General features: G+C 45.8%; 2 protein-coding genes and 1 pseudogene across 2 annotated transcripts; 1 reads left to right on the forward strand and 2 right to left on the reverse strand.

Moving 5' to 3' along the window:
• Positions 1 to 38,442: 38,442 nt before the first annotated feature.
• Positions 38,443 to 39,785, forward strand: LOC119318971. Its single transcript, XM_037593509.1, has one exon. It carries the CDS (start codon positions 38,834 to 38,836, stop codon positions 39,710 to 39,712), a length of 879 nt encoding a protein of 292 aa, XP_037449406.1. The 5' UTR covers positions 38,443 to 38,833; the 3' UTR covers positions 39,713 to 39,785.
• Positions 39,786 to 40,461: 676 nt separating this feature from the next.
• On the reverse strand, positions 40,462 to 43,457 carry LOC119315330 (annotated as a pseudogene).
• Positions 43,458 to 54,288: 10,831 nt separating this feature from the next.
• LOC119315329 (receptor-like protein 2) lies at positions 54,289 to 57,248 on the reverse strand. Its single transcript, XM_037589971.1, has one exon. The coding sequence runs from the start codon at positions 57,026 to 57,028 to the stop codon at positions 54,893 to 54,895; it is 2,136 nt and encodes a 711-aa protein (XP_037445868.1). The 5' UTR covers positions 57,029 to 57,248; the 3' UTR covers positions 54,289 to 54,892.
• Positions 57,249 to 63,593: the final 6,345 nt, after the last annotated feature.

Raw genomic sequence — 63,593 nt, forward strand, 5'->3', positions numbered from 1 at the left:
AGCTCGTCTCCTCCTTCCCCTAGGGTTCATAGTCCTCTTCTTCCTCCGTGGTCCAACCATCGTGTTCCACATCTCCATAGACCTTGGGATTTGCTAAGTAATCATCCACATAGCTTTCTCCTTCCGAATCCTGGGAAGACATGTTGATTTAATCTGCAACGGGACAGGTCGAAACGAAAACAGAGGATATTTGTGTGATACGGAGTCAAAACCTTCGGGAGAATATATAGTGAATTTTTACTGACCAAAATACGTATCATGCAAGAAAACGGATTCCGAAAGGCACACGAGGTGCTCACGAGGTAGGGGGGCGCGCCCACCACCCTCGTGGGGCCCTCGTGTCCTTCCCGGACTGCTACTTATTTTTCTATTTTTCTAAATATTCCAAAACGGAGAAATATTGCCTTAAAAATTATTTTGGAGTCGGTTTACTTACCGTACCACATACCTATTCCTTTTCGGAGTCTGAAATGTTCTGAAAAGTGTCCCTTATTTATTCCTCCAGGGTTACGGTTTCAATAATGTTGGTTTCAACATTTATGGGATTACCTGAGATATAATGTTTGATTCTTTGATCGTTTACCACCTTCGGATTTGTGCCTTCGAAGTTGTTGATCTTTATGGCACTGGAACGATAGACCTCTTCGATAACATAGGGGCCTTCCCATTTAGAGAGAAGTTTGCCTGCAAAAAATCTTAAACGAGAGTTGTATAGCAATACATAATCACCTACATTAAACTCACGCTTTTGTATCCTTTTGTCATGCCATCTTTTAACTTTTTCTTTAAACAACTTGGCATTTTCATAAGCTTGGGTTCTCCATTCATCAAGTGAGCTAATATCAAATAACCTCTTCTCACCGGCAAGTTTAAAATCATAGTTGAGTTCTTTAATAGCCCAATACGCCTTATGTTCTAGTTCGAGAGGTAAGTGACATGCTTTTCCATAAACCATTTTATACGGAGACATACACATAGGATTTTTATATGCAGTTCTATAGGCCCATAATGCATCATCAAGTTTCTTGGACCAATTCTTTCTAGACCTATTAACAGTCTTTTGCAAAATTAATTTGAGCTCTCTATTGCTCAACTCTACTTGACCACTAGACTGAGGGTGATAAGGAGATGCAATTATATGATTAACATCATATTTAGCAAGCATTTTACGGAAAGCACCATGAATAAAGTGTGAACCACCATCAGTCATTAAATATCTAGGGACTCCAAACCTCGGGAAAATAACTTCCTTAAGCATTTTAATAGAAGTGTTATGATCAGCACTACTAGTTGGAATAGCTTCTACCCACTTAGTAACATAATCAACAGCAACTAAAATATGTGTATATCCATTAGAGGCAGGAAAAGGTCCCATATAATCAAAGCCCCAAACATCAAATGGTTCAATAACAAGTGAATAATTCATAGGCATTTCTTGACGTCTACTAATATTACCAATTCTTTGACATTCATCACAAGACAAGACAAACTTATGGGCATCCTTGAAGAGAGTAGGCCAATAAAAACCAGATTGCAATACCTTATGTGCAGTTCTATCTCCAGCGTGGTGTCCACCATAAGCCTCGGAGTGACACTTGCGTAGGATCTGTTCATGTTCATGCTCAGGTACACAACGTCTAATAACACCATCCACTCCTTCTTTATAAAGATGTGGATCATCCCAAAAGTAATGTCTTAAATCATAGAAAAACTTTTTCTTTTGCTGGTATGTGAAGCTAGGTGGTATAAACTTAGCAACAATATAATTAGCATAATCAGCATACCATGGAGTACTACGAGAAGTACTTATAACATTTAATTGTTCATCAGGAAAGCTATCATTAATAGGTAGTGGGTCATCAAGAACATTCTCTAACCTAGACAAGTTGTCTACAAACGGGGTTCTTAGCTCCCTTTCTATCAATAATATGCAAATCAAATTCTTGTAGCAGGAGAACCCATCTGATGAGTCTAGGTTTAGCATCTTTCTTTTCCATAAGATATTTAATAGCAGCATGATCAGTGTGAATAGTTACTTTAGAATCAACAATATAAGGTCTGAACTTATCACAAGCGAATACAACTGCTAAGAGTTCTTTTTCAGTAGTAGCATAATTTCTTTGAGCATTGTCTAGAGTCTTACTAGCATAGTGAATAACATTTAATTTCTTATCAACTCTTTGCCCTAGGACAGCACCTACAGCATAATCACTAGCATCACACATAATTTCAAAGGGTAGGTTCCAATCAGGTGGCTGAACAACAGGTGCAGAGACTAATGCTTTCTTAAGTATTTCAAATGCTTCTACACAATCATCATCAAAGACAAATGGTATATCTTTTTGTAATAAATTAGTTAGAGGCCGAGAAATTTTTGAGAAGTCCTTAATGAACCTCCTATAAAATCTAGCATGACCAAGGAAACTTCTTATACCTTTGATGTCCTTGGGACATGGCATCTTTTCAATAGCATCAACCTTGGCTTTATCAACTTCAATACCTCTTTCAGAAACTTTGTGCCCCAAGACAATACCTTCATTAACCATAAAGTGGCACTTTTCCCAATTCAAGACAAGATTAGTTTCTTCACATCTCTGCAAAACTCGATCAAGATTGCTCAAGCAATCATCAAAAGATGAACCATAGACGGAAAAGTCGTCCATGAAAACCTCACAAATCTTTTCACAAAAGTCAGAGAATATAGCCATCATGCATCTTTGAAAGGTAGCAGGTGCATTACATAAACCAAAAGGCATACGTCTATAAGCAAAAGTACCAAAAGGGCATGTAAAAGTAGTCTTTGATTGATCTCTAGATGACACAAGTATTTGAGAGAAACCAGAATAACCATCTAGAAAGCAATAATGTGTATGTTTGCATAATCTTTCTAGCATTTGATCAATAAAAGGTAAGGGGTAATGATCTTTCTTAGTAGCTTTATTTAATTTACGGAAATCAATTACCATCCTATAACCTGTGATAATTCTTTGTGGAATCAATTCATCTTTATCATTAGGAACAATAGTAATACCTCCCTTCTTAGGGACACAAAGGACATGACTTACCCACTCACTATCAGCAACAGGATAGATTATACCTGCCTCCAGAAGCTTGAGTATTTCTTTTCTTACCACTTCTTTCATTTTAGGATTCAGACGTCGTTGAGGATCACGAACTGGTTTGGCATCTGCTTCCAAATTTATTTTATGTTGACATAGAGTGGGACTAATGCCCTTAAGATCATCAGGAGTATATCCAATAGCAGCACAATGCTTCTTCAGAGATTTTAGTAATCTTTCTTCTTCATGCTCTGTAAGGTTAGCACTAATAATAATAGGATATATCTTCTTTTCATCAAGATAAGCATATTTAAGATTATCAGGCCAAGGTTTAAGCTCAAACACGGGATCACCCTTGGGTGGAGGAGGATCCCCTAAAATTTCAACTGGCAAATTGTGTTGCAGAATAGGTTCCTGTTTAAAGAATACTTCATCTATTTCCCTTCTTTCATTCATGAACATATCATTTTCATGGTCTAGCAAATAGTGTTCTAAAGGATCACTAGGAGGTACGTCAATAGAAGCAAGACCAATAATTTCATCCTTACTAGGTAATTCTTCCTCACGATGTTGTTTACTAAATTTAGAGAAATTAAACTCATGAACCATATCATCCAAGCCAACAATAACAACATTCTTTGTGCAATCTATGGTAGCATTGACAGTATTTAAGAATGGTCTACCAAATATAATGGGACAAAAGCTATCTTGTGGGGAACCAAGAACAAGAAAATCAGCAAGATATTTAGTTTTCCCACACAAGACTTCAATATCTCTAACAATTCCAATTGGTGAAATAGTATCTCTATTGGCAAGTTTAATTGTGACATCAATATCTTCTAACTCAGCAGGTGCAATTTCATTCTTAATTTCTTCGTATAAAGTATGCGGTATAACACTAGCACTAGCACCCATATCACATAAGCCATGATAACAATGATCTCCTATTTTAAAAGAAATAACAGGCACGCCTACCATAGGTCTATGTTTATCTTAATCACAAGGCTTAGCAATTCTAGCAGTTTCACCATCGAACTGAATAACGTGCCCATCAATATTATCAGACAAGAGATCTTTAACAATAGCAATATTAGGTTCTACTTTAACTTGCTCAGGAGGTGTATAAGTTCTAATATTGCTTTTACGAACAACAGTTGAAGCTTTAGCATGATCCTTTACTCTAACAGGGAAAGGTGGTTTCTCAACATAAGAAGTAGGAACAATAGGATCATTATAAGTGACAGTCTTTTCTTCAACTTTAATAGGTGCAGATACTTTTACTTCTATGGGAGGATGATATTTAAACCACTTCTCCTTAGGGAGATCAACATAAGTAGCAAAAGATTCACAGAAAGAAGATACTATCTCAGAGTCAAGTCCATATTTAGTGCTAAACTTACGGAAAATATCGGTGTCCATAAAAGATTTAACACAATCAAACTTAGGTGTCATACCTGACTCCTTACCTTCGTCGAGGTCCCAATCTTCAGAGTTGCGTTTAATTCTATCCAATAAATTCCATTTAAATTCAATAGTCTTCATCATAAAAGAGCCAGCACAAGAAGTACCGAGCATGGTGCGATTGTTTTCAGAAAGCCGAGCATAAAAACTTTGCATAATTATTTCTCTCGAGAGCTCATGATTGGGGCATGAATATAACATTGATTTAAGCCTCCCCCTAGCTTGAGCGATGCTTTCTCCTTCGCGAGGCCATAAATTATATATATAATTGCGATCACGATGAACAAGATGCATAGGGTAATACTTTTGATGAAATTCCAACTCCAATCTTTTATAGTTCCATGATCTCATATCATCACATAGCCTATACCATATCAATGTGTCTCCCTTCAAAGATAAAGGGAAGACCTTCTTCTTAGCAACATCATCGGGTATACCTGCAAGCTTAAATAATCCACAAACTTCATCCACATATATTAAGTGCTCATCAGGATGCTTTGTTCCATCTCCTGTAAAAGGGTTAGCTAGCAGTTTTTCCATCATACCCGAAGGAAATTCAAAAGGAGTTTCATTTTCAATAGGTTCAGTAGGTTGAGTAGCAACTCTTTGCTCTACTGGACGGGGTGAAGATACCCCGAACAAGCCCCTCAGAGAATTACTTTCCATAGTAACAAGTGACAGTAAATTTCAGCACACTATATAAATTTTTCCTTACCAAATTCCACCTACCAAAGGCGCTACACTCCCCGGCAATGGCGCCAGAAAAGAGTCTTGATGACCCACAAGTATAGGGGATCTATCGTAGTCCTTTCGATAAGTAAGAGTGTCGAACCCAACGAGGAGCAGAAGGAAATGATAAGCGGTTTTCAGCAAGGTATTCTCTGCAAGTACTGAAATAAGTGGTAACAGATAGTTTTGTGACAAGATAAATGGTAACGAGCAACAAGTAACAAAAGTAAATAAAGTGCAGCAAGATGGCCCAATCCTTTTGTAGCAAAGGACAAGTCGGAACAAACTCTTATAATAGGCAAAGCGCTCCCGAGGACACATGGGAATATCGTCAAGCTAGTTTTCATCACATTCATATGATTCGTGTTCGGTACTTTGATAATTTGATATGTGGGTGGACCGGTGCTTGGGTGCTGTTCTTACTTGAACAAGCATCCCACTTATGATTAACCTCTATTGCAAGCATCCGCAACTACAACAAAAGTATTAAGGTAAACCTAACCATAGCATGAAACATGTGGATCCAAATCAGCCCCTTACGAAGCAACGCATAAACTAGGATTTAAGCTTCTGTCACTCTAGCAACCCATCATCTAATTATTACTTCCCAATGCCTTCCTCTAGGCCCAAATAATGGTGAAGTGTTATGTAGTCGACATTCACATAACACTACTAGAGGCTAGACAACATACATCTTATCAAAATATCAAACGAATACCAAATTCACATGACTACTAATAGCAAGACTTCTCCCTTGTCCTCAGGAACAAACGTAATTACTCACAAAGCATATTCATGTTCATAATCAGAGGGGTAATAATATGCATATAGGATCTGAACATATGATCTTCCACCAAATAAACCAACTAGCATCAACTACAAGGAGTAATCAACACTACTAGCAACCTACTAGCACCAATCCCGGGCTTTGAGACAAGAATTGGATACAAGAGATGAACTAGGGTTTGGACGCACTCGAGGCCAAGTTTGGGGTCTCGGATGCAGGCACTGAGTTGTACATCATGAAGCAATTCTATGATTACAGGATGACTGAAGAGCGCTCCGTGGTTGAGCAAGCTCATGAGATACAGTCATTTGCTAGAGAACTTGAGCACTTCAATTGTATGCTACCGGACAAGTTTGTTGCCGGAGGTATCATCACTAAGCTTCCTCCTTCGTGGAGGAACTTTGCTACCTTACTGAAGCATAAGAGGCAGGAGTTTTCCATTCCGGATCTCATTGGCACTCTTGATGTGGAAGAAAAGGCGAGAGCAAAGGACACACATGCTCGAGGTATTGAGGGAGGGTCTAGTGCCAATGTGGTACAGAGGCAGAACTTCCAGCCCAACAAGTTCAAGAACAAGGTCAAGTTTGATGGTAAAGCAAAGTTTGATGGGAAGAACAAGGCTGTCCAGCACAAGAACTTCAAGAAGAAGAATGACAAGAAGAAAGGTGTCTGTCATGTGTGTGGGGATCCTGATCATTGGGCTCCTAGTTGCCCTAATCGCTATGACAAGCGTCATCCTGGGAAAGGTGGCAAGACCGCTAATGTTGTCATTGGAGACACTGACATGAAGGATGCTGGGTATGGTATATTCCCCACTATTCTTTCAATATGTCATTCTCCTGATTGGTTGATTGACACGGGTGCTAATGTGCATGTATGCGGTGATATTTCCATGGTTTCGTCTTATCAGACCGCAGGGACTTCAACGGTGCTGATGGGCAACGGTTCAAGTGCTTCTGTTTGTGGTGTTGGCACGGTCGATCTGAAGTTTACTTTAGGGAAGATCGTGCAGCTGAAGAACGTGCATTATGTCCCCTCTGTCAATAAAAATCTTGTTAGCGGATCCCTTCTGTGTAGAGATGGCTACAAGCTTGTCTTTGAGTCAAATAAATTTGTAATATCCAAGTATGGAACCTTTCTTGGTAAAGGCTATGAGTCAGCAGGTCTGTTTCATTTATCCTTATCAGACGTTTGCAATAAAGTTGTTAATCATGTTTGCAACAATAGTGAATCAAATGTGTGGCATTCACGTCTTTGTCATGTTAACTTTGGTTGCATGTCGCGACTAGCAAAGTTGAACTTAATCCCTAGTTTCACCACTGTCAAGGGATCTAAGTGTCAAGTGTGTGTGCAAGCTAAGCAACCTCGTAAGTCTCACACGACTGCGGAAACGAGAAATCTTGCACCACTAGAGCTCATACATTCAAATCTATGTGAAATGAATGGTGTTTTGACAAAAGGTGGAAAGAAATATTTCATGACGTTAATTGACAACTCCACTAGATACTGCCGTGTGTATCTTCTGAAATCTAAGGATGAGGCTTTGAACTTTTTCAAGATCTATAAAGCTGAAGTGGAAAACCAACTTAATCGAAAAATCAAGAGGCTTAGGTCCGACCGTGGTGGAGAGTATTTTTCCAATGAGTTTGATGCTTTTTGTGCGGAACATGGTATAATCCATGAGAGGACGCCTCCCTACTCACCTCAGTCAAATGGGGTGGCCGAAAGAAAGAACCATACTCTAACTGATTTGGTTAACGCCATGTTAGACACATCGGGTCTCTCCAAGGCATGGTGGGGGGAAGCGATATTGACAGCATGTCATGTCCTGAACCGAGTCCCCACAAAGAACAAAGAGATAACTCCATTCGAGGAATGGGAGAAGAAAAGGTTAAAAATCTCTTATCTGCGAACATGGGGTTGTTTCGCGAAAGTCAATGCTCCAATTTCAAAGAAGCGGAAGCTTGGACCAAAGACTGTGGATTGTGTTTTCCTGGGATATGCTTTTCATAGCATTGGCTATAGATTCTTGGTTGTAAAATCTGAGGTACCTGACATGCATGTCGGTACGATCATGGAGTCGAATGATGCGACTTTGTTTGAAGATATCTTTCCCATGAAGGATATGGCTACCTCATCTAATCAGGAGATGCCTAGTTCATCGAATCAGGAACCAGTTACAATTACCAAACCTGCCATTTCAATAGAACACTTTGAAAGTCCTGTGGAGGAGAACAATGAAGTTCCTACTAGGAGCAAGAGACAGAGGATTGCAAAGTCCTTTGGTGATGATTTTCTTGTGTATCTCATAGATGACACTCCCAGTTCTATTTCAGAGGCCTATGCATCTGAAGATGCTAACTACTGGAAGGAAGCAGTTCGTAGCGAGATGGGTTCCATCTTGGCGAATGAAACTTGGGAGATAACTGATCGTCCTTATGGGTGCAAACCTATAGGATGCAAATGGGTATTCAAGAAGAAGCTTAGGCCCGATGGTACTATTGAAAAGTACAAGGCTCGGCTCGTGGCAAAGGGTTATACCCAAAAGGAAGGTGAAGACTTCTTTGATACTTACTCACCTGTGGCTCGACTGACCACTATTCGAGTTCTACTTTCACTAGCTGCCTCACATGGTCTTCTCGTTCATCAAATGGATGTTAAGACTGCTTTCCTAAATGGAGAGTTGGACGAGGAAATTTATATGGAACAACTAGATGGGTTTGTACTAGATGGTTAGGAAGGAAAAGTGTGCAAGTTGCTAAATTCTTTGTATGGACTCAAGCAAGCACCCAAACAGTGGCGTGAGAAGTTTGAAAGAACTTTCACAGTTGCAGGCTTTGTTGTAAACAAAGCTGACAAATGTGTGTACTATCGCCATGGTGGGGGCGAGGAGTTATCCTTTGCTTGTATGTTGATGACATACTGATTTTCGGAACAAATCTGAATGTTATTAAGGAGGTCAAGAATTTCCTATCTCGCTGTTTTGAGATGAAGGATTTAGGAGTGGCTGATGTCATTCTGAACATCAAGTTGTTGAGAGACGATGATGGTGGGTTTACATTGCTTCAATATCACTATGTGGAAAAGATATTGAATCACTTTGGCTATAGTGACTACAAGCCCTCTCCAACACCATATGATGTGAGTGTGTTACTTCGAAAGAATCGAAGAATTGCTAGAGATCAATTGAAATATTCTCAGATTATTGGCTCACTTATGTACTTAGCCAGTGCTACAAGACCTGACATCTCTTTTGCAGTTAGCAAACTAAGTCGGTTTGTCTCAAAACCAGGAGATGTGCATTGGCAAGCTCTAGAGAGAGTTTTGCGTTATTTGAAAGGCACTGCGAATTATGGAATTCACTACACCGGGCACCCAAAGTTGCTTGAAGGGTATAGTGACTCAAACTGGATCTCAGATGCTGATGAGATAAAGGCCACGAGCGGTTATGTATTCACTCATGGAGGTGGCGCTGTTTCTTGGAAGTCTTGCAAGCAGACCATCTTAACGAGGTCAACAATGGAAGCAGAACTCACAGCACTAGATACAGCTATGGTCGAAGCAGACTGGCTTCGCCGGCTCTTGAATGACTTGCCGGTTGTTGAGAAACCTATACCGGGTATCCTTATGAACTGCGACAATCAAATTATGATCACAAAAGTGAGCAGCTCAAAGGATAACATGAAGTCATCAAGACACATTCAGAGAAGGTTAAAGTCTGTCAGGAAAATGAAAAACTCTGGAGTTATTGCATTGGATTATATCCAAACGTCTAAAAATCTGGCAGATCCTATTACTAAGGGTCTATCACGTAATGTGATAGATAATGCATCGAGGGAGATGGGTATGAGACCCACAATATGGGTTGTTCATAGTGGTAACCTATTCTTTGTGATCGGAGATCCCGTGAATTAGATGTGGAAGACAAGCTGTTGGTCAACTAAGAGGAGAGTATCCTTACTATTCACAATACCACTCCATGAAGATGCAATACTCTCCTAATATGCATGGCAGGTTGATATATATCTTAATGTGTTCTAAGTGGCTCATTAAAGCAGAGATGTTATCCTGTAGAACATCTTTTGAAGAACACACCTATATGAATATGATTGTCAAACGTCGCAATCTATGAGAGTAGGGTTCTCTCTAGTAAACTCATGAAAGGTCACGGAGTATGACGTATAAGCTCCACCCGCGGGGAAGACCCACGGTAACCACGTATCGGTCAAGACTTTATGTGAAGCTAGATTCGTAGAAAACTTGCAGTTCAAGGCCCAGTCCACTGTTCCAGTTGCTTACTAGTGTAGCATAGAGTTCTAGGTGGAAGTTCAACTTAACAGTCTCCACTGCAGTACCGGTATATAAAACAGTGTTTTGGAACCAAAGGCAATTTTTGTGTGCCTCTGGGATCTGGTGGGGGATTGCTGGAATTTTGTCTATTTTGGGCCTAGCCCAATAGCAGTTTCAGAAATTCCTAATAAATCCTAGAGTCCCACTTAGCCCATTTGTGCAAGGCAATGGATACTACTAAAGTTTAGTCCCACTGTCAGTGTCAAAACCGGCGGATCTCGTGTAGGGGGTCCCGGACTGTGCGTCCAAGGTGGATGGTAACAGGAGGCAGGGAACACGATGTTTTACCCAGGTTCGAGCCCTCTTGATGGAGGTAAAATCCTACGTCCTGCTTGATTAATATTGATGATATTGGTAGTACAAGAGTAGATCTACCACGAGATCAAAGAGGCTAAACCCTAGAAGCTAGCCTATGGTATGATTGTTTGTTGTCCTACGGACTAAAACCCTCCGGTTTATATAGACACCGGAAAGGGCTAGGGTTACACAAGGTCGGTTACAAAGGAGGAGATATACATATCCGTATTGCCTAGCTTGCCTTCCACGCCAAGTAGAGTCCCATCCGGACACGAGACGAAGTCTTCAATCTTGTATCTTCATAGTCTAACAGTCTGGCTGTCCGGAGACCCCCTAATCCAGCACTCCCTCAGTAGCCCCTGAACCAGGCTTTCAATGACGATGAGTCCGGCGCGCGGTATTGTTTTCGACATTGCAAGGCGGGTTCCTCCTCCGAATACACCACGGAAGAATTTGAATACAAGGATAGTGTCCGACCCTGCAAAATAGATTCCACATACCACCGCAGAGAGAATAATATTTTAGCAAATCTAATTTGCTGACTTGTTTTGGCAACACGACATTATGTCATGGCCCGGCGATTATTCGAACCGTTTCCTTTAACTAGCCCCGCACATAACGCGAGGCAGTTTTTTGACACGTCTCGTCAAAGCAGAGATCATGTCCCCTTATCACGGGATTCTCATCAATAGGGTGTGGGTAACCCAATCACGCCATCGATTACGGTGCTTGGGGGATAAGCGAGTTTTACCAGGCTAGTGGGGACGCATAGTTTCGTCCTCCCATATAAAGGGATAAGGATTTACCTTTTCATCCACGCCTTCTTCCTCCTTTGCTCATCCATTTTCGCACACTCGAGCTCTAGCGCCCAAGTCTGCATTTCCCACCTCAACCCTCTCCAACCATGTCCGGAGCCGGAGGTAGGTGGATGGTCTCCTCCGTCATGGAGGGACACATCAAGAAGCTGAGGAGAGCCGGATACCTGCCCGGCGACATCGCGCACCGGCTCCCAGAAGAGGGGCAGCTCATCCCCACCCCCAGGCCCCATGAGAGGGTAGTGTTACTTACCCATTTCCTCCACGGACTGGGATTCCCTCTCCACCCATTCGTCCGGGGGCTCATATTCTACTACGGCCTGGATTTCCACGATCTGGCCCCGAACTTCATCCTCAACATCTCGGCGTTTATCATCGTGTGCGAGGCCTTCCTCCGCATCAAGCCCCACTTCGGCTTATGGCTGAAGACCTTCAATGTCAAGCCGAAGGTAGTGAGCGGCCGCCAGGCGGAGTGCGGAGGCGCCATGGTGGGCAAGATTCCCAATGTCACATGGCTCGAGGGCTCCTTCGTGGTGACCATAAAGGGGTGGCAATTGGGGTGGTTCTACATCACCGAGCCGCGTGACCCTAAATGGGCAGCGGCCCCCGAGTTACGATCTGGCATCCCCACGCGGCTCACCTCCTGGCAAGAGAAGGGTCAGTCCTGGGGTAGTTCAGAAGAGCTGACCGGACTCCAAACATGTATTCAAAACATGGTGAACAAGAAGCTCAAACTTGTCAACATAGTCCAGGTCATGCTCATCCGCCGGATCCTCCCGTGCCAACAATGGGCTTTCAACTTGTGGGAGTTCGACCCGGCCCAACACCGAATTCTGAACAGGCTCTTCGACACAACTCACGAAGATGCCTGGAAGGTGCTATTCAAGAGCGCCGAGGTTCCCCCTCCCACTACCGAGGACCGTGGATTCTGTGCGAAGCGCCAAGCCAGCGTGGTAAGCTGTTTTACCTCTCACAGGATACTTGTTTTCCATAGTTTGATTCTATGCAGGATCTAAGCTCCCGTACCTTTGACAGGACTGGCAGGAGACAGCCGGACAGATCGACTGTCCGGCTCCTTTGCCCGAAGGCCCAGCAGACGCTCTCCTAGCGAAGATGCTGACTCCGGCTCCTTATACGGTGCCGGAGAAGACCAAGAAGGCCAAGGGATCCCGAAAGAGTTCCCGACGCCAGGCGTCATCGGACTCACCGTCTGATGACTCTGTGGCACACTCCTCCCCGAAGATGAGGAGGCAGAAGAAGATGCTCCCCTCCAGACGGGGGAGACAAGAAGAGGAAGGTTGCCCCAACTGGGGAGGCCGAAGGGTCCAAGAAGGGAAGGACTCTCCTTCCGGACAGTTCTACCACCGCCGCCGACAGCGAAGACGAGTGGTTGCCCAGGGTCAAGCCCCTGGGGAAGTCGTAAGTATTCGGATACTAGAGTGACTCATAGCATTCCTCTGTTGCACTGCTTCCCCTAACGCCGAATATGATTATGCAGGCCGCCACGAGCCCGTATCGATGTATCGTCGGATGGCTTCCTGGGCTCGTCAGATATGGATAGCGATCCACTTCCGACCGCCACCTCCCCTTACCCTGCGGACGACGCCGAGGTATTGTCTCACGAGGCACCGGGCCGAGGGGAGACAATTCCGGAGGCACCTCAAGGCGACCTTCCAGACTCCGGGAGCAGAGGGGACAGGGCCCCTGAGGGCTCCGAGTTCGGCCCTCGGCCCAACACCGCGCCGGAACCTCCAGTGGTTCCGGACTCGGGCAGGCATCCTTCTTCCAAGAGGGGCAAGACGCCTGTACCGGTGACCTCTGCCCATCCAGAGGCGTCAGACAATCTGCTGGAAGCGCTTCGCAGCGCTTCCATCGACGAGGAGCACCATACTATTATGAGTGCGGTGGTCCAGAAGGTTCAGTCCGCCAAGAGCGGACTGACTGAAGCCTGTGCCAGCCTTCTAACAGGCTTTGAGGTAAGTGTTTAAAATAAAGGAAAAATATTACCGCATAGACAGTAGCCCTTGATGCTCTGTTCGGTGTTCACAAAGAAAAGCCGAACATAGGATCAAACAATATCGCAGGAGTCTAATATAAGTATGTCAATATGCATATGCAGGCTTCACTGCTGGCATCTGCCGCACTGACTGCGGAGGTCGCCGTACTGAAGCAGGACCTTAAAGGGTCCCAGGACGAGCTCGGCCTTGCCAAGAGGCAGCTCGAGGAGAACAAAGATAAGTAATACCTAGTTTATGGATATGTATAAAAAGAATGCAATTGCAAAATGACAGGATCATCATGAATTTGCCAGGGGCCACGACCGAAGTGGCGACCCTAAGGCAAGCGCTACCCGAGGCCGAAAATAAAGCGGCCAAGGAGCGCACCGAGTGGGAAAGGCAAGAGGCTCGGGTGGGCGAGGTGCAGCAAGAGCTCTAGGCTCTTGTGACGAAGCATGAGGCGTTGGAGCTTGACTCGAAGACGCGAGAGTCTGAGCTTGCCGCGACCCTCGAGAGCGCAAAAAGTGCCAAGGCCGAAGCCCAAAAGGCCCTCCAGGAGATTGACGCGATGAAGAAAATAGCGGCGGGTAAGGCATTCTATATGCAAAGCAAGCATGTGAAAGTAAATAACTTATTACTTACCCGAATCCGGAGCTCTCCAAGAGCATTCACAGATTTGCCCCGCAGCGTGTCGGATGCCGCACAGTTTTACCAGGCCGAGGAGGGAAGCTCAATGGAGAAGCTGTTCTGGTCTCAGTATACTGGGACCGAACACCCGGTGCCTATGAGCGACCAGCTGAAGCAGCTGGTCGAGCTACACAAAGCGGCCGAACATGCCATGAAGGGCTTTATAGTCCGGCTGTGGCCTGGCGACGCTCTTCCAAACAGCTACTTTGGCCTGGTGAGGCGGCTTGTGGACGCCTACCCATGGCTGGAGGTCGTCAAGCGGTCTATCTACATCGAAAGTGCACGCCAGGCTTTCGCCCGCGTGAAGGCGCAATGGGCCAAGCTAGACGCCGTGAAGCTGATCAAGGAGGGACCGTCGCAGGGTAAGGAGCATCGCACCCCCGAAATTTATTATGAGGGTGTCCTGAAGGGTTCCCTTCTTGTAGCGGACGAATGTTCAAAGGATGTAATATTTGAGTAAACTTGCTCGTGTGATCCTATATGATGAAAACTTGTTTCATATGCGCTATGCAACGCTTGTTTGAATTTAAAATATTACCTTCTATTTGGCTGTTTATCCAATCTAAGAGATGGCTAGTCCTTGGCTTCTGCCCCCATGCCGCGAGTGCTGGGGTGTTCGGGATAAACCTGAGCACTCTTGTTCCCATTTTTGGGTCCTTCGAGGGAGGTGCTTAGCACAACGAACAAGGCAACCGGACTAATAATGCTTTATCACTCTCATTTAGCCATAGAATTCTATAATTTTAAATTTCGGCAAAGCCCCTGGTATTCGGAAGGCCGAATTCGGGGCGTGATACACGCCTTTAAGCCGGACAGGACCGGCTCCTTGCTCTAAGCGGCATAAGTCTTTAGGGACTCGAAACCTCGCCGAACAGCGACCAGTCTTTCGCCTTATCATGACAGTCAGTTTTAGCTTTCTCTACTGAGGTGCTTAGCCCAGCAGAACCGGGGCACAATCGCAGTAGTTCTCCTAGCGCTACCTTAGCCGATAGAGCGGAACGTAAGGTACCAAAACATAGGAGCCGGGCAAACCCAACATTTGACCAAAGACATGATTCCGAGCTGATGCATATAATGCTATAAGTTCGGGGTGCCGCACTTGTGAAAGTGTTTGGACTTCTCACACCATATTGTGGGTTACTTAAGACCCTGGTGTGTTGGCTGTACCAAAGTGTACGGTTGCAAGGTGTCATTAATGAACACATATATATAAAACAAGAACGCAATAATAGTCGTAATGTTATGCATTGTTTATTCAAAGAGGTGCGTTAAAGCAGAATGATACAGATAGTGCGATAAGCAAAAAGTAGGACTATGTCCCTTCCAAGGGCAAGCTGAGGAATAGTATTAAAGCAAATATTTCACTCGTTATCGTAATCCACCTGGGGTCGCGACCGGTTTTCCAATAAAAATATTTATTGAGAAACCAATCTTTTGAGTCCAGTATGAGAGAAATCCTCCTCACTGGTAGACAATTTCTTGATACAATAAGCCAGTAGCATAAAATATATTACAGGGTCGAACTGCGGTTTCTCAACCAAATTATTACAAGCACGCCAATAATTATACATAATGGCGGACATGACACAGTGGTGTGGAGACATACTACTGACTCGAGGATAGGGCGGTGGTGGAAAAACACAGCGGGGAGAGAAATACAAGACTCTAAGTCTATCATCTCATCGAGCGTCGAGGTGAGGCTCGATGAATTTATTTGGTAGCGGAAGCGGATATAAAACAGTGACCAAATCCAGGGTCGCACGAAACTGACTGGGACTCCTCTAAGTGTCGGACTCGCTATCGAACTCTTCATCCATGAAATCGCCTTCGTCAGCATCTGGCCAAATCAACAAGCCAGTGAGTACTTTGAAAGTACTCGCAAGACAGTTCGGACGTAAGATATAACAAATGCATGCATGGATGCGTCATGAATAAATTCACCAATGTACATTCAAAATTATCATAACAAGGTAAGTAAAAGGGAAACGGCGGTAGTCCGCCTGAAATCCCAACAGAACATAAATAATTTCCGATCGGGTGTCTGAAGCGACACCTCGAAAGGTGAACAAATAAATATAAAGAAAAAGATGCCACAGTCGGGCGTCTTAGCGACACCACATAAAGGGCTTAAAAAGAAATACCTCAGTCGGACGTCGGGGCGACGTCACAGAAAGGGCTTGAAAAGAAATGCCACAGTCGGACGTCGGGGCGACATCACAGAAAGGGCTTGAAAAGAAATGCCACAGTCGGACGTCGGGGCGACATCACAGAAAGGGCTTGAAAAGAAATGCCACAGTCGGACGTCGGGGCGACATCACAGAAAGGGCTTTTATGGACAGATAAATAATAATCATAATAAACTTTTAATTCATAAGAATAAATGGGTTAGTCCATCCACAGGAATATCATTTAACCGGAATTAGCACTCATGCGAAACACCGGAGTCTCTGTCATCAACACTGTCATTGTTAGGACAAGATAATACGAATTTGGACATGGAATAGATGATTTGGAGGGATATATGACTCTGCAGAGTTTGTACAAAATTATTCCCACAGCCAACGGATTTCCGTAGTCACGAAGGACTAGTTCCGTTTATGGTATTTCGGAAGAAAACACAGCTAACCAGTACAGACCCATCATACCTCTCGATGCTAGGAATCACCCTAGACATCGTCCAAGAAAAACTTTTGAGACGGGGAGATCACAATCTCGAATAGCATGGGATCAAATTTATATACGCGCGCTCTAAGGGGTGCCCCCCTCTCGGTCCCAACCGGAAACACCCATGCCCCCTGACCGGATGACTGGCTTTAATCCAGGGCCATGGAACCATCATCACGGCCTCTCCTTTTGGTGTGTACCAGAAAAGCGGTTTGCAACTTACTAAACCATATTCCTTGCGGAAAACATGTGGTAGTACAGGGAAGGAAATGAAAGGAACTGGACCGATACGGTTTGACACTGAAGTCACATAGTCCGGCATGAGACTGGCATGCTACAACACTGCCATCTCACCCATCCTCATGCCAACACATGGCCATTCATACTCACATCCATCCACTTATGGATCATCGAACTCACTTACCTCATTATCGCATAAAATGACATTCATCGATATGCTTATCAACATGCCATGAAACTAACTAAATGCAAAACATGCCAAGACACTCATCATATCAAAAGTTCAAACATGCTTGCCTGGTTCAGAGTAGTCGGAGCCTAGCTCGGTGAAGTTCACGGCTCCGTCACCTCCTTTGGTATCTACGTTATAAAGAAAATATATGCGCTATCGTGAATACCAAGAAGTGCACAGAAAGTATACCAAATATTTTCCAAATAAATCTGATAAAAAACTAGACAAAATTTTAAAGAGAACAGAAAAAGAATCAACCAAAAATACCTTTCTGCTTAAAAGTTATAAAGGTTTTTGTCCAGGGACTCATCTATAATGAAACAGAAGTTTTCTAGGGGCTAGTTTATAAAAACAGAAAGCGCTTCGGTAGCGACTACGCCAGCCCAGAGGGAAAGCGCATTCGGAAGAAGACGTTTTCAGAAAACGCTTCGCTCCGACAGGATAGAGAGGCTGACAGGCGGGTCCCGCCTGTCAGGTTTAAATATTCAAACGGGGCGGCAGAGTTCGCCGGTGCCTGAGAGCCGCGGTGGTCGCCGGCGGCGATCCACGGTGAGGCAGAGAGATCGGAGGGTACCTCCGTGTTCGGGGCACCCTTCCGCGTCGGTTGGTGGTGGTGGTGGTGTCGGTCGGCGAGCACCACGTCGACGGCGAGCTTTGCTCCGGCGGACGGCGGTTCGGGTGGTTGCGGACTTCGTCGGAGAGAGCTGCAGTGATCAAATTGAGGAGGGGGTTATGCTCCTGGTAGCTAGAGAGGGTAACGAACGGGGTTTGGGCGCCGGAGACGGCCTCACCGGAGCGAATCGAGGTGGCGGCCGAGGCGGATCGGGGCGGCCGGAGTTGAGGGGGAAGACCTCCTCGGGGTCCCCCTAGTGGCCTGGCGTGGCGTTGGTGAGGTGTGGGGATGAGGCGTGCACGAGGGTGAGCTCGGGGGCCCTTTTTATAGGCAGCCCGAGGCGGTGGCCGTGAACGGGGATTTCCGGCGATGGTTACGGTGGCGCAGTGCTCGGTCGGGGGTGATTAGGGAGTCGAGCGCCGTCGTGGGAGTTTACTGGGTCCGTTTAGATGCTAACCGGACTTGGATTAGAAGCTTAGGGCAGGCTTTGGTCGGAACGGGACGGCGCGGTTCCGTTGGCGGCAGAGAGCGCGTCCAGGGCTGTCGGGCCACGGCGACGGTGCAGCGGGGGTGCGCTGGCGTGCATGAGGCCACGCGGAGAGCCAGGGAGCGCTGGGCGGTGCGGAACGGCGTTGAGCCGCCGTTCTTGCCCCCTGTCAGCCGCCACGGGAGGTCCCGACGCCGCGGAAGACTCCGGCGAGGGCGGGCCATCGTGCCACCGACGCCAGGAAGAGGCCAAGTGAGCGTGTGGTGCTCCAGACAGTAGGAACAGGCGGAGAGGAACGTGCCAAATGCACTGTGAACGCGTGAGAGGAACTGACGAACGCACACGACACTGAAACTGAACTTTTCTGAATTTTTGAACAGTAACAGTGCCCGCAAGGTGTTCGACAGAATGAAAATGGCATCTAGGGATTTTTCCTTGAGCTGAAACTTGGTGGAGTGGCTTCTCATTGCTCACATAGGTTGCCTGAATTTTGGTGGAATTTTTGGAGTAGTGTAGATATGAATTTCATCAAATTTGGCAAATCTGGTCCAAACTTGCAGAGGCTGAATTTTGAAAATTTTGAAAAGATAAGGAGTGGATCAAGATGGTTCTGGGTTGTGGGTACAAAGGACTATCCAGGAGAGTTGGTTTGAGGTCAAAACTCAAATGCAATATGGTACTTGCTTTGAAAATCATTTGGGCTCAAAATAATTTTCAGAATTGATTTGAGAGGGAAAATAATTAGAATAAAATCCAAAACTTGTTTGGATTAGTTGGGACAGAGAACTTAGGTTGATCACAAGGTGTAGGGGAGGTTTTGGAGGGGTTTTACCACATGGAAACAATGCAAAGTCAAGGGTGGTTCCAAGATATGAAAATCCCCAAATTTTCATAGAGCTTCATTTTAAAAGAAAACAATTTAAACTCAAAAATTAAATTTGAGAGAACCAACAGAGAAGAAGTTTCAAAAGATCAAACACCAAGGTTTGGAAAAAAAATCCTTGCCAAGGCAAAGGAAGTTTTTAAGTGGAAGGTTTTTCTGAAAAATAAAAATTTTAAATAGCCTCTCCTCAAAAACTACAAAGTTTTTGATAAAAACCAAATAAAAATTTTAGAGTGTCACAACACCTACCCCCTTAGGAAAAATCTCGTCCCCGAGATTTCAGCTGATCCTTAAATAGGTGTGGATGCTCAGTCCGAAGAAAATCCTCGTTTTCCCAAGTTGCTTCACTGTCGGTGTGATTGCTCCACTGGACTTTGAAAAACTTGATGGTCTTCTGTCGGGTCCTCCTTTCAGACTCCTCTAATATTCTTACGGGACGTTCTCGATAAGTGAGGTCTGGCTGCACATCAATGTTTTCATGGGATACTTGTTTCTCTGGGTTGCTTACATACTTCCTTAATTGAGAGACGTGGAACACGTCGTGAATGTCGGACAAGTCTTCGGGTAAGTCTAGCTGGTAGGCTACAGTGCCTCTTCGTGCCACTATGCAGAATGGTCCAATGAATCTTGGTGCTAACTTTCCTTTAATCTTAAATCGTTGCAATCCTCTCATAGGGGATACTCTCAGGTATACGAACTCACCGGGTTCGAAGCTGACCCTACGATGTTTCTGATCATAATAACTCTTCTGTCGACTTTGAGCGGTCTTAAGTCGGTCTCTGATTAGCTTGACCTTTTCCTCGGCTTCTCTGAGCATGTCTGGTCCGAAGATGTGGCTGTCTCCGGTCTCTGACCAATTTAACGGGGTACGACATCTCCGTCCGTACAAAGCCTCAAATGGTGCCATTTGTAGGCTGGCCTGGTAGCTATTGTTATACGCGAACTCGGCGTATGGCAGGCTTTCTTCCCAACTGGTTCCATATGTGAGGACACATGCTCTCAGCATGTCTTCTAAAATTTGGTTTACGCATTCAGTTTGTCCATCAGTCTGTGGATGGTATGCGGTACTGAAGGCTAGTTGGGTTCCCAGAGCCTGTTGTAAATGCTCCCAAAATCTTGAGACGAACTGAGTGCCTCTGTCGGATATTATAGTCTTCGGGACATCGTGCAGACAAACTATGCGGGAAAGATAAATCCTGGCAAGCCTCTGAGTGGTGTAGGTTGTCTTCACTGGAATAAAGTGTGCCACTTTGGTCAACCTGTCAGTAATGACCCATATGGCATCATTCCCGTGTCGTGACCGAGGTAGTCCGACAATAAAATCCATCCCTATTTCATCCCATTTCCACTCAGGTATTTTGTTTGGTTGCAGTAGTCTGGCTGGTCTCTGATGTTCAGCTTTTATGCGTTGACATGAGTCGCAACATGCAATGAAGGCGGCTATGTCCCTCTTCATACCGTGCCACCAAAATCTTTCCTGAATATCCTTATACATTTTGGTTCCTCCAGGGTGGATCGAATATGGAGTGGTGTGTGCTTTAGCTAAAATTTGCTGTTTAAGGTCTTCTATGTTTGGCACGCATAGCCTTTCTCCGTACCATAATATTCCTTCATTATCTATGACGAATTTCGAGGCCTTGCCCATATTCAACTTTCTTTTAATTCCTTCAATGCTGGGGTGACCGGGCTGAGCTTCTTTAATTTTCTCCACAAGGTTGGGTTGTATTTCCAAGTTTGATATGGTGCCTTCTGCTACCATTATCAAGTTGATCTTGGCAAATTCTTGATGGAATTCGGGCCTCAAGCTGTGTAGATAGTTTCCGTCGAAGCTAGGGTTCCGACTCAGGGCATCGGCCACTACATTTGCTTTCCCTGGATGGTAATGGATCCCAACATCATAATCCTTTACCAATTCCAACCAGCGTCGTTGCCGTAAATTTAGTTCTGGCTGCGTGAAAATATATTTGAGACTTTTGTGATCCGTATATATTTCACATCGATTCCCAAGTAAGAAATGCCTCCATTCCTTGAGTGCATGAATAACCGCTGCCATTTCTAAGTCATGAGTGGGATAATTTTCCTCATGCTTGCGAAGTTGCCTTGAAGCGTAGGCGACACCCTTGCCTTCCTGCATCAACACGCATCCGGGACCTTTTCTGGACGCGTCACAATATACTTCAAAATTCTTGTGTATGTCGGGTACAATTAATACCGGTGCTGTTGTTAATTTCCGCTTTAGCTCTTGGAAACTTTTCTCGCAGGCTTCTGTCCACTCAAACTTCTTATCTTTCTTGAGCAACTGTGTCATAGGCTTGGCTATGGTGGAAAATCCTTCAATAAATCTGCGGTAATATCCTGCCATTCCCAAGAAACTCCGTATGTCCATTACGCTGGCTGGTGATTTCCAGTCAAGTACGGCCTTAACTTTCTCTGGGTCCACTGCGATACCGTCTTGAGTCAGCACGTGGCCTAGAAAACCTACTTGTCTTAGCCAAAATTCGCACTTGCTGAACTTGGCATACAATTGGTGTTTTCTTAGCTCTCCTAGCACAATCCTGAGATGTTCTGCGTGCTCTTCTGGTGTCTTGGAGTATACCAGAATATCGTCGATGAATACCACGACGAACTTGTCCATAAACTTCATAAATACTTTGTTCATGAGTGAACAAAATATGCTGGGGCGTTAGTTAATCCAAATGGCATCACTGTGAACTCGTACAGTCCATATCTGGATGTGAAGGCTGTTTTGGGGATATCTTCCGTTCGTACCTTCAATTGATGGTATCCTGACCTTAAGTCAATTTTTGAGAATACCTTGGCCTGAGCAAGTTGATCAAACAAATCATTTATCCTTGGCATCGGGTATTTGTTTTTGACTGTGACCATGTTAAGTGCTCGATAGTCAATACACAACCTCAGCATTCCATCCTCCCTTTTGGCAAATAAAATTGGTGACCCCCAAGGTGAGGAGCTGGCTCGAATGTATCCTTTTTCCAGTAATTCCTTTATTTGCTTCTTCAACTCGACCAACTCGGATGGTGCCATTCTGTATGGTTTCTTGTATATGGGGGCGGTTCCTGGTGCTAGCTCAATGCGGAATTCTATTTCTCGGTCTGGTGGCATGCCTGGCAGCTCTTCAGGGAATACATCTGGAAATTCACACACTACTGGAACCTTGTTTAGCTCAGAAACATCCACCTTATTTAATCTCGGTTGCCGGGGTCTTTTTCCTTCCTTGGCTGATACTCTTATTGTCTTCCCTTGGTGGTGTGTGAGAATCACGGTCCTGTTGAAACAGTCGATGAAACCTTTATTGGTGGTTAGCCAATCCATCCCTAGGATGACATCCAGTCCTTTATTTTCCAATACAATAAGATTTGCGTGAAACTCCAATCCTTCGAACTCAATGACCACATTCTGACAGTAATTCTGAGAAACTTGCTGAATCCCAGGGGACTTGATGATCATGGATTTCTCCAAAGGAAGTATCGAAAACTTATTTTGCAAAGCAAAACTTTTCGAAATGAAAGAGTGAGAAGCTCCAGAATCAAACAAAACCTTTGCAGGTATTGTGTTGACAGGAAACGTACCGAGTACGATATCCGGAGCATTTTGTGCCTCCTCTTTGGTTACGTGGTTCAGATGACCCTTCCTGTGGTTATTGTTGGGATTGAAATTGTTTCGCTTGGGTGCTGAATTATTGCCGCCGTTGTTCGGCTTTGGGGTTGAACTCCTTGGCTTGGGGCACTGTTTGGCATAGTGCCCTTCTTCTCCACAAGCGTAACAAGTAACGCCGGGGCGATAGGTGAATTCCTTGTCCCTTGCATGAAAATTCTTGATTGGGCGTGAGACATTGGATGAGAATTTGTGTGTCCCACCCTTTTGAAAATCTGTCTTGCTTCGGTGATTGCGAGCGTGATTAGTCTGGTCCCTTTTTTCGCTTGCGGATATCTTCCAGACTGCGTCTCTCATTTTCCAGAGTAATGGCTTTGTCCACCAGTGTTTTAAAATCAGGAAAAGTGTGCACGACCAGTTGGCATTTAAGCGCGGGCGCCAGACCGTCAAGGAATTTCTCCATCTTCTTGATTTCAGTCATACGTTCCTCATTGGCGTAGCGGGATAATAGGGTAAATTGACTGTTGTAATCTGACACTGTCATGTTCCTTTGTTTGAGGTCATCGAATTCTCTCTTCTTGATTTTCATAATACTCTTAGGAATATGTGCACCACGGAAACCTTCCGTGAAATCATCCCAGGTTATGTTATTTTCGTTGGGATGCATGTGCAGAAAATTCTCCCACCATGATGCGGCTGCTCCTGTGAGATAGTGTGGAGCATATAGTACTTTCTCGAGATCTGAACATTTTGCAATAATTAATTTCCTCTCCATATCTCGAAGCCAGTCCTCGGCTTCAAGAGGCTTGTCAGTGTGAGAAAATGTTTGAGGACGTGTCTTCTGTAGTTCAGATAACTTGGAATGCTGTTGATACTGTCCATGGTGATTTCCCATGTTGATGACTTGGTTCATCATCTCCCGATGTTGTTGCTGACTCTGCTCATAAAGGCGGCACATTTGTGAAAGTGCCGATTCACTGCCCTGTTGGCTTGACTGTCCCTGAGTGAACTCGTTGTTGGGTTATGTATCATAATTTTCCTCTGGTGGAGTTGGCATGGAGCGTGTCCAAGGACGAGACATTTTTCACTCTGGGGATATATTTTTTTGTAAAACTCATAAGAAAAGCGGAAAGAGTCGCAAAACAAAACCATAAATGCATAAAGCAGGCAGATAGAATTAAATAACTCGGCTTACTTAAGAAAAACAAATCGACTTGCGCACGGAGAAGGACTGCTCATTACATATCTTACACGCGGTTGGTAATTATACAATACATCACTCAAGATATGCGTACGTAATCCTGACATGTTATTTAGGCTAGTGCACTTCTCCAGATCCTACATGATGCGCAAACAGGCTACTTCTCACAACCTATGTACATATCTTATAAAGCGGTACAATACACGGCAGCTAAGCGTACTCAGACAGAGATGTTGATGACCTCCTTTGCCCTGCCGAGGGCGAGGCGTAGCGAGGTTGGGGACTCGACTCCCTCCTCGCTAATGGGCTCCATACGTGTAGTGTTGCGCAGAGTGGACGGAGCGGTTGCCAGGGGCGGAGCAACACGTACAGGAGTGGGCGCGAAGGGTGGTGCAGTGCGCGCTGAAGTGGGTGCAATGACTTGGTTGAATTCTTCGGTAGAAGGCAGGCGACGAGTAGGCGTATAAGATGCTAAGGACGAGACCAAAGTCAGTGGCGGAGCGATGGGTAGGAGCTCCCTCCTGTTGGAGGCATAGCCATGGACTGAGTCCATGCGGGTAGCTACGAAGTCGTCCACCAGGTTGTCGAAGGCTGCCTCCAGGGCCCGGAGATACTCAATGAGCATCTCAAAAGCCTCGTCTCGTTCTCCTCTGGGGCAGGAGTATGCGTAGTGACAGGTGTAAGGCACATGGCACGGAAGATAACGGTAACGACGAGTCTTCATCACGGGAAGGACATCCCTGAGACGAGCTATCGCCTCGCGGGCTGCCATCTGCATAGCATGCCTCTCCGTAGGCATTGCTCTTCCCACGAACCAGAAGCGGCGTAACTCACCACGCCCTCCCTTGAACTGCACCGCAGCCTGGTGCATGGTCAGACTGTCGTTGACTCGGTGCTGGCGGAGTGTGAAGACTGGGCGTACGGATGGCCCCATCGCGACCTGAACGATGAAAGAAAGAAGCTTGACGAACCCATCGGGCACGTTGGCGAAGGTCTGAGACTCGCAGCTGTTGTCGGCCATCTACAAAAGTAGGCAAAAATTCTGCAGGGTCAGATCATAAATTTATGCTGACTGACAGAAAATGACTACAATTGCAAAAATATAAATTAGCTCTATCATGCTAATAACTAATTAGCGATCGCACCTAGTGGCTTCCTACAGTCAGCCTGCTCTGGTACCAAGCTTGTCGCGACCGGTTTTCCAATAAAAATATTTATTGAGAAACCAATCTTTTGAGTCCAGTATGAGAGAAATCCTCCTCACTGGTAGACAATTTCTTGATACAATAAGCCAGTAGCATAAAATATATTACAGGGTCGAACTGCGGTTGCTCAACCAAATTATTACAAGCACGCCAATAATTATACATAATGACGGACATGACACAGTGGTGTGGAGACATACTACTGACTCGAGGGTAGGGTGGTGGTGGAAAAACACAGCGGGGAGAGAAATACAAGACTCTAAGTCTATCATCTCATCGAGCGTCGAGGTGAGGCTCGATGAATTTATTTGGTAGCGGAAGCGGATATAAAACAGTGACCAAATCCAGGGTCGCATGAAACTGACTGGGACTCCTCTAAGTGTCGGACTCGCTATCGAACTCTTCATCCATGAAATCGCCTTCATCAGCATCTGGCCAAATCAACAAGCCAGTGAGTACTTTGAAAGTACTCGCAAGACAGTTCGGACGTAAGATATAACAAATGCATGCATGGATGCGTCATGAATAAATTCACCAATGTACATTCAAAATTATCATAACAAGGTAAGTAAAAGGGAAACGGCGGTAGTCCGCCTGAAATCCCAACAGAACATAAATAATTTCCGATCGGGTGTCTGAAGCGACGCCTCGAAAGGTGAACAAATAAATATAAAGAAAAAGATGCCACAGTCGGGCGTCTTAGCGACACCACATAAAGGGCTTAAAAAGAAATACCTCAGTCGGACGTCGGGGCGACGTCACAGAAAGGGCTTGAAAAGAAATGCCACAGTCGGACGTCGGGGCGACATCACAGAAAGGGCTTGAAAAGAAATGCCACAGTCGGACGTCGGGGCGACATCACAGAAAGGGCTTGAAAAGAAATGCCACAGTCGGACGTCGGGGCGACATCACAGAAAGGGCTTTTATGGACAGATAAATAATAATCATAATAAACTTTTAATTCATAAGAATAAATGGGTTAGTCCATCCACAGGAATATCATTTAACCGGAATTAGCACTCATGCGAAACACCGGAGTCTCTGTCATCAACACTGTCATTGTTAGGACAAGATAATACGAATTTGGACATGGAATAGATGATTTGGAGGGATATATGACTCTGCAGAGTTTGTACAAAATTATTCCCACAGCCAACGGATTTCCGTAGTCACGAAGGACTAGTTCCGTTTACGGTATTTCGGAAGAAAACACAGCTAACCAGTACACACCCATCGTACCTCTCGATGCTAGGAATCACCCTAGACATCGTCCAAGAAAAACTTTTGAGACGGGGAGATCACAATCTCGAATAGCATGGGATCAAATTTATATACGCGCGCTCTAAGGGGTGCCCCCTCTCGGTCCCAACTGGAAACACCCATGCCCCCTGACCGGATGACTGGCTTTAATCCAGGGCCATGGAACCATCATCACGGCCTCTCCTTTTGGTGTGTACCAGAAAAGCGGTTTGCAACTTACTAAACCATATTCCTTGCGGAAAACATGTGGTAGTACAGGGAAGGAAATGAAAGGAACTGGACCGATACGGTTTGACACTGAAGTCACATAGTCCGGCATGAGACTGGCATGCTACGACACTGCCATCTCACCCATCCTCATGCCAACACATGGCCATTCATAGTCATATCCATCCACTTATGGATCATCGAACTCACTTACCTCATTATCGCATAAAATGACATTCATCGATATGCTTATCAACATGCCATGAAACTAACTAAATGCAAAACATGCCAAGACACTCATCATATCAAAAGTTCAAACATGCTTGCCTGGTTCAGAGTAGTCGGAGCCTAGCTCGGTGAAGTTCACGGCTCCGTCACCTCCTTCGGTATCTACGGTATAAAGAAAATATATGTGCTATCGTGAATACCAAGAAGTGCACAGAAAGTATACCAAATATTTTCCAAATAAATCTGATAAAAAACTAGATAAAATTTTAAAGAGAACAGAAAAAGAATCAACCAAAAATACCTTTCTGCTTAAAAGTTATAAAGGTTTTTGTCCAGGGACTCATCTGTAATGAAACAGAAGTTTTCTAGGGGCTAGTTTATAAAAACAGAAAGCGCTTCGGTAGCGACTACGCCAGCCCAGAGGGAAAGCGCATTCGGAAGAAGACGTTTTCAGAAAACGCTTCGCTCCGACAGGATAGAGAGGCTGACAGGCGGGTCCCGCCTGTCAGGTTTAAATATTCAAACGGGGCGGCAGAGTTCGCCGGTGCCCGAGAGCCGCGGTGGTCGCCGGCGGCGATCCACGGCGAGGCAGAGAGATCGGAGGGTACCTCCGTGTTCAGGGCACCCTTCCGCGTCGGTTGGTGGTGGTGGTGTCGGTCGGCGAGCACCACGTCGACGGCGAGCTTTGCTCCGGCGGACGGCGGTTCGGGTGGTTGCGGACTTCGTCGGAGAGAGCTGCAATGATCAAATTGAGGAGGGGGTTATGCTCCTGGTAGCTAGAGAGGGTAACGAACGGGGTTTGGGCGCCGGAGACGGACTCACCGGAGCGAATCGAGGTGGCGGCCGAGGCGGATCGGGGCGGCCGGAGTTGAGGGGGAAGACCTCCTCGAGGTCCCCGTAGTGGCCTGGCGTGGCGTTGGTGAGGTGTGGGGATGAGGCGTGCACGAGGGTGAGCTCGGGGGCCCTTTTTATAGGCAGCCCGAGGCGGTGGCCGTGAACGGGGATTTCCGGCGATGGTTACGGTGGCGCAGTGCTCGGTCAGGGGTGATTAGGGAGTCGAGCGCCATCGTGGGAGTTTACTGGGTCCGTTTAGATGCTAACCGGACTTGGATTAGAAGCTTAGGGCAGGCTTTGGTCGGAACGGGACGGCGCGGTTCCGTTGGCGGCAGAGAGCGCGTCCAGGGCTGTCGGGCCACGGCGACGGTGCAGCGGGGGTGCGCTGGCGTGCATGAGGCCACGCGGAGAGCCAGGGAGCGCTGGGCGGCGCGGAACGGCGTTGAGCCGCCGTTCTTGCCCCCTGTCAGCCGCCACGGGAGGTCCCGACGCCGCGGAAGACTCCGGCGAGGGCGGGCCATCGTGCCACCGACGCTAGGAAGAGGCCAAGTGAGCGTGTGGTGCTCCAGACAGTAGGAAGAGGCGGAGAGGAACGTGCCAAATGCACTGTGAACGCGTGAGAGGAACTGACGAACGCACACGACACTGAAACTGAACTTTTCTGAATTTTTGAACAGTAACAGTGCCCGCAAGGTGTTCGACAGAATGAAAATGGCATCTAGGGATTTTTCCTTGAGCTGAAACTTGGTGGAGTGGCTTCTCATTGCTCACATAGGTTGCCTGAATTTTGGTGGAATTTTTGGAGTAGTGTAGATATGAATTTCATCAAATTTGGCAAATCTGGTCCAAACTTGCAGAGGCTGAATTTTGAAAATTTTGAAAAGAGAAGGAGTGGATCAAGATGGTTCTGGGTTGTGGGTACAAAGGACTATCCAGGAGAGTTGGTTTGAGGTCAAAACTCAAATGCAATATGGTACTTGCTTTGAAAATCATTTGGGCTCAAAATAATTTTCAGAATTGATTTGAGAGGGAAAATAATTAGAATAAAATCCAAAACTTGTTTGGATTAGTTGGGACAGAGAACTTAGGTTGATCACAAGGTGTAGGGGAGGTTTTGGAGGGGTTTTACCACATGGAAACAATGCAAAGTCAAGGGTGGTTCCAAGATATGAAAATCCCCAAATTTTCATAGAGCTTCATTTTAAAAGAAAACAATTTAAACTCAAAAATTAAATTTGAGAGAACCAACAGAGAAGAAGTTTCAAAAGATCAAACACCAAGGTTTGAAAAAAAAATCCTTGCCAAGGCAAAGGAAGTTTTTAAGTGGAAGGTTTTTCTGAAAAAGAAAAAATTTAAATAGCCTCTCCTCAAAAACTACAAAGTTTTTGATAAAAACCAAATAAAAATTTTAGAGTGTCACAGAGTTCCATGGTGTGATGTAGCTTTCTGCCTCTCTTGGTTGCTGCATCATGTGTTCGGCAATCATGCTGCCGGACAAGGTTTCCAGAGATTAAAGTCCTGAAAGAGAAAAATAACAAAGCGGGAAGCCCCTAGTGCGGTTTAGGCCGCGTCTTGGAGCGTGCCGTAGTTGTGCCCCCCTCCCCACCTGTGCCCATGGTATTTCTAATGCGTAAGTATGTACGCGTGGCACGGATTTCGCCATTTGGTTGGGACTGGGGTGGGGGACGCATTGCTACGCGAGCTCAGATCGTGCCAGGCGGTCTAGTTGCCGATTACTCCGAGCGCGCTTGAAGGTGTCCGGATCTTGAAACGTCGAACTGGCGCATTGCCTTGAGAGGTTGCTTTGCGCTTCTGCTGCGAAGGCCGCAGTGTGCTCCTCCGTTCGGAGAGAGCGCTCTATGTTTCCATTAACTGTAATAACCCCACGAGGTCCTGGCATCTTGAGCTTGAGGTATGCGTGATGTGGTACCACATTGAATCTCGCAAATGCGGTTCGCCCGAGCAGTGCATGATAACCACTGCGGAACGGGACTATATCGAAGATTAATTCCTTGCTTTAGAAGTTATCCGAGGATCCGAAGACCACTTCCAGTGTAATTGAGCCTGTGCAATGGGCCTCTACACCTAGAATGACGCCTTTAAAGGTCATTTTTGTGGGTTTGATCCTTGAGGGGTATATACCCATTTTGCGCACTGTGTCCTGATAAAGCAGGTTCAGGCTGCTGCCACCATCCATAAGGACTCGAGTGAGGTGAAATCCGTCAATGATTGGGTCTAGGACCAGTGCGGCGAATCCGCCATGATGGATACTAGTGGGGTGGTCCCTGCGATCGAAGGTGATCGGACAGGAGGACCATGGGTTGAACTTTGGCGTGACTGGCTCCAACGCATATACGTCCCTGAGCGCACGCTTCCGCTCCCTCTTGGGGAAGTGGGTTGCCTATATCATGTTCATCGTCCGCATTAGTGGGGGGGAACCTCTTTTGTCCTCCGGTGTTCGGCTGCCGGGGCTCTTCCTCGTCATCGCTATGTGGCCCCTTATCTTTGTCTTCAGTAATTAACTTGCCGGCCTGCTTGAACACCCAGCAATCCCTGTTGGTGTGGTTGGCTGGCTTGTCGGGGGTGCCGTGTATTTGACATGAGCGATCGAGTATACGGTCCAAACTGGACGGGCCCGGAGTGCTTCTTTTGAATGGCTTTTTCCGCTGACCGGGTTTAGAGCCTTTGAATCCGGCATTGACTGCCGTATCTTCAGTATTATCGCTGTTAATGCAGCACTTATGTTTGTTGCGACGTGACCTGCTATTGCCGTCCTTGGTATCCGAAGTACCATGGTTTTTTGACATATTGTTACTAAAATTGCAACTATCCCTGGGTGGTTTTGGTAATTCCTAACAACATATAGCTCATTGAGCTAACATTATTCCAAGATTAATATTTCAGGAAAAGCTTAATGAATGGCATGGCATGGATGAGGAAAGTGGATCCCTCAAAATTCTAAGGACAAAAAGTTTGGCTCAAGCTTCAAGATCAAGACTCTACATTTTATATTTTAGTGATCCAAGATCACATTGAGTCTATAGGAAAAGCCAATACTATCAAGGAGGGATGAGGTGTTGCTTAATGGCTTGCTTGCTCAAAGTGCTTAGTGATATGCTCCAAAATCCTCAACTACTCTCCCCATCCACATATGACCTAAACCAAAAGTCAAACTCGGCCCCACCGATTCTTTCTATCCGGCGCCATCGAGTTTCAAATGTCATAGCCACTGCCACAAACCCTAGGCAAATCGGTCTCACCGATAGGGATCTCGGTCTCACCGAGATGGGATTGTAATCTCTCTGTTTCCCTTCGTAACGTTTCGGTCTTACCGAGATGAGCGATCGTTCCCACCGAGATTGCAATGTAAACTCTCTGTTTCCCTTTTGTAACATTTCGGTCTCACCGAGATGAGCGAATCGGTCCCACCGAGTTTACCTGACCAACTCTCTGGTTAGCTTATTACCAAAATCGGTCCCACCGAGTTTGTGTAATCGGTCACACTGAGATTACGTTATGCCCTAACCCTAACCATATCGGTCCTACCGAGTTGCATCTCAGTCCCACCGAAAATCCTAACGGTCACTAGGTTTGCTGAATCGGTCCGACCGAGTTTAACCATTCGGTCCCAGCGAGTTTGGCAAATTGTGTGTAACGGTTAGATTCTGTGTGGAGGCTATATATACCCCTCCACCCACTCTTCATTCGTGGAGAGAGCCATCAGAACATACCTACACTTCCAATACACATTTTCTGAGAGAGAACCACCTACACTTGTGTTGAGGTCAAGATATTCCATTCCAACCATATGAATCTTGATCTCTAGCCTTCCCAAGTTGCTTTCTACTCAAATCTTCTTTCCACCAAATCCAAATCCTGTGAGAGAGAGTTGAGTGTTGGGGATACTATCATTTGAAGCACAAGAGCAAGGAGTTCATCATCAACACACCATTTGTTACTTCTTGGAGAGTGGTATCTCCTAGATTGGCTAGGTGTCACTTGGGAGCCTCCGACAAGATTGTGGAGTTAAACCAAGGAGTTTGTAAGGGCAAGGAGATCGCCTACTTCGTGAAGATCTACCGCTAGTGAGGCAAGTCCTTCATGGGCGACGGCCGTGATGGAATAGACAAGGTTGCTTCTTCGTGGACCCTTGTGGGTGGAGCCCTCCGTGGAATCGCGCAACCGTTACCCTCCGTGGGTTGAAGTCTCCATCAATGTGGATGTACGATAGCACCACCTATCGGAACCACGACAAAAACATCCGTGTCTCCAATTGCGTTTGAATCCTCCAAACCCTTCCCTTTACATTCTTGCAAGTTGCATGCTTTACTTTCCGCTGCTCATATACTCTTTTGCATGCTTGCTTGAATTGTGTGGAGATTGCTTGACTTGTGCTAAGATAGCTAAAATCTGCCAAGAACTAAAATTGGGAAAAGGCTAGATTTTTATTTGGTCAAGTAGTCTAGTCACCCCCCTCTAGACATACTTTCGATCCTACAGTTACTACAAGCCAGCCAACTGTCTTCTCCCGCACAAAAGTGGGTCATGAGTGTCGTAAGGGCTGCCATAGATTTCGGCTTTTCCTGACCAAGGTGCCGGGCTAGCCACTCGTCGCGGATGTTGTGTTTGAAAGCTTCTAGGGCCTCTGCATCCGGACAGTCGATGATTTGATTTTTCTTTGTTAGGAACCGAGTCCAGAATTGCCTGGGCGATTCTTCTGGCTGCTGAATTATGTGGCTCAAGTCATCAGCGTCTGGTGCTCGCACATAAGTGCCCTGAAAGTTGTCGAGGAATGCGGCCTCCAGATCTTCCCAACAACTAATGGACTCTGCTGGCAGGCTGTTAAGCCAATGCTGCGCTGGTCCTTTGAGCTTTAGTGGGAGGTATTTGATGGCGTGTAAGTCATCACCACGGGCCATGTGGATGTGGAGGAGGTAATCCTCGATCCATACCGCAGGATCTGTTGTGCCGTCGTATGATTCAATATTTACAGGTTTAAAACCTTCTGGGATTTGATGATCCATTACTTCGTCTGTGAAGCATAGGGGTGTGCGGCGCCTCTGTATTGGGCTATATCGCAGCTCGAATGGGTCTTGCCCGCTGTGTTTGGCCCGACCGAATTTACTTTTACTGTATCCGGCGTGACGTTTATCGTCTCGCATAGTGGCGCGCCCTCGTGATCCGTAGATCGATCTTGCATGTTTTGCTTTGTCCTCCAATACGTCTCGCAGGTCTGGTGTGTTTCCCCATGCTTTTTTATTTGAATGGCGTCGGGGTGTCGGCTGAGCTTTTGGCTGGAATGCCTCTCTATCACGTCCACGAGGTGGCCGATCAGCCGTGTCATATGCTTCTTCCTCCAGTCGAGGTAGCAACCTGCATTTTGGGTAACTCTTGGAGGGCGCTCGAGTTTATATTCCTCGGCCATGAGGACTTCAGTCCATCTGTCAGCTAGCAGATCTTGTTTAGCTTGAAGCTGCTACTGCTTTTTCTTAAGGCTATTTGTCGTGGTCATAAGCCGGCGCTTGAAGCGCTCTTGTTCGACGGGATCCTCTGGCACGGCAAATTCGTCATCGCCGAGGCTTGCCTCGTCTTCGGAGGGGGGCATGTAATTATCATCCTCCGCTTCTCCATCTGCCGCTCTCTCAGGAGGGCTGGTTCCTCCATCCTCCTGCTCTAACTCTTGCTGGAGGGGGTTTTTGTTGTCTTCGGCACTATCTAGAGTGTTATTACCTCCTGTGCCGGTATCACCACTTTTGCTTTGGCGGGACTTAGAGCGGCGCCGCTGACATCGGCGCTTGGGTTGCTTCTTGGAGGGGTCATCCTCCGCTGTCTCGTCGCCATTGCCTTCTTTGGGTGTATCCACCATGTATATATCGTATGATAAGGTGGCTGTCCAGTGCCCTGTGGGCAGTGGTTCCTCTTCGTCTCCCGCATCGTCGTCCATACCGTCGATGTCTTCGGAGTCAAAGTCGAGCATGTCGGTTAAGTCATCGATGGTGGCTACTAAGTGGGTGGTGGGTGGGCCGCGAATTTCTTCGTCGTCCGCATCCCAGTCCTGCCGGACATAGTTCAGCCAGGATCCTCCTGACAAGGAGAGAGACCTTAATGAGTTCAGTATATCGCCGAAGGGCGAGTGCTGAAAGATATCCGCGGAGGTAAACTCCATGATCGGCGCCCAATCGGATTCGATAGGAACGGGCGCAGGCGGTTCGGAGTTCGTGGCCGGCGAAAGATCTGGCAGTTTAACAATACGGCTCTCGTGCAAGGTAAGGTCGATGTTCGGCTCGATCGCCGCTGAGGGTAAGGCCTCCGTGGCGGGGTCCATCCACCCGTCCATGGACGGCGCAACTGGCTCCAAATTGAGGGTCAGAGCGGCTGATGGTGCGATCTCCTGAACACTGTCTAATGGTAGAGCTAAATCGTACTCATCGTGACCGCCTGACGCACAAGGCAGAGGCTCGAATCCGTCGAAGATCAAGTCTCCGCGGACATCGGCCGTGTAGTTTAAGCTTCCAAACCTGACCTGGTGGCCAGGGGCGTAGCTTTCAATCTGCTCCAGATGGCCAAGCGAATTGGCCCGCAGTGCAAAGCCACCGAACACAAAGATCTGTCGGGGAGGAAAGTCTCACCCTGGACTGCATCGCTATCGATGATAGTAGGAGCCATCAAGCCTAACGGCGACGACACAGAGGAACTCTCAATGAAAGCACCAATGTCGGTGTCAAAACCGGCGGATCTCGGGTAGGGGGTCCCGGACTGTGCGTCTAAGGCGGATGGTAACAGGAGGCAGGGAACACGATGTTTTACCCAGGTTCGGGCCCTCTTGATGGAGGTAAAACCCTACGTCCTGCTTGATTAATATTGATGATATGGGTAGTACAAGAGTAGATTTACCACGAGATCAGAGAGGCTAAACCCTAGAAGCTAGCCTAAGGTATGATTGTCTGTTGTCCTACGGACTAAAACCCTCCGGTTAATATAGACACCAGAAAGGGCTAGGGTTACACAAGGTCAGTTACAAAGGAGGAGATATACATATCTGTATTGCCTAGCTTGCCTTCCATGCCAAGTAGAGTCCCATCCGGACACGAGACGAAGTCTTCAATCTTGTATCTTCGTAGTCTAACAGTCCGGCCGAAAGATATAGTCCGGCTGTCCGGAGACTCCCTAATCCAGGACTCCCTCACCCACATTGCTAGTTGAGTGGGAATTGGACCTCCTTATAAGGGAGGTTCTTTCCCCACTTGTATGAGCATGAGAACAAGAGGGATATCCACACACGCTCCTCCGCCGCCGCCCGCTTCGCCACGCCACGCCTCGTCACGACGTGCCGCAGGTTGTGGGAATGAGCCGAGCCAATATCTAATTTTTTGCCACGCACTACGGGTATATGAAAGGTCACACGGAAGCTGAAAAGATTTTTGCGAAAGTGGAGTTCGAATGCGAACGGTGCAGCCCTTCGGCTGCTGGCTGTTCGCTTCGCCTCCGTCTCTTCATCTCGCCTCCCGTCGCTGCCCTCTCGCCTCCTTCTCTTGTGCCTATAAAAGGGAGGTCGCTCCTCCCAGAGAGACACACCAGAACCTCTTCCTCCTCTCGCCACAAGTTCCTGAGCACTGCGTTGCTGCTACGATCTTCCCCATCCCGGCTTGCGGCGTGCACCGCAGGTCGAGACAGTAGGCCTCCGAAACCGCACCTTTTGAGTCATGTACGTGAGAAGGGTGATAAGGTTTTTGGAGAGCGCTCAGCGCGACTACTGGCTGCTTCATCACGGACGATCCGGTCGCCGACGACTACTTCCCCGACGACGACTTCTTCCCCGACGTCCACGATCTCCTCGACGACATGGAAGGCGAGGACACCGACCCCAAGTCCAGCACTTCCACTGCTGCTGTCTCGTATGTGTTCTTACTCTTTCTGTTAGATGTCATGACACAGTTCTTTGCTCTACTTTCCGTCCTACATGTGTTAGGTTCTACTTCATATATGCAATTTCATCTAGTGTCTGTTCTAGATGTGTTTAGTTCAAGTTCATATATGCAGATGCTCTTTACCTTCTCTCTGTCCGAACGCTAGATGTGTTTAGTTCAAGTTCATATATGAAATTCTCTTTACCTTCTCTCTGTCCGAACGCATGACTTGTTTTATCTCTAATATATTAGTCATGCTTTATCTAGTATTTCTGTTAATAAAATCATTCGGTAAATTGCTCATATTTCCAACACAAGTGGTGCGGTGATAATGAATTTGAACGCGAGAAAGAAATGATTTTGAGTCATGCCATTTTATCTACGACTAGACGTAGAAATTATGAAGCAGATAGTTTTGCTAAATTTTCTCTGTACCTAGATTTGGTGGGCATGTGTGGCTTGGCTACGCACATGATTCTGTAACAATTCCTTTGACCATTGTTGTCGAATGAAGTGGGATGAGGCTTTCTCAAAAAAAAATGTACCTGATGCAACGAATGGAATAGAGTTACTTACTTGAACACAATCCCCTAAAAAACTTACATTTTTGCAAAAATGAATCAGATCTATTATAAAAACTCATCAGAAATAAAAAAGAACTTATTTGAACACAATGTTTTTCATCTTCCTTCTCTAACAAAAAGAGTTCGTCTTTTGCGGGGCTCACAAATAGTTTGTTTCCCTATTTTGCGAGGGATGAACCAGTAGAGAAAGACAACGTTGGACTACTTAGATTATTACACAGCCAATGGCCCGTGGAAGTGATATATATGTGGTCACTGGCGGAGCTATGTGTTGGGAAAATGGGTCATGGCCCGCCCAACACATAGCAAATACAATGTAGGACTGAGAGTAAACTAGGTCATGTGGGTAAAAATAGTTGGTTTCCTTTGTGCCGGCCCATCCAACTTTTCTTGCATAGCTCCGCCACTCTATGTGGTCATGCATGCACTTCTATTATACCATACCATCACTCTAATAGCACAACAAAACATGACCAGCAATGAGTACAAGTGGCACAGAGTGCAGACTCAAAACTCCAGGAAATGATGACAACGAAGGGTGAAATTGTTTCAGGAACAGGACAAAATTATTCAGAATACAATGATCTAGATATATACATAGCCGCTTATATGGCAACCTCATTAGAAAAATGGACATAAAGATCTTCCCATAACCAAGCAGCACATACACTTGTTGGTCAAAACTATCACATATACAACCCATTATTCAACAAACAGGACACAATTATCCAAAATATCATAATTGAAAAAATACAATGATGTAGATTTATGAATAGCTGCTCATATGGCATATCCCAGTCTTAAACTACAAGTATATAGATGGCGCCAAAGTGTACAATTGTTCAAGGAACAGGACAAAAATTATCCAAATTGTTATGAGTCAAACTACAAGTATATAGAGATACGCGTAGCTGCTCAATATGGCATATCACAGTCTCAAAACTCCCCAGAAGGATAAAGGGCTCAAAGTTGATTAAAACCACATCATCTTCTACCCATCCATGCCCACGAATCTCCGGCATCTCGTCTTGTTTCCTGCAGTATGCTCAATATACCTAAAAGCCTCTGCATTTCGGCAGGAGGATGGTATCCAGAGCGCTGCAAATAAAGAGCAATAGCCAGGGTTACTTAATAAACTTTCAACATATACAATGACCACAATACAGCAAAAATGCAATTTACTCTGCTCTCAAGACAAGACAGTAAAAATGCAATTTACTCTGCTCTCAAGACAATACAGCAAAAATGCAATTTACTCTGCTCTCAACAGGACAAACAATATATGGTGATACAAAGAAGGCATAATAATTGCAGTACCGCTAACAAGTGTTTTCTGAAAGCACAAGATGAAGAAACTCTTCTTCCAGAGATCCAATCGGTGACAGAACTTCCCAGGAGGAATTCAATGGCTGGCTGTCATTCATCTGTCCAAACAAGTTAGTAACTGAGAGAGAATATGTGGGCATGCAACAGGACACTGGATGAATGTCTATCGTAGCACTTCAAATATTGAGTTGTTTTCTGAAGATTCAAGACGATAAACTTCATTCAGAGATACAAGAAGTTGTAGAACTTCCCAGAATTTGTTCCATATGCCAAGGCCACATGGAACATTTGAAACACCTGCAAGCAAAGAAATGGAGGAATTTCATGCTGAGGTAGCTTCAATCTGTAGCTGCTTCTCATGCATTTCATCAAACACTTGACAAACGCACCAATTGCCTTACCTTTGTCCATAGCCACGAGGAATCCCACGAATAGGAAGTAGGCGAGGATGATGCTGATCTCGTCGCGTGCTTGGCTTTGTGAAGGTTGGAGGCTCCATCCGTGGAGCAGTCAGCTGCAGCCGCCGAGGAAGACCAGCGATCAGCGCAGGAGGAAAGCGAGAACCCTGGCCGGCATCTCGCCGCTGCGCTACTTCTGGTCCCTCTCCGGGGCTCTTCCAGCTGCGACTCGTGCGCCGGCGCGGTAGCAGAGGTCCGCGGCCACAAGCCCACAACGGTCGCGATGCCGAGGTAAGGTAAGGATGGCACCCGGCGGCGGGATGCCGGTGCAGACGCGCCACCGCGGGGGACGCCCTGGAGAAGTTCGAGGCGTGGGGTCCAGGCCACCGACGAAGAGGAGGAGAGACCGGATACGGTGCGTCGCTGGTGGCTCCGGCGGTTGGACCACGGGCGGCGGCGGCGGCGGTTACGAGTCGAACTCGGATTGCGTGGTTTCTACGCGACGGGGTTTCGGGGGTCGATCTATATCAGCCGGGCTGCGCACTTTTTCTTCGATCCGACGAGCAAGCCGCCTCCTTGATTGATCACGCGCGAGGTTCTCCCGGCGACCTAACAACCCGGCGACGGCGAGCAAAGAATCCGGCGAGCTTCTCTCCTTTTTTTCCGATCATTTGAATTTTAGCATCGCAATTGTTCTAGTATTACTTGTTTTGTCTGTGCAATCACTTGGTCTCTCTGTTCTTTGCTGCGCTCTTTGTTTTGCAGAGATGGCTAGCCATGTCGCTGCGACTCTGCCGCCGCTGTTACCTACCCCGGCGCGCTGCCTCCTCCTGACGCCTCCTTCGGCGGTGTACACGGCTCGTGTAGAGCTGGACACCAAGAAGCAGCAGCCTGGACGTGCCTCTATGAGCCGAAGCTGGATCAGAGACAAGATCGACCTTCCCGGACGTGCTTTCCGGAGCTCCAGCTGGCTCACTGACAAGACGCTCCGCCGTGTCGGGACTTTGAACGGCGGCGTCGAGCGCTTCGGCCGCGGGGAGATGCCGAGGGAGAACTGGAAAAGGCCGGCGAACCGTACGCCATCAGTCGACCGGTGCGAGAAGAAGCTGAGGCCTCCGACCGAGATAGTGGCAGCCTCGGAGGCATCACTCCTCGTCGGCCCGGCGCCGTCAGTCGGCCGGTTCGAGAAGAAGGAGACGCCTATGACTGAGATGGTGGCAGACTCGGTGGTGGCATCCTTCGATGGCCCTGCTCCGTCGATCGACCTGTCGGAGAAGAAAGCAGAGCCTACGACTGAGATGGTGGCAGACTCGGAGGCGACACTCTTTGTTGGTCCTGTGACGTCGGAGAAGAAGCCGACCCCTCCTACCGTGGTGGCACCCTTCGCTGGCCTCGCTCCGTTGATGGACCGGCCCGAGAAGAAGCCGAAGGCTCTGGCTAAGATGGAGGTGGACTCGGAGGCATCCTTGTTCGCTGGCCCGACATTCATGGTGTCGCCGGACCCGAGCGAGCTGCCCATGCCGACCTTCATCATGTCGCCGGACCCGAGCGAGCTGCCCATGCCAACCTTCCTCTATAAGCACAAGGTGGCTAAAGTGTTAGCTAGACTAGTCGCTCCGATGCTCATTGATCAGCAAGAAGATTGAAGCCACTTTCAGTATGTAGTAGCTAGGTGGAGTATACTGATCAGCAAGATTGAAGCTGTTTTCAGTATGTAACTAGGTGGACATGATTAATACAATTGCCACCATTTATTCCTGAGGTTGGCACTGATCTTATCTGCGGTGGAATGAAATGATCGTGTTCTGCAAATAAGTACGACAGGCTCCTTCCAGGGCCAAGCTCTGGGCCAGGCACCTTGGGCCGCGTCGCCATCCTTTGGATGAGCTCCGTCCAACTGCTTCATCGCCTCGGCTGCATATCTGTCTCTCTCCCTCCGGCGGTGCTGCTGACCCGGCGCATCTGTCGCCGCGTTCCTCCCCGCCGCGTCGGCGTACAACCGGCGGCTCTCCCCGTCGCTGCGGCCCCCGGCTCACCCGCAGGCGGCGTCTCACGTCGCCCAGCGGCCAGATCTCCCCCAACGCCGCCGACCGCCGCTCGCCCTCCTCGCCATCTTCAAGCTCTGACCCGTGGCAGTGCACTTCAACCTGGGGCCAACGACCCAGCGGCCTGCGGCAGCGGTGGCTATGGCCGGCTGCTGCTGCTGCTAGGAGCCCGGCCCGCAGCCACAATAGCACGCCGACCAGCCATCATGTCTGTTGAATCAATGTCTCTCACTAACACTGGGAAACCGAATTATGCAAGTGGAAGGTGAATTTTCCACATCTCCTGACACAGCCTTTACGCCATCCCAATACAATTCTATTCATATATGATTCATGCCATGTTGGAAGTAGGAAATGAAGTTTAACATTGTCGAGTCAGCGCAGCTTATTGTAGGAAGAGGAGATACGAAATTTAACATTGTCGAGTCAGCGCAGCCGATTTTGGAAGAGGGGAAGCTCAACCAGGCCTAGCCAACCACAGTACCTTGCTTGACCTGCTTGAAATCCCCCAACTTATGGACATATTTGTTTTGTATTTGAAGTTGATTGATATTTTTATATGACATTTGGTGCTCACATATGCAAAATTTTCAGGTTCCATGGTACATCTGCTGTCACATGATCTTCTTGATGCATATTCACAATCAAAAATAGATTTTGTGCCTACTTGCTTTCTTATGCACCGTGCTGTTAGCTCGTGGGAGAATCAGTAAAAATAATTCTGACATGAAACTGTATATGATTGTTCTGAAATTAGTGGTTCCACGGTGTCTATATATCTAACGTATTTACTTTAGCAGTTCAGGAGGATGCTTTTGGGCGATACACCCTACTTATGTAGGAAGAAATGAAGTCAGCCTGCACCAGGGGTGCACTTGACAACAACAGGGACACAAAGTTGGTCTGATTGGCAAGGCTTCTGGTTAGCTCTTTACACATGGTAATTTAAACATCTGAAAATCAAGATTTATTTCTGGTTATCACTAAAGAGAAGTATTCTTGCTAAATCAGCTTTAGCTAGGAGAGAATGGAAAGAAATGTTCTTTACCTAATCAGCTTTAGGCAGGAGAGGCTACAAAGGAGACGAAAAATGGCATTTTTGTCATAAGATATCATTGGAGCGCCTCTTGTGTGCTTTCCCTGTAGATTCCCTTTGCTGGACTGCAGAGTCAAATGTTCTTATTTTCTAAACTCGATATTTACAAATATTAACCATTTGTGAGCAGTGATAACGGTTACATGGTTTTAGCCAAAATGTCTAGCTAAGACTTTCTGATCATATAGGACTCCTACTACAAAGAAAACACAGAAGGCGGTCATAAAGATGATGGCCTCACTACCAATCTGTTTTATGGGGTCAATGGAAACTGAACTTGCTTTTGCCGAACCACAATGGTTTGCAACCATAGAGCCACACAGTTTGGGGTTTCCACCAAAGCTAGAATCCGGAAATGTGCTAAACTGGCCCGCGTTTGGAATAGTGCCTTCCAGGTCATTATTAGAAATGTTGAATCTGGAAAGGAAGTGCAGATTGTTCAATGCAGCTGGAATCTTACCAGTGAGATGATTACCGGACAAGTCGAGCATCTGCAGGTTCGTGAGGTTGCAGATCTGTTCTGGTATCTCTCCAGATAATCTGTTGGAGCTCAAGTTAAGTGAAAATAGTCCTTGTAACTGACCGATCTCCTCCGGAATCATACCAGTGAAATTATTCATGGCTAGATTAAGCTCTTTAGGAAAAGCACTAGGCGTGAGGTATTGCAGAAATTGGTTCTTGTTCCAAACAGGCAGCTCAAAGAATACCTTTGGTGCAGTACTATCTGATTCTAGCATTGGCATCTCCATTAAAGCACTTGGAATTTCCCCTGTAAGGCTGTTGTTTGATATATCTAGAGAGAAGAGAAATTTTAGGCTGCTGATCCATTCAGGTATGGGCCCAGTTAGTTTATTGCCTTGCAAAAATAGCATCCCCAAATTCGGTAGCTTCGATAACCAATCAGGTATTTTTCCAGACAATGAACAATGATTTATATAAAGAACCTGGAGATTCTTGAAACCATCAATGCTGACATCCTCTGGCATGGTCTCATGCAGGAAGTTGAACCCAAGATAAAGGGTGGTGAGGCTCCTGGAACTGCTTAGGATCCGAATTGTTCTTGTGATATTTGTAAGAGAGTTATTAGCAAGTGATAGGAATGACAGGGACTTCAGATTGCCTATTTCTTCTGACAATTGACCATGGAAAGGATTGTAAGATAGCCGTAGTGCAGTCAGCTTGCTGCAGGAGTATATGCTTTCTGGAACTGTGCCGGTGAAGTTATTGGAAAGAAGATCTAGTTTTTTTAGATTGGACAGACTTACGAAGTTGACCTTGGTAAGTTCTACGCTAAATTGGTTTGCCTGGAGGTCAATTGTTACAAGATTTGTGCAGTTGCTTAGAGCTGCTGGCAGCTCCCCTGACATGTTGTTGTGTTCCAAATGCAGCTCCTCCAATCTCTTCACATCACCTATAGACTCTGGAATATTGCCGCTGAGCTCATTCCCCCCAAGATCAAGGGTGACCAGATTTGTGAGCTTGCTGATGCCATCAAGAGCTCCTTCTAACCTATTGTTAGGCAATGAGAGGTGCTCTAACGAGATTACCTTAGAAGAGTTCATCTGGAAGTGTACCACTGAGGTTGTTGTAGCCAGCACCAAGCAATTTCAGCGCTGAGCAATTACTGAGCCCTGGAGGGATGTTTCCACTGAGTTGGTTGAAACTGAGCTCAAGCACGGCAAAAGATGGGGCGCTAAAACATGGTGTAGTTGGTATCTGACCAGTAAACCTGTTGCTGCTGGCATTAAGAACGACCAGGCTCTTCATCGCCTCCCATGTTGTGGATGGAAAACTGCCTGTAAACAAGTTGCTTGAGATGTTGAGTACCTGCAGAGGCCGCACAGGGGTTGAAGATGGCAGCTCACCCAGGCCTCCTGTCAGGCGGTTGAAGCTGACATCAAGAACAAGGATGCTGCTGGATGATATTAACTCCAGTGGCAAGCCACCGGACAGCGAGTTCCGGGACAGGTTGAGGCGCAAAAGCCCGGTGAGGTTGCCAAGGAACGGCGAGATGGGCCCCTCGAGGCCTCGAGAAGCCAGTGAAACATCAGTAACCTTCCTATCTTGGTTGCAGGTGATCCCTTCCCATGTGCAGCAGTCAGTGTCGTGCCGCCATGACGCCGTGAGGCCGCCGTTCCACGATAGCACGGTGAGGAGCTGGAGAAGGGAGCTCTTCTCCTGCTCGATGCAAGAGCTGGTGGGAGAGACCAAATAGAGCAGCAGCACCAGAGCCAAGCTAAATGGAGGCATGCTAAAATTCTTGGTGTGCTTGTTGTATGAAATGTAGTGGCTGCACGGTATTGTGGTGAAACTGGCAATGGCCTAATGAAGAAAGAGCGTGCAAACGGAACTGTGTTACAAATTATTCTGTTTGTGACGTACAGAAGCATGACAGCAGACTTTGAAGATTGCAACTGCACTCGTACTCCACTTTAGGATTTTGTGAGAGCTCCGGAGCTACTCAAGTTCTTATTGCTTTGTACAAAAAGTCCACCTCACAGAGTCACAGTTTCCCACTTGGAAGGAGACGATCGTCAGTTGACGGGCATGTGTCTGTGAGCGCTTACGTAGAAGCTCATCTCTGATTCTCTTCTTTTGAGTTATAATTATTTGACATCAACCAAAATCTCACTAAGACGACCAAATGGGTGAAGGTGGACTTTAGAAGGAGAAAGAAGGCCTCGAGGAGGGAGAAGAACCCTTTGGACATGGAATGAGAGTGGCTGGAGGCGATTTCAGAGTCAAATAAAGGTAAAGTCAAAATAATTTGCTCCAGCTTATTCTCTCAACTTCAATAGAATGCTGCTGGATTCTCGTGAGGCCGCCATCCCGAGAGAGCCCGGCGAGGAGCTAGAGAAGGGAGATCTTCTCCAGCTCGGTGCAGGAGCTGGTCGCAGAGACCAAAGAGAGCAGCAGCACCAGAGCCAAGCTAAATGAATCCATGTGTTAAAATTCTTAGTGTACTTGTTGTGTGAAAAATAGTGGATGCACGGTGTCGTGGTGAAACTAGCAACGGTCTAGTGAAGAAAGAGCGTGCGAACGGAACTGTCCATTCTGAATATTTTTGTTTGACAGTTTCCTGAAACTGTACATTCCGAAAGCATACTAAACTGCCATTTCCTAAACAAAAAAAAAGAGCTGTCCATTCGGATTCTGTCAGTTTTGTTATATATTTTCTGTTTGAAATTTTCGGTGATGTCATTATGACGCGGCCTATTTTTTTTTCTTCTGAGCTGCTAATAATATGCAGTGTTAAGTCGAGTGTCGAGTACCGGTGTCTCACTGGTAGTCGAGTGGCTAATAATATTTTGTGTCAAGTAGAGTGTCATTGTATTTCAATGGAGTGCATATATGTCATGGATCATTGTACAGGTGACTAATAACATTTCCTATTAAATCAAGCGTCGATGCTATTAAGGTTTGCTGCTACTCAGATGCAATCTTCTCTTACAAATTACTCTGATCATTATGACGTACAAAAACATGACAACAGACTTTGAAGATTACGACTGCACGTGTACCACTTTACGACTTTGTGGAGGTCTCGAATTCTTACTGCTTTGTACAAAAAGTCCACCTCAAATTCTTAGTATTGCTTTGTGCAAAAAGTCCACCCAAGAGAGTCATTGTTCCCCACTTGGAAGGAGATGATCGTCAGCTGAGGGGCATGTCGTTTTCTTTGAAGATTGTGATCTCATCAAAAAATTCATTGTAAAAAGACAAAACAGGTGAAGATGAACTTCAGATAGGGAAAGCAGGTCTCGAGTAGAGAGATGAACCCTTTGCACACTGGCTAAAGGCGATTTTAGTATAAAAAAGGTAAAGTAAAAATAATTAGCTTATCCTCTCTACTTCAATTGACCGCTGTTGGATTTAATATATTTAGTATGACTTGGTGATCAGAACACCTATCAGTATAACTTCTAAAAGGTTATTAAAAAGGGGGTAATTTTAATGGGCATGTGTTCTTTTTCTAGGTAGTAGTTGGACTGGGCTTAGTTGAGGTAGCTCATTTGAGAGTGTCATGCTTTGTCAATATCTATTGCGGGACTTGTCATTTTTTTGTTACTAGAGCTATCAATCTCTCAGTTAAACAACTTGCCGGAAACACAAGACATCAATCTCAATCTCTCAGTTGGTATGAAATTCTAAATTATTTTTGACTTCTACATGCACATATGTGGTCTCTAGGTTAAGATATGTACAGTTGAGTTAGTCTAGGTCAACTCCCAGAAGTTCATACAACAGTGCAACTAGCTTAGGTTAGCGAGAAAAGGTTCATACCAACTTTTCTCTAGCTCAGCTGGGCTAAATACAAGGCAACCAATTTGTATATACACTTAATATTATAGGGGTGTATATCATTGCGTGTAAATGCACACTTGTGTCATATCTTGGAACCAACTTCATTAGTTTAAAAGTAAAATAAAAGAATTTTTATGTGTATACTCAAAACACTAGCACTATTTGCAAAGCTTGTCAGCCTATTTTTATTAGTAGGAAAAAAGCTTGTCAGAAACCGATCATTTTCTTAAAAATTGAAATTGATCATTTGTGGACGACCAAAAGGGACATATACAATAAGTTTGGCTAAGATAAGTTGCCATGCAAATGTTGTTAGTCACACTCCTACAATATCATATTGTATGCTGGCTGGCAATCCCCCCGAGGATATTGTTATGTTGGCTTGGCAATACTCCACTAGTGCAGAACCGGGCAATAGCACCGGTTCGTAAGGCCCTTTAGTGCCGGTTTGGTAACCGGCGCTAAAATGTAGGCACTAAAGCCCCCCCCTCCCCCCCGCTTTAGTACCGGTTCAGTATGAACCGGTGCTAAAGGGCAACCACGTGGCACGAGCCAGCTTCGGGGGCAGGGAGACCTTTAGTACCGGTTGGTGTCACCAACCGGTATTAAAAGGTTGGGGGGGTTTGGGTTTATGATTTCTTTTTCATTTAATTTTGTGTTTTCCATTTAATTATTTTTCGTTTGCTGGTATTTTACGATACTACATATTGTACACGTTATGCATATATATAAATAGAATTTCTAGTAGAACCGATCATAATATATATATATATATATATATATATATATATATATATATATATATATATATCATCGAATGTCTCACAACCACCATTAATTAATTCACACATAGGCGCCTTCGGAGCCAGTGGCATTAGCCTAGCTAATTGGTGCCTTCGGAGCACGATAACAATTGGAAGTGGTTCATGGGGGCGGTAGCGAGTAATAGTATTCTCCTTTGGGATCTATGACCTGGTCGAGCAAAAATCCCGATATTTCCTCTTGAATTGCTTCTATGCGGTCCTGTGCTAGGAGCTTGTCCCGCACCTCTTTGAACTGTTAAGAAGGAGATCAATATACATGTGTATTAGTTGTGTGACTAGATATCGATAATGGTGTAAAAATTGTGAATAGTGTTCTGACAATCGATATCGTACTCACTCATGTCTTTGAGATTTGCTCCTTTCGGACGCCATCATGCGAATGTTCTCGCAAACGTAGTATGCACATAGATCATTCCCGGCGCCTGCTTCAGGGCCTTTACGAGAATGAAATTTGATCAGATAATAGTTAATCAAGCATGACAATTAAAGAGATGGCAGCTAGCTAGTACTACTTAATTACTTACCTTGGGTCGGTACCATTTCAGATTTTGTTTCCATGGGCCTGGAGTGGCCCTGATGAACTTTGCCCAAGCCCTGCCCGCCGACAAAGAAAATGAATAAATGGGTTATTAAATAGTTATTATCAGGAAATGACGAACTAATTAAATAGGCCGAGATATAGTTAATAATGATTGAAATTACCTGTTGACTATCCCCTTCACGATGGCGTAGTCACTTGCTTTCTTAAGTAGTGAGTCTAGTACTTCAACTGTTCCTTTATCAATTTTAATGATTAACAAGATCCAGTGAAATCTGCATGCACACACGTTTGCATGTCTTAATTAAGCGGGCATATGTAAGCAAAAACATGTAGTTATAGCTAGTAGGGAAAAACAGAATTTGTAGTACAAGACAGTGTGACTCATTGGAAGTTGTAAGGAAGTAGTATATTTTCATTGTATTTGAGTTCCTTGAAGAACTATAGCATGCTTTCCTCTACATTTTTTTCGTGATATGGATCTATTTTCCATGTGTATTCATTAATGGTATTTGGGTCAACGAACCCAATGCCATAGCGTCCACATTTTTTCATTTCATAAATCTTCATCCTCCATAATATCACAGAAAAGAATATAGTGAGGATAATTACAGGTAATGATTGATCAAAATGATCACTACAGCTAGCTTGAGACTTAAATTACAGAAAGAAATCACTTATAGACAATAGCAACTGGCGATAGATTTGTCGAGTGCGTCTTTATTGTATAGCTGAAATAGTTCTGAATACTCAACGGTCACAGCTTTCTCATGGTAGTAATGCTCCTTGTTGACATTCACCATGAGGGACTCTCGATTGAAAATCTTGGTAATGTCCATGTACCATTGATGCAATTCATACATTCTCGTTGGGAGTTTATTGACCTCCTCTGGCTCGACCAAAGGTTGGCCCCGAGCATATTTCCATTTTATTTCCTCCTCTCTAGTCGGAGACATGGGCTCGATATCGAGGAGTTGTCCAACAGTGATCCCGATCGATTCAGCCTGCGTAATATGCTCCTCGGTTATTACCACATCGCCCACCCCGGGAATGTTAATGGTTTGCCCACAATAATATTGGGCGCGCCTACTCTCATGTGTTGTTGGCACAACAAGCGGGGGAATTGATTGCGCCGCCTGTTCTCCCAGCTGGGGAACAGTTTTACCGCTCCTTTTGTCAGCTGATTTGCTCGAGCTCGAGCTCGCCTCTTTCTGTAGACATGCTCGATTTAACTTCTTGATGTGGCGCTCATAGTCTGTGTCAATAGACTTGGGAGCTGGTGCTCTAGCCATACGAATGAAGTGGTCAATCTTTTCCACAGGCACTTTCTCCCTTGGCGGCGGTGGCGGTTCCGGTGCAAAATGGGCTTCCACCTCGGCCTTCGATATGGCTACGTTTTCCTCCTCGGACTTGTCGTAAGGCCTCTGCGGAAGAGGCGCGAGGCTTGGACCATATTGAAATCGTCCGTCTGTACCTCCAGTACTACCTCGACTTGTACCGCTACGCACCATAGCTGAGGCGGCTCTCTTTCGTAATTGCTGAGCCGGCGAAGACGGCTGACGTGGCTGAGTTGGAGGAGGAGGAGTGGCCTGAAGCTGTGCCGGACTTGGAGGAGGAGTGGCCTGAAGCTGTGCCGGACTTGGAGGAGGAGTGGCCTGAAGTTGTGCCGGACTTGGAGGAGGAGTGGCCTGACGCTTTGCCGGACTTGGAGGAGGAGGAGTGGCCTGAAGCTGTGCCGGACTTGGAGGAGGAGTGGCCTAACGCGTTGGTGGACTTGGAGGAGCGGGAGTCTGCTGACTCGGTGGCGGACTGCGACGAGGAGTCGGATGACGTGGTGCCGGTGGCCTTCGAAAGATGATGCAATCCTTTCTTCATATGATGATACGATGGTTGGCCTCTCCTAATATGTGCTCATCGTCACCTCCAGGAATGTCAAGCTCTAGCCCCGAATATTGGTCCACCACCTCATCAACCAAGACACGAGCATAGCCCGCTGGAATCGGGTTGCAATGGAAGGTTGCCTCAGGGGGATTTGTAAAAGTAAGGGCGTCCGCCATCTTCATGGATATGTTCTTCATTTTGACCCATTTGCACCGAAACAAAGGGACCTTCAAACCACGTCGATAGTCAAGTTCCCATATGTCCTGTATATAACTATAATATGTTTCCTTTCCCGTCTTGGTTTCTGCATCAAAGCGGACACCACTGTTTTGGTTGGTGCTCTTCTTATCTTGGACGATCGTGTAAAATGTATTACCATTTATCTCATACCCTTTGAAAGTCATTATATTTGAAGATGGTAACTAGGACAACAAGTACAGGTCATCTTCAATAGAGGTGTCATGCATGGTACGTGTCTGCAACCAGCTGGCGAAACTCCTGGTTTGTTCACGTGTAATCCAGTCATCAGACCGCTCCGGGTGTTTGGAGCGTAGCAAATTCTTGTGTTTATCCATATACGGAGCCACCAAAGTGGAATTCTGTAGAACTGTGTAGTGTGCTTCAGTGAGAGAATGTCCGTCCATACATATTATTTGTTCCCCTCCTAGCGTGCCTTTTCCATCCAGTCTGCCCTTATGCCGCGATTCAGGAACACCAATCGGCTTAAGGTCAGAAATAAAGTCAATACAAAACTCAATGACCTCCTCATTTTCATGGCTCTTGGAGATGCTTCCTTCTGGCCTAGCACGGTTATGAACATATTTTTTTAAGACTCCCATGAACCTCTTAAAGAGGAACATATTGTGTAGAAATACAGGACCCAAAACGTTAATCTTTTCGCATAGGTGAACTAGGACGTGCGTCATGATGTTGAAGAAGAATGGTGGGAACACCAACTCGAAACTGACAAGACATTGCACCAAATCATTCTCTAACCTTGGTATGATTTTTGGATCGATTACCTTCTGAGAGATTGCATTGAGAAATGCACATAGCTTCACAATGGCTAGTAGAACGTTTTCCGGTAGAAGCCCCCTCAATGCAACCGGAAGCAGTTGCGTCATAATCACGTGGCAGTCATGAGACTTTAGGTTCTGGAACTTTTTCTTTGCCATGTTTATTATTCCCTTTATATTCGATGAGAAGTCAGACGGTATCTTAATACTGAGCAGGCATTCGAAGAAGATTTCCTTCTCTTCTTTGGTAAGAGCGTAGCTTGCATGACCCTGATGTATGCCGTCTTTTCCGTGCATACGTTGCTGGTCCTCCCGTGCCTCAGGTGTATCTTTTGTCTTCCCATACACGCCCAAGAAGCCAAGCAGGGTCACACAAAGATTCTTCGTCACGTGCATCACGTCGATTGCGGAGCAGACCTTTAGGTCTTTCCAATAGGGCAGGTCCCAAAATATAGATTTCTTTTTCCACATGGATGCGCATCCGTCAGCGTCATTCGGAACAGGTTGTCCACCAGGACCCTTTCCAAAGACTACCTTCAAATCCTTGACCATATCATATACATCAGCACCAGTATGGTGGCGAGGCTTCGTCCGGTGATCCGCCTCACCTTTGAAATGCTTGCCTTTCTTTCTTACGGGATGCCTGCTCGGAAGAAATCGACGATGTCTCAGGTACACATTCTTCTTACAATTAGCCAAATATATATTGTCGGTATCGTCTAAACAGTGCGTGCATGCGCGGTATCCCTTGTTTGTCTGTCCTGAAAGGTTACTGAGAGCAGGCCAATCATTGATGGTCACGAATAGCAACACCTTTAGGTCAAATTCTTCCCCCATGTGCTCATCCCATGCACGTACACCTGTTCCATTCCACAGTTGTAAGAGTTCTTCAACTAATGGCCTTAGGTACACATCAATGTCGTTGTCGGGTTGCTTAGGGCCTTGGATGAGTACTAGCATCATAATGAACTTCAGCTTCATGCACAACCAAGGAGGAAGGTTATACAAACATAGAGTCACAGGCCAGGTGCTATGGTTGCTGCTCTGCTCCCCAAAAGGATTAATGCCATCCGCGCTTAGACCAAACCATACGTTCCTTGCGTCATCTGCAAACTCCTTCCCGTACTTTCTTTCGATTTTTCTCCACTGCGACCCGTCAGCGGGTACTCTCAGCTTCCCATCTTTCTTACGGTCTTCTCTGTGCCATCGCATCGCCTTGGCATGCTCTTTGTTTTGGAACAAACGTTTCAACCGTGGTATTATAGGATCATACCACATCACCTTGGCAGGAATCTTCTTCCTGGGGCGCTCGCCCTCGACATCACCAGGGTCATCGCGGCTGATCTTATAGCGCAATGCACCGCATACCGGGCAAGTGTTCAAATCCTCGTACTCACCGCGGTAGAGGATGCAATCGTTAGGGCATGCATGTATCTGCTGCACCTCTAACCCTAGAGGGCAGACAACCTTCTTTACTTCGTACGTACTCTCGGGCAATTCGTTGTCCTTTGGAAGCATATCCTTTATCATTACCAGTAACTTTTCAAATCCCTTGTCAGATACACCATTCTCTGCCTTCCATTGCAGCAATTCCAGTGTGGTACCCAGCTTTTTCTTGTCACCTACGCAATTCGGGTACAACATTTTTTTGTGATCCTCTAACATGCGCTGCAACTTTTTCTTCTCTAAATCACTTGCACAGTTTCTCTTTGCATCGGCAATGGCCCGACCTAGATCATCAACGGGCTCATCCGATGCCTCTTCTTCAGCTTCTTCCCGCATTGCCGGCTCAGCTTCTTCCCGCATTACCGGCTCAGCTTCTTCCCTCATTGTTGTATCATTGTATTCAGGGAACCCATGGCCAGGATAGCTGTCGTCGTCCTCTTCTCCTTCATTGTCTTCCATCACAACCCCTCTTTTTCCATGCTTGGTCCAAACATTATAGTGGGGCATGAAACCGGACTCAAACAGGTGGACGTGAATGGTTCTTGACATAGAGTAATTGTGACCATTCTTACAGCCAGCACATGGACAATGCATAAAACCATCTGCTCGCTTGTTTGCCTCAGCCGCAAGCAGAAAAGTACGCACGCCATTAATGAACTCGGGAGAGCATCGGTCATCATACATCCATTGCCGGCTCATCTTCAATACACAGCACCGAAAACATCAAATTAATACAATACATAAAGTTCATACATAAAGATCATACAACACTTAAATGCAACAAACAAATAACTCTCTAACTAAAGAATTTAAATGCAACAACAAATGTGATCAAGATTGCAACTGAGGTAACAATTGATCCAACAGTATAATGATACCAAGCCTCACTATGAATGGCATATTTTCTAATCTTTCTAATCTTCAAGCGCATTTTCTCCATCTTAATCTTGTGATCATCGACGACATCGGCAACATGCAACTCCAATTCCATCTTCTCCCCCTCAATTCTTTTTAATTTTTCCTTCAAATCCTCGTTTTCTCTTTCAACTAAATTTAACCTCTCGACAATAGGGTCGGTTGGAATTTCCGGTTCAACTACCTCCTACATACAAATATTTATGTCAACTTGATGGGCATAATTTGTCATAAACATGAAATGCAATGAATAGTTTTAAAAGAGAATATACCACATCCGAATCATAACCCGGACGAGGACCGACGGGGACGGATATCAAAACCATGGCATTATGTATAACAAACAAAGTATGGGTAAGATAATTATACGAGTAACTATATATCCAAATCACACAAATATCAATTTTTTTATATAAAACTTCATGAACAAGAGGCTCACCACAAGGTGGTGCCGGCGACGGGACGTTGCGAGCGATCGACGGTGGTTACGACGGAGATTTAGAAGGTACTAAGTAAACCACACCTACATATGCAAACTAATTGTTATTTTTGACCTCAAATTGCATATAAATCAAATACTAGCACATATATATAATTCCTCCCAAATTACTAAACTCAAAAATCAATCACTATATAAAGCATTGCACGAGCTAATCTAGCAATGAGAGATGAAAGGAAAAAGTTGCTAACCTTTGTGATCATTTGAATGGACGGGGGCCTTCTAATCTTGGGCAAAATATGTGATGAGCTTGAGAGGAAGAGGGAAAAGAACAGAGAGGAGAGGAGAAAGGGGAAGAACAGAGCGAGCTCGGGTGGACGAAGGGTCTATGTAGAACGACCTTTAGTACCGGTTTGTGATATGACCCGGTACTAATGGTGCTAGAGGGGCCCCGGACTGACAACATCCTGCCACCACTCATTTTAGTACCGGTTCGTGGCACGAACCGGTGCTAAAGGTTTGCCATGAACCGGTACTAATGAGAGCGGCCCGGCTAGCCGTTGGAACCGGCACTAATGTACACATTAGTGCCGGCTCAAATTCAAACTGGCACTAATGCGCTTCATGTTTGACCATTTTTCTACTAGTGCCCTAGGCTTCATTTGGTTCATAGGATAGGATTATCGTAGGAATAGGAATTTTGTAGGAAATGGGATGACATGTATCTCAAATCCTATGAGTAGGAATAGGAAACGAGATGTCATTTGGTTGATACCAAAGAAAATTTTCCATTGAGTCTAGGCTCATTTTTATTTTCTTATGAAATGTGAAGGATAGGAACCAATCCTATATAGGAATAGGAATCCATTCCTATGAACCAAAGGGCTCTAAAGGAAAAAAATCCTATAAGAATCCTATCCTCTAGAATTCCTATGAAATTCCAACAAACCAAAGGAGGCCTAGAGGTTTTGCTACCATTGTAGCTGCTGATTGTAAGCATCCTATTTGAGTATGAAAGTTCCTTTCCCACAAAAAAAGAGCACGCACAATTTTGTCCCTTTTTGGAGAATCCAATTTTATTCCTTTTTGAGGGACATGCACAAATTTATCTCTTTTTTTTGAGAAATAATTTTATCTTTTTGTAGGCATGTAGTACAATTTTATCTTTTATTAGGGGAATGCAGTACAATTTTATCTACATTGAAGCATCTCTAAGCCCACCCAATTTGAAGCCCAAGATGAAGCCAGCCCAAACTGTTATCTGCAAGCCAACCCAAATATTGCACCCATAAGGCCCAACGTTGAGTTCTGCCCAACTCAGTGCGCCGGCGTCTCGAGGCTTGGCCGCACCGCCGCACTGGTGCTCCCGCAGTCCCACTTCCAGTGGCCAGAGCCCAGAGGCCAGGCAGAAATCGAACCAAGCCTCCCCCTCCCGGAGCTCCCCGGCGAGGGGGATGCAGCGACTCGCGGCGACCCGGCGTGGCGGCGGGCCGGCTGCTCCAGGTTCGCTAAGCGCGCTGGAGGACGGCGGCGTGCGGCGGCTCGTGTCCCGCCTCCGTCGGTCCGAGGAGGCCAGGCAGGCAGGGGATGGGAGATTCGACCAAGGCCCGGCGTACCGTGAGCCCTTCACCGAGGTATTATGGAAACCAGGGAGCAGCTGCTTAATTCCACATTGTAGTGCTAGCTTCGTTGACATTTCTGAATTTTTCTCTCAGCGCGTTTTTTTCCTCTCTGGATAATTGCGACCCTGGGTTGGAGTTAGATGGCTAGACTGCAAAGCGAGTCTGCAAATAGTTACACAATTTTTTCTCTCAGCGCGTGTTTTTCTGCATCGAGCTTTAGGTTCCTTCACTGCAGATTGCTGGACTGCAAATAGTTACAGATTTCAGTTTGCCAGACTGCAGATTGCTTATGTGCGCGTTGGCGATTTTGCTCATTATATGTCCTCTGGTCAACTATCAAAAGAAACATTCATCACCCTATGCATAGGTATCAAAGTAAATACTGGCAAATACTTTGGTCGATGTTGGTTTTCAGTAATGAAAATCGGAAGGGGGAAGCCCTTCTTTGATAAAAAAAATCAAAGTAAATACTGAACAAATAGTTACATGGAGTACAATGATGCTCACTGTTAACGTTGCTCACTTGCTAATCATGTTTCTGTTACATGGAGTACAACAATGAAACGTCACTAACTCAAGATAGCAGGTTTACAAGGGATGTTGTTCTTGCTAGGGCTGGAGCCACTGACATGGTCTTGCTGAACTGGGAACTACTTGAGATCACGTAACGGTTTGGGCAGTGATAGCAGTTACAAGGTTTTAGCCAAAATATCTGGCTAAGACCATCTGATCATATAGGACTCCTACTGCAAAGAAAGCACCAAAGGCGATTGCAAAGGTGACTTTACGGCCAATCTCTTTGCCGGTGTTGATGAACTCTGGACCCGCTTCTGCTGAATCACAATGGTTTGCAATCATAGGACCACACAATTTTGGGTTCCCATCAAAGCTAGAATCTGGAAACGTGCTAAGCTGGCCCGCAGTTGGAATATGGCCTTCGAAGTCATTATTAGAAATGTTGAATTTGGAAAGAAAGTGCAGATTGTTTAGTGCGGCCGGAATTGTACCAGTAAGATGATTGCTGGACAAGTCGAGCATCTGCAGATTCGTGAGGGTGCAGATTGGTTCTGGGATCTCTCCTGATAATTTGTTGTAGCTCAAATTAAGTGAAACGAGTGCTCTTAATTGGCCCATCTCCCCCGGGATCACACCAGTGAATTTATTGACGGCTAGATTAAGCACTTTCGGACATGCACCAGCATTGATGTATTGGATAAATGGACTGAAAACATAAACAGGCAGCTCAAAGAAGGCCTTTGCTGCAATCTTATCTGATTTTAGCATTGGCATCTCCGCTAAGGCAGTTGAAATTTCCCCTGTAAAACTGTTGTTTGATATGTCTAGATGGAAGAGAAAGTTTAGGGTGCTAATCCAGTCAGGTATTGGCCCAGTTAGTTGATTGCCTTGCAAAAATAACATCCCCAAATTTGTGAGATTTGATAACCAATCAGGTATTGTTCCAGACATTGAACAATAACTCATAGAAAGAACTTGAAGATTCTCAAAACCATCAATGATGCCATCCTCTGGCATGGTCTCATGCAGGAAGTTGAACCCAATAAAAAGGGTGGTGAGGCTCCTGGAACTCTCAAGGATCTTAAGTGTTCTCGTGATATTTGTAAGGGAGAGGTTAACAAGTGATAGAAAGCGGAGAGACTTCAGATTGCCTATCTTTTCTGACAATTGGCCATGGAAATGATTGTAAGATAGCCTTAGTGCAGTCAGCTTGCTGCAGGAGTATATGCTTTCTGGAATTGTGCCAGTGAAGTTGTTGAAAACAAGATCTAATTTTCTTAGCTTGGACAGGCTTACAAAGTTGACTTTGGTAAGTTCTCCGCTGAATTGGTTTGCCTTGAGGTCAACCGTTATGAGATTTGTGCAGTTGCTGTGAGCTGATGGCAGCTCCCCTGACATGTTGTTGTGGCCCAAATGGATCTCTTCCAATCTCTTCAGCTCACCTATGGAATCTGGAATATTTCCACTGAGCTCATTCTTCCCAAGATCAAGGGTGACAAGATTTGTGAGTTTGATGATGCCATTTAGCGCTCCTTGTAACCGATTGTTAGGTAACGAGATGTACTGTAATGACCTGACCTTAAAGAGTTCATCTGGAAGTGTCCCATTGAGGTTGTTGTAGCCAGCACAGAGGAATTTCAACGCCAAGCAATTACCAAGTCCTGGAGGGATGTTTCCACTGAGTTGGTTGAAACTGAGTTCAAGCACAGCAAAAGATGGCGCGCTAACACAGGGCGTAGTGGGTATCTGCCCAGTGAAACTGTTGGTGCTAGCATTAAGCACGACCAGGCTCTTCATCACCTCCCATGTTGTGGATGGAAACCTACCTGTAAAAAAGTTACTTGAGATGTTCAGTACCTGTAGAGGCCGTGTAGGGGTTGAAGATGGCAACTCACTCAGGCCTCCTGTCAGGCAGTTGAAGCTGACATCAAGAACAAGGATGCTGCTGGATGACACTAATTCCAGTGGCAACCCATCGGACAGCGAGTTCTGGGACAGGTTGAGGCGCAAAAGGCCAGTGAGGTTGCCAAGGAACGGCGAGATGGACCCCTTAAGGCCTCGAGATGCCAGCGAAACATCAGTGACCGTCCTATCTTGGTTGCAGGTGATCCCTTCCCACGTGCAACAGTCAGTGTCGATTTGCCATGATGCTGTGAGGCCGCCATCGCTCGAGAGCCCAGTGAGGAGCTGGAGTAGGGAGCTCTTCTCCTGGTCTGTGCAGGAACTGGTGGGAGAATCCAAGCAAACCAGTAGCACAAGAGCCAAACCGAAGAAAGGAACGGGAAAACCGTTCCTGTGTGAGTGACTGAGTGGATGCATGGTTTCCTCGAGAATCTAGCTTGGAAACCACAGGCTTAAGCTTTTGTCTGTAAGGATGAAGTGCCAAACTATCTGATGAAGAAAGAGCGAGACGGGAAAGGAACAACCTGCTCTGTTCTTTAGTTTGTTTGATCCGGTCTGGTTGTAGTGAGCAGTGATGAAAATAAAATTTGGGTCAACACCTCAACGGTTAGCTGATGTTGCATATCTAATGTGGTTTATTTGTAAGTTTGACTTCCGAGGACGTTGATGTGTTAATACTTAATCTGACCATTTCTCCTACCAGTTTTGCTATGCCTGAGGTACTGACATTTGGTGGCAGAAGAGAAAATTCACCTTGTGATGATCCCTATTTTTTGTTGGCAGATTCGCGAGATGTGATCTGTGATGGACGCATTCGCGTACATGATTTGGAGAAGAGCACATGAGGTAGGTGAAGGGGTGTTTACTGAACATTTTTTGCATTTTCTTACAATTTTGATTTGCATTATTAGGTTGATGGAATAGGTGCAGTTATAGTTAAAATACCTATCAGCAGTAAGTGGTCAGTACTCACTACAGTTGGTTGATGAAATAATTTGTTGTAACTACGATCAGTAAGTGGCCACTGGCCAGTGCAGTTGGTTGATGGAATAATTTGTTAGCGATCATCATATGGCCTCGACTAGCTCTTCAAGTGTGCACGTTCTCAGCATCCAGCATCCCTTCACTTGCGTTGGCAGGGTGTATGCCGTGCGAGCTAGCTTGGTCAAATGATTTCCCCAAAAGTCTTGTCCTATCTTCCTAGTTTCATTTAGTCGGTATCAATTCATACATAAAGAAAAGATAATGCAGAAGCTATGCACACCTACCCACAACAGCAACATCATGTATGTAGCAGGCCTACAGGGGTTAGATTGGGTTTGACTTGAGCAGGTCAAAACTATTTTCCTACTTATTTGTCGAACAGCTACATCCTTTTCCTTAAACCGGGTGCAACTGAATCAGCAGGAGGTTGAAATTCTGTGGCATCTAATCTTTACCATGCACAGTAAACAAGTGGTGTATGTTGTTCTCTTTTCCAATTATTGGATGAGAAGCTGTGCCATTTCATCTAATCTGTAATAAAGGTTTTATTCTTTTTCTAAGACTTAACAAGAATCACTGTCACTTACTAGTTTAATCAATAATTAAGGTATCCACGTCATGTGCACTATGTCATTTTCTTGATATTCTGATCTTATTATTATACAACAACCTAAATTCTTTAAAGCAAAGCTTTGCTATTTAGAGGTCTTGAGCACACACCCTTACGAGCCGTCCGATCGGGATCCCGATCGCCAGGTGTTCCGTGGTCGGGTTTTACGGAGCGAAGGGAAACGCGAACGAACAACACACAGCGGAAGTGGGCCTCAAGCATCTCGCCGCAGGCCACATCAGGGATGGCCTCGACCTCCTGCTGCTAGCTGCTGGTGCACCTCCTTCTCCCTACTGCTATCTCCTGCTGCATCCTACAGCTGCCCCAGCTCCGATGTCTGAACTTTTACTTGTGACCGTGTACAGGTGCTGGCTGTAGCTTGAACTGGAGGTCTGGAGCAGAAAAATTGCACCGAGGTAGCAGGTGGATGATGGTGTTGGTGCCTTTCTCTTGAATTGTTGCTGGTGATGGCTGCAATTTAAAGGAGTATTTTTTTCCTTTCTCTCCTTCCATTTCTGTAATTGTGCTTCCCCTATGCGTGATGATGTTTCTTAGCACAAGGTGCATTGGCTTGGGTTGATCTGCTGTGATAGTTCGGAGAGATGATAGTAGCAAGTATAAACTCTCTACTATGATTATATTCATAACACATGGCAAAAAAGAGACTGCATTATTAAGTAATCTGTTGTTTCGTTATCATTCTAATTCTTTTTTAGCCACTATACATGTGTCATGTATGAGAACTTGATAGATATTTGCTTATCTGTGTCCAAGTGATTACAGCATATAATAAAGCGGGGAAAACAAGATTTATATTGAGCATTGTTTTTAAGGCGGTAAGGCGACCTAAGGCGAGCACCACCCGCTCTAGCGCCTAGGCGACGCCTAAGGCGGGCATATTTGTAAGGCGCTGCCCGGGCGCCTTATCGCTTAAGCGTCGCCTAAGCGTCCAATGCAGGACGCCTTAAAAACAATGATATTGAGCTATTATACTCATTTCTTTTATTGGACTTGCTCAAACTTGCATGATTTTTTTGTTAGTAGTTGCCTTGTTCCTGCTATTGGACTTGCTTAATGGGTCGACGGGCTGTTTGTATCCACTATTTTATTTTCTTCGGAAAGCAAGCTAATGAGTTGGCTGCAGAATCTATGGAAATTGTCTACAAACCCAGTATGAGTTGCTGCCTTTTAATCCCTTCTCTAAAGAAAACCTGGTTTGCTTGGATATAATATGCAATTTGCTTAGATTAGAGCACAACTTGCCTGCAATAACTAAAGCATTTGTCCATGGGACACAACACAACTTGATGTTCCGCATAATATAGGTCCACATTTATTTGCCTGAAACTTGTATGCAAATTGCCTACAAACCAAGTTGTAGTTGCTCCTGACTTTCGCTATTTATTTTAATTCGGCTAGCAAGCTGATGAGGTTGCTACATTATCTATGGAAATTGCCTACAAACCCAATACGAGTTGCTACCTTTCAATCATTTTTTATATGTGGTGCATATACTGGTTAGTAGTCTCCATGTGTTTGTTATTTTTTCATAATAATTGCCTCAAATTTTGTATGTAGTTGCCTCAAATAACACATGAACCTTGCTCTTCATTTATTTTCCTTAACATTTCATAATAATTGGGGTAATTTTATACTTGAAGTTTAAATGTGACAACACATTATCATTGTATGTTTTATCTCTTGTTTTGCTACATTGGGATTTTTTTTAATTGGGGGTGCCGAATGGGGGTATTCTCCCCCCTGTTTTTTACAGCCACGTGCTTTCATTTTTGAGGCGCCTCATGTCAACGACAACACATGCCTCAGATGATTTTGTCCATGATGATCTGGGTACGTTAACAACAACAGATGCCTCAGATGAGTCATGTTTTTGTTATTTTTCAGTGCGCATTGGAAGGCGATTCGCCTGTTTTTTTGGGTTTACTTGCCTGGAATTGGTATGTGAGTTGCCAGTATCCGAGAGACGATATCCAGAAAGTCATCTGAATGCACTCTTTTTCTTTTTGTGTAGTAGGAACTAATGGATGAACCAAGCAAAAATGGCATTCAAGAAGATCATTATGCAGTTAATCGTGATGCTGATCCCTTACATGTGATTGAAGATCATCACGAGGTGTGTCCGAAAAAAGATTCAATAAACTTGTTGTGTGTTCTTTTAACTTGTTGCGTGTTCTTGTTGCAGGGCCAGAGAAGCACACCCTTTATTGGGTACCAGCGTTGAGGAAGAAAGGAGATTGCTGCCAGTGGCAAACGTCTGTTGGACATCAACAGCAATTCGAGTGTTTCCACATATGGTGATTGAAATTCTAAGAAAGACACTGTCGTGGAACAACCATCAAAAGAAAAATGTCAAAAGACCGGATCTAACGAGGTAATACACAGTTGCTTCACTTTTGATCAACACTTGCCCAAGTTCTGATGTCAAGTTGCCTAACTGTCCAGGAAATACACATGTTTCATCTGTTGTTGTATTTTTCTTCTAGAATAAGAGGACAGGGCATCGCCTGCAAGGCTTTTCAAGCTGAATAAACTTCTTGTACCTGTTTAACAAGGCCAAGCTCAAGTCACTTTCAGTCAATTTCTGACACCAGGTACCATAAATCTATCTCTATATGACAACAATTGTTGCATAGTAGTAATCCTTTCTTGCCTAACCTTATTTTTCTTCAACCATCTTTTTTTACATTCATTTCTTTCTTTCTTAATCATGACATGTAAGTTGCCTAAACATATCACCAAAGTTGCCGAAAACACCTGAAATTTTGCTTCAGAAGAATACCCATGCCAGTTTCATGTTTGATTCACAGTACTACTGAATTTGCACAAAACAAGCCCTAAAACTTTGCCTACCATTGTTTTCTTGCAACCAGTTTTGTTACACATCATTTTCATCCTTTGCTTAAACATAACATGTAAGTTGCCTAAAACATACTCCGTCCATCCGAAAAAGCTTGTCCCTCAAATGGATGTATCTAGCGCCAAGTTAGTGCTAGATACATCCATTTGAGAGACAAGTTTGGGACAAGCTTTTTCGGACGGAGGAAGTAGCACTTAGCTGGCCAAAAATATCTGGAGTTTTGCTTCATAATACCCATACTGGTATTTCTTGCTTCACATTTGTCCTAATTTTGCCCAAACAAACCCTCAAACTTGCCTACCATTATTTTCCTTCAACCAGCCTTTTTTTACATTGACTCCCCACCCTTTTTGCTTAATCTTAACATGTAAGTTGCCTAACCATAACACTTAACTTGCTTTAAACAACCAGTTGTGGCACAACACTCCTGGATTTGCCCCAATAGGGCTTGAAGCTTGCCTAAACATCTACACGCACCTTGCTTACGATCTACAGTTGCTCAAAACAGGCCAAGCAAGTTGCTTTACCAGCAAACATACTTGTGTTTCTACCAACTTATTAAGCAGAACAACAAATCCATCAAAGCAATTGGGCAAAAAATCTGACATTTGCAGCAATTAACAGCACCTATGCAACTTTGTATTTCTGTTTTTTTATCCAGTACATGTTCTTACACATTTTTTCGAACTGCAGCCTTGTGCAGATCATGGGGAAAGGGAAAGGAAGGCTTGTGTTCTTCAGTAACCCAGGGGACAAGGATGAAAGAGGCACACAATCATGGGGGAAAGTGAAAGCTAAATCTGACCTTTTTCTGTGCTTTTTCTACCCTTAGTCAATAGGAATTGCCTGGAGAACAAATCCTAAACCAACCACCATTGGAGGATTGTGGAGAGTTTTTTGTATCTGGGAGTTGTCCCTTTGTGGGTTGGGAGAGAAGAAGATGGGGCTGGGCGATTTGGTGGGGAGACGCCCAGGGGGTGGAGGAGGGAAACACGTGGGGAGGGAGGATCAGGTGAGTTCCGTGGCTCGATGGTGCGAGGAATCGGGAGCGGGGGCCAGGTACTTTCCTAAACTAGACAGGGGGGACAGAAAATTACTATTTTGGAAGGGCTGCTAGGGAACGCTAGGGAGCAGCCGGCTGCTCCCTAGACGCGTCCATACAACAATAGGAAACGATCCCTGTAATACATGTCAAGCTGCAGAAATAAGGGCCTCTCCAATCTATGGGCCTTTTCTTTTCTGAACGGTAGAGAGGCATGATTTTTCCACGTGGTAATGTGAATGTCTGGTCATGTCAGAGCTGTGAAGACTTTCAAAGTTGCAAGTCAAGCAGAGCAGACATGCAGCAGCATCAATAATTCACCCTCCACTCATTGGTGGGTCCGAGCAGTAATTTCTCTTGCGCAGGGAGACCAATAATTCACCCTCCACTCATTGGTGGCTTGGTGTTCCTGTTCCCTCTTCCGGTCTTCCCCTCCTCGGTCACTCCATTCAGACTTCCAGACACGAGAGTGGCCTTCCTGCACGCAGCGGCAGATGCACGCAGCGCATCGACGGCCGTGGCGCGCGAGGTGATGTGTGCAAAGAAAACGTGAAAGTAATTAAACGGGCATACATTCGATGGATACACGCAAACGCACACGTCGCTTTCGGCGGGGTTGCCTCGTACTGTTTTGCCGTACGCGGGGGCCAGTCCGCTCAGAGTGTGCAGGGCGGTACATTATTAATTTTAACAGGCGGGCCCTGGCTAGGTGGAGTGTGACCAGGTTCGGCCCTTGTCCTACGTCTAGCATGGGGTTCCTTTTCACATCTACGCGAAGGACCGCGACGAGCCGGAGGCAGTGGTGGCGCCCCGTGGTTCGTCATTTTCTGCTCATGGCGATTTCCGAAACGGTGACGCCGGCGAGCGGCGCAGAATCTGGGTGAGTGAGATCTCTGTTCCTTTATAATTTTTGCAGTTGGCATATAGTATACAACTAACGATGTTGGTACGCTCGCCGGTGTTGCAGATCGACGTCGGCGGCCAGAGATCCAGGAGGGCGCTTGGGGGCGTCCATCTCGGGCGGCGGCGTCGCCGCGGCGGCCGCCTCGGTCGTAGGCTCCTCGGATGCAGTTGTGCAAGCGTTCTCTCCTGACATCCGTTCGCCGGATCAGGGGGGCGCGCAGCGGGGGGCAGAGAGGGGTTCTCCTGATGTAGAGTTCTCCGGCGGGTCCTGTACCACTTTCAGCTCTGGTGGAGGCGATGTGGCGTCCAGGAGCGCCGCTGGGTCGGCGCCACCCGTCGTCTCACGTGGCTCGGTATAGTCCTCCCCCCACTGTGCCCGAGCAGCCGCAAGCACCACCATCAGAGTTGGCTGGAAGCGCAGGTATATCGTTGATGTTCTTACGCTCGTGCGAAAACCATTTTTATTGATTGCCAGGCATGCGTGCATCTAGGCATTAGTTATCTGGCGGATTTCAATCTTTGCAACATCTGACCCAAGACTGGTTTGATTTAGTATATTTTGTAC

Source organism: Triticum dicoccoides, chromosome 6A (genome assembly GCF_002162155.2).
Source record: "Triticum dicoccoides isolate Atlit2015 ecotype Zavitan chromosome 6A, WEW_v2.0, whole genome shotgun sequence".
NCBI classification, from domain to species: Eukaryota; Viridiplantae; Streptophyta; class Magnoliopsida; order Poales; family Poaceae; genus Triticum; species Triticum dicoccoides.

Bases quoted from the DNA above. Each gene is read 5' to 3' on its own strand.
- LOC119318971 (XM_037593509.1), top strand. From the start codon at position 38,834: ATGGCTAGCCATGTCGCTGCGACTCTGCCGCCGCTGTTACCTACCCCG.
- LOC119315329 (XM_037589971.1), bottom strand. From the start codon at position 57,028: ATGCATCCACTCAGTCACTCACACAGGAACGGTTTTCCCGTTCCTTTC.